The 72,089-nt window shown below is 42.8% G+C and overlaps 5 protein-coding genes across 12 annotated transcripts in view; all 5 read left to right on the top strand.

Moving 5' to 3' along the window:
• LOC137792600 (mucin-22-like) overlaps positions 1-9,671 on the top strand; it is a gene marked incomplete at both ends in the record, with an annotated part of 13,113 nt that extends 3,442 nt beyond the window's left edge. Inside the window, 2 exons of the mRNA XM_068588339.1 lie at positions 2,601-2,660; positions 9,612-9,671. Coding sequence (XP_068444440.1) covers positions 2,601-2,660; positions 9,612-9,671 — 120 coding nt within the window. The remainder of the gene's footprint in view (positions 1-2,600; positions 2,661-9,611) is intronic.
• Positions 9,672-15,784: 6,113 nt separating this feature from the next.
• Positions 15,785-21,931, top strand: si:ch211-196f2.3 (mucin-12). Its single transcript, XM_068588119.1, has 11 exons — positions 15,785-15,902; positions 16,854-16,918; positions 17,059-17,104; positions 17,200-17,255; positions 17,513-17,634; positions 17,995-18,057; positions 18,428-18,599; positions 19,975-20,136; positions 20,235-20,323; positions 21,040-21,276; positions 21,425-21,931. Exons 2-10 carry the CDS (start codon positions 16,854-16,856, stop codon positions 21,231-21,233), a joined length of 969 nt encoding a protein of 322 aa, XP_068444220.1. The 5' UTR covers positions 15,785-15,902; the 3' UTR covers positions 21,234-21,276; positions 21,425-21,931.
• Positions 21,932-25,559: 3,628 nt separating this feature from the next.
• Positions 25,560-28,185, top strand: LOC137792163 (tRNA-splicing endonuclease subunit Sen54-like). Of its 7 annotated transcripts, none has more exons than XM_068587680.1 (5): positions 25,564-26,104; positions 26,909-27,094; positions 27,207-27,270; positions 27,772-27,883; positions 28,038-28,185. In XM_068587680.1, the coding sequence occupies exons 1-5, from the start codon at positions 26,049-26,051 to the stop codon at positions 28,061-28,063; spliced, it is 444 nt and encodes a 147-aa protein (XP_068443781.1). In that variant the 5' UTR covers positions 25,564-26,048; the 3' UTR covers positions 28,064-28,185. The 7 variants fall into 7 exon arrangements, 6 of the variants coding, with proteins under 6 accessions (XP_068443780.1, XP_068443781.1, XP_068443783.1 ...); XR_011078085.1 differs by having other exon boundaries at positions 25,586-26,104; positions 27,578-27,883; XM_068587679.1 differs by having other exon boundaries at positions 25,560-26,104; positions 26,969-27,094; positions 27,772-28,185.
• A 3,567-nt stretch (positions 28,186-31,752) lies between these two features.
• Positions 31,753-65,703, top strand: ache (acetylcholinesterase (Yt blood group)). Of its 2 annotated transcripts, XM_068587674.1 has the most exons (10): positions 31,759-31,851; positions 40,559-40,687; positions 56,324-56,851; positions 58,398-58,621; positions 58,733-58,993; positions 59,604-59,826; positions 60,052-60,285; positions 62,508-62,700; positions 63,965-64,143; positions 65,108-65,703. In XM_068587674.1, exons 3-10 carry the CDS (start codon positions 56,419-56,421, stop codon positions 65,227-65,229), a joined length of 1,869 nt encoding a protein of 622 aa, XP_068443775.1. In that variant the 5' UTR covers positions 31,759-31,851; positions 40,559-40,687; positions 56,324-56,418; the 3' UTR covers positions 65,230-65,703. The 2 variants fall into 2 exon arrangements, with proteins under 2 accessions (XP_068443776.1, XP_068443775.1); XM_068587675.1 differs by lacking the exon at positions 40,559-40,687 and having other exon boundaries at positions 31,753-31,851.
• A 4,762-nt stretch (positions 65,704-70,465) lies between these two features.
• Positions 70,466-72,089, top strand: part of si:dkey-6n21.12 (schwannomin-interacting protein 1) — a 4,969-nt gene continuing 3,345 nt past the window's right edge. Inside the window, exons 1-2 of the mRNA XM_068587233.1 lie at positions 70,466-70,808; positions 71,839-72,089. The exon at positions 71,839-72,089 is cut by the window's right edge and continues 74 nt beyond it. Coding sequence (XP_068443334.1) covers positions 71,876-72,089 — 214 coding nt within the window. The 5' untranslated portion in view covers positions 70,466-70,808; positions 71,839-71,875. The remainder of the gene's footprint in view (positions 70,809-71,838) is intronic.

The raw sequence follows: 72,089 nt of genomic DNA, 5'->3' as shown, positions 1-72,089 counted from the left end.
GTACCGAGGTAACAACTGAACAAACTGAACTCACGTCCACAACTGATGGATCTGGAAGTACCGAGATAACAACTGAGCAAACTGATGTCACCTCCACAACTGATGGATCTGGAAGTACCTTGGTAACAACTGAGCAAACTGATGTCACCTCCACAACTGATGTATTTGATACTACTGAGGCAACAACTGTGCAAACTGAAGTCACCTCCACAACTGATGGATCTGGAAGTACCGAGGTAACAACTGAGCAAACTGATGTCACCTCCACAACTGATGGATCTGGTACTACTGAGGCAACAACTGTGCAAACTGAAGTCACCTCCACAACTGATGGATCTGGAAGTACCGAGGTAAAAACTGAACAAACTGAACTCACGTCCACAACTGATGGATCTAGAAGTACCGAGGTAACAACTGAACAAACTGAACTCACCTCCACAACTGATGGATCTGGAAGTACCGAGGTAACAACTGAGCAAACTGATGTCACCTCCACAACTGATGGATCTGGAAGTACCTTGGTAACAACTGAGCAAACTGATGTCACCTCCACAACTGATGTATTTGGTACGACTGAGGCAACAACTGTGCAAACTGAAGTCACCTCCACAACTGATGGAGCTGGAAGTACCGAGGTAACAACTGAGCAAACTGATGGCACCTCCACAACTGATGGATCTGGAAGTACAGAGGTAACAACTGAGCAAACTGATGTCACCTCTACAACTGATGGATCTGGAAGTACCTTGGTAACAACTGAGCAAACTGATGTCACCTCCACAACTGATGTATTTGGTACTACTGAGGCAACAACTGTGCAAACTGAAGTCACCTCCACAACTGATGGATCTGGAAGTACCGAGGTAACAACTGAGCAAACTGATGTCACCTCCACAACTGATGGATCTGGAAGTACAGAGGTAACAACTGAGCAAACTGATGTCACCTCCACAACTGATGGATCTGGTACTACTGAGGCAACAACTGTGCAAACTGAAGTCACCTCCACAACTGATGGATCTGGAAGTACCGAGGTAACAACTGAACAAACTGAACTCACGTCCACAACTGATGGATCTGGAAGTACCGAGGTAACAACTGAACAAACTGAACTCACCTCCACAACTGATGGATCTGGAAGTACCGAGGTAACAACTGAGCAAACTGAAGTCACCTCCACAACTGATGTATTTGGTACTACTGAGGCAACAACTGTGCAAACTGAAGTCACCTCCACAACTGATGGATCTGGAAGTACCGAGGTAACAACTGAGCAAACTGATGTCACCTCCACAACTGATGGATCTGGAAGTACAGAGGTAACAACTGAGCAAACTGATGTCACCTCCACAACTGATGGATCTGGAAGTACCGAGGTAACAACTGAGCAAACTGATGTCACCTCCACAACTGATGTATTTGGTACTACTGAGGCAACAACTGTGCAAACTGAAGTCACCTCCACAACTGATGGATCTGAAAGTACCGAGGTAACAACTGAGCAAACTGAACTCACGTCCACAACTGATGGATCTGGAAGTACCGAGGTAACAACTGAACAAACTGAACTCACCTCCACAACTGATGTATTTGGTACGACTAAGGCAACAACTGTGCAAACTGAAGTCACCTCCACAACTGATGGAGCTGGAAGTACCGAGGTAACAACTGAGCAAACTGATGGCACCTCCACAACTGATGTATTTGGTACTACTGAGGCAACAACTGTGCAAACTGAAGTCACCTCCACAACTGATGGATCTGGAAGTACCGAGGTAACAACTGAACAAACTGAACTCACGTCCACAACTGATGGATCTGGAAGTACCGAGGTAACAACTGAACAAACTGAACTCACCTCCACAACTGATGGATCTGGAAGTACCGAGGTAACAACTGAGCAAACTGAAGTCACCTCCACAACTGATGTATTTGGAAGTACAGAGGTAACAACTGAGCAAACTGATGTCACCTCCACAACTGATGGATCTGGAAGTACCTTGGTAACAACTGAGCAAACTGATGTCACCTCCACAACTGATGTATTTGGTACTACTGAGGCAACAACTGTGCAAACTGAAGTCACCTCCACAACTGATGGATCTGGAAGTACCGAGGTAACAACTGACCTAACTGATGTCACCTCCACAACTGATGGATCTGGAAGTACAGAGGTAACAACTGAGCAAACTGATGTCACTTCCACAACTGATGGATCTGGTACTACTGAGGCAACAACTGTGCAAACTGATGTCACCTCCACAACTGATGGATCTGGAAGTACCGAGGTAACAACTGAACAAACTGAACTCACGTCCACAACTGATGGATCTGGAAGTACCGAGGTAACAACTGAACAAACTGAACTCACCTCCACAACTGATGGATCTGGAAGTACCGAGGTAACAACTGAGCAAACTGGAGTCACCTCCACAACTGATGTATTTGGTACTACTGAGGCAACAACTGTGCAAACTGAAGTCACCTCCACAACTGATGGATCTGGAAGTACCGAGGTAACAACTGAGCAAACTGATGTCACCTCCACAACTGATGGATCTGGAAGTACCGAGGTAACAACTGAGCAAACTGATGTCACCTCCACAACTGATGGATCTGGAAGTACAGAGGTAACAACTGAGCAAACTGATGTCACCTCCACAACTGATGGATCTGGTACTACTGAGGCAACAACTGTGCAAACTGAAGTCACCTCCACAACTGATGGATCTGGAAGTACCGAGGTAACAACTGAACAAACTGAACTCACGTCCACAACTGATGGATCTGGAAGTACCGAGGTAACAACTGAACAAACTGAACTCACCTCCACAACTGATGGATCTGGAAGTACCGAGGTAACAACTGAGCAAACTGAAGTCACCTCCACAACTGATGTATTTGGTACTACTGAGGCAACAACTGTGCAAACTGAAGTCACCTCCACAACTGATGGATATGGAAGTACCGAGGTAACAACTGAGCAAACTGATGTCACCTCCACAACTGATGGATCTGGAAGTACAGAGGTAACAACTGAGCAAACTGATGTCACCTCCACAACTGATGGATCTGGAAGTACCGAGGTAACAACTGAACAAACTGAAGTCACCTCCACAACTGATGGATCTGGAAGTACCGAGGTAACAACTGAGCAAACTGATGTCACCTCCACAACTGATGGATCTGGAAGTACCGAAGTAACAACTGAGCAAACTGATGGCACCTCCACAACTGATGGATCTGGAAGTACCGAGGTAACAACTGAGCAAACTGATGTCACCTCCACAACTGATGTATTTGGTACTACTGAGGCAACAACTGTGCAAACTGAAGTCACCTCCACAACTGATGGATCTGGAAGTACCGAGGTAACAACTGAGCAAACTGATGTCACCTCCACAACTGATGGATCTGGAAGTACAGAGGTAACAACTGAGCAAACTGATGTCACCTCCACAACTGATGGATCTGGTACTACTGAGGCAACAACTGTGCAAACTGAAGTCACCTCCACAACTGATGGATCTGGAAGTACCGAGGTAACAACTGAACAAACTGAACTCACGTCCACAACTGATGGATCTGGAAGTACCGAGGTAACAACTGAACAAACTGAACTCACCTCCACAACTGATGGATCTGGAAGTACCGAGGTAACAACTGAACAAACTGAAGTCACCTCCACAACTGATGTATTTGGTACTACTGAGGCAACAACTGTGCAAACTGAAGTCACCTCCACAACTGATGGATCTGGAAGTACCGAGGTAACAACTGAGCAAACTGATGTCACCTCCACAACTGATGGATCTGGAAGTACAGAGGTAACAACTGAGCAAACTGATGTCACCTCCACAACTGATGGATCTGGAAGTACCGAGGTAACAACTGAGCAAACTGATGTCACCTCCACAACTGATGTATTTGGTACTACTGAGGCAACAACTGTGCAAACTGAAGTCACCTCCACAACTGATGGATCTGGAAGTACCGAGGTAACAACTGAACAAACTGAACTCACGTCCACAACTGATGGATCTGGAAGTACCGAGGTAACAACTGAACAAACTGAACTCACCTCCACAACTGATGGATCTGGAAGTACCGAGGTAACAACTGAGCAAACTGAAGTCACCTCCACAACTGATGTATTTGGAAGTACAGAGGTAACAACTGAGCAAACTGATGTCACCTCCACAACTGATGGATCTGGAAGTACCTTGGTAACAACTGAGCAAACTGATGTCACCTCCACAACTGATGTATTTGGTACTACTGAGGCAACAACTGTGCAAACTGAAGTCACCTCCACAACTGATGGATCTGGAAGTACCGAGGTAACAACTGACCTAACTGATGTCACCTCCACAACTGATGGATCTGGAAGTACAGAGGTAACAACTGAGCAAACTGATGTCACTTCCACAACTGATGGATCTGGTACTACTGAGGCAACAACTGTGCAAACTGATGTCACCTCCACAACTGATGGATCTGGAAGTACCGAGGTAACAACTGAACAAACTGAACTCACGTCCACAACTGATGGATCTGGAAGTACCGAGGTAACAACTGAACAAACTGAACTCACCTCCACAACTGATGGATCTGGAAGTACCGAGGTAACAACTGAGCAAACTGGAGTCACCTCCACAACTGATGTATTTGGTACTACTGAGGCAACAACTGTGCAAACTGAAGTCACCTCCACAACTGATGGATCTGGAAGTACCGAGGTAACAACTGAGCAAACTGATGTCACCTCCACAACTGATGGATCTGGAAGTACCGAGGTAACAACTGAGCAAACTGATGTCACCTCCACAACTGATGGATCTGGAAGTACAGAGGTAACAACTGAGCAAACTGATGTCACCTCCACAACTGATGGATCTGGTACTACTGAGGCAACAACTGTGCAAACTGAAGTCACCTCCACAACTGATGGATCTGGAAGTACCGAGGTAACAACTGAACAAACTGAACTCACGTCCACAACTGATGGATCTGGAAATACCGAGGTAACAACTGAACAAACTGAACTCACCTCCACAACTGATGGATCTGGAAGTACCGAGGTAACAACTGAGCAAACTGAAGTCACCTCCACAACTGATGTATTTGGTACTACTGAGGCAACAACTGTGCAAACTGAAGTCACCTCCACAACTGATGGATATGGAAGTACCGAGGTAACAACTGAGCAAACTGATGTCACCTCCACAACTGATGGATCTGGAAGTACAGAGGTAACAACTGAGCAAACTGATGTCACCTCCACAACTGATGGATCTGGAAGTACCGAGGTAACAACTGAACAAACTGAAGTCACCTCCACAACTGATGGATCTGGAAGTACCGAGGTAACAACTGAGCAAACTGATGTCACCTCCACAACTGATGGATCTGGAAGTACCGAAGTAACAACTGAGCAAACTGATGGCACCTCCACAACTGATGGATCTGGAAGTACCGAGGTAACAACTGAGCAAACTGATGTCACCTCCACAACTGATGTATTTATTACTACTGAGGCAACAACTGTGCAAACTGAAGTCACCTCCACAACTGATGGATCTGGAAGTACCGAGGTAACAACTGAGCAAACTGATGTCACCTCCACAACTGATGGATCTGGAAGTACCGAGGCAACAACTGTGCAAACTGAAGTCACCTCCACAACTGATGGATCTGGAAGTACCGAGGTAACAACTGAGCAAACTGATGTCACCTCCACAACTGATGTATTTGGTACTACTGAGGCAACAACTGTGCAAACTGAAGTCACCTCCACAACTGATGGATCTGGAAGTACCGCGGTAACAACTGAGCAAACTGATGTCACCTCCACAACTGATGGATCTGGAAGTACAGAGGTAACAACTGAGCAAACTGATGTCACCTCCACAACTGATGGATCTGGAAGTACCTTGGTAACAACTGTGCAAACTGAAGTCACCTCCACAACTGATGGATCTGGAAGTACCGAGGTAACAACTGAGCAAACTGATGTCACCTTGACAACCGATGGATCTGGAAGTACCGAGGTAACATCTGATCAAACTGATGTCACCTCCACAACTGATGTATTTGGTACTACTGAGGCAACAACTGTGCAAACTGAAGTCACCTCCACAACTGATGGATCTGGAAGTACCGAGGTAACAACTGAACAAACTGAACTCACGTCCACAACTGATGGATCTGGAAGTACCGAGGTAACAACTGAACAAACTGAACTCACGTCCACAACTGATGGATCTGGAAGTACCGAGATAACAACTGAGCAAACTGATGTCACCTCCACAACTGATGGATCTGGAAGTACCTTGGTAACAACTGAGCAAACTGATGTCACCTCCACAACTGATGTATTTGATACTACTGAGGCAACAACTGTGCAAACTGAAGTCACCTCCACAACTGATGGATCTGGAAGTACCGAGGTAACAACTGAGCAAACTGATGTCACCTCCACAACTGATGGATCTGGTACTACTGAGGCAACAACTGTGCAAACTGAAGTCACCTCCACAACTGATGGATCTGGAAGTACCGAGGTAACAACTGAACAAACTGAACTCACGTCCACAACTGATGGATCTGGAAGTACCGAGGTAACAACTGAACAAACTGAACTCACGTCCACAACTGATGGATCTGGAAGTACCGAGATAACAACTGAGCAAACTGATGTCACCTCCACAACTGATGGATCTGGAAGTACCTTGGTAACAACTGAGCAAACTGATGTCACCTCCACAACTGATGTATTTGATACTACTGAGGCAACAACTGTGCAAACTGAAGTCACCTCCACAACTGATGGATCTGGAAGTACCGAGGTAACCACTGAGCAAACTGATGTCACCTCCACAACTGATGGATCTGGTACTACTGAGGCAACAACTGTGCAAACTGAAGTCACCTCCACAACTGATGGATCTGGAAGTACCGAGGTAAAAACTGAACAAACTGAACTCACGTCCACAACTGATGGATCTAGAAGTACCGAGGTAACAACTGAACAAACTGAACTCACCTCCACAACTGATGGATCTGGAAGTACCGAGGTAACAACTGAGCAAACTGATGTCACCTCCACAACTGATGGATCTGGAAGTACCTTGGTAACAACTGAGCAAACTGATGTCACCTCCACAACTGATGTATTTGGTACGACTGAGGCAACAACTGTGCAAACTGAAGTCACCTCCACAACTGATGGAGCTGGAAGTACCGAGGTAACAACTGAGCAAACTGATGGCACCTCCACAACTGATGGATCTGGAAGTACAGAGGTAACAACTGAGCAAACTGATGTCACCTCTACAACTGATGGATCTGGAAGTACCTTGGTAACAACTGAGCAAACTGATGTCACCTCCACAACTGATGTATTTGGTACTACTGAGGCAACAACTGTGCAAACTGAAGTCACCTCCACAACTGATGGATCTGGAAGTACCGAGGTAACAACTGAGCAAACTGATGTCACCTCCACAACTGATGGATCTGGAAGTACAGAGGTAACAACTGAGCAAACTGATGTCACCTCCACAACTGATGGATCTGGTACTACTGAGGCAACAACTGTGCAAACTGAAGTCACCTCCACAACTGATGGATCTGGAAGTACCGAGGTAACAACTGAACAAACTGAACTCACGTCCACAACTGATGGATCTGGAAGTACCGAGGTAACAACTGAACAAACTGAACTCACCTCCACAACTGATGGATCTGGAAGTACCGAGGTAACAACTGAGCAAACTGAAGTCACCTCCACAACTGATGTATTTGGTACTACTGAGGCAACAACTGTGCAAACTGAAGTCACCTCCACAACTGATGGATATGGAAGTACCGAGGTAACAACTGAACAAACTGAACTCACCTCCACAACTGATGGATCTGGAAGTACCGAGGTAACAACTGAGCAAACTGAAGTCACCTCCACAACTGATGTATTTGGTACTACTGAGGCAACAACTGTGCAAACTGAAGTCACCTCCACAACTGATGGATCTGGAAGTACCGAGGTAACAACTGAGCAAACTGATGTCACCTCCACAACTGATGGATCTGGAAGTACAGAGGTAACAACTGAGCAAACTGATGTCACCTCCACAACTGATGGATCTGGAAGTACCGAGGTAACAACTGAGCAAACTGATGTCACCTCCACAACTGATGTATTTGGTACTACTGAGGCAACAACTGTGCAAACTGAAGTCACCTCCACAACTGATGGATCTGAAAGTACCGAGGTAACAACTGAGCAAACTGAACTCACGTCCACAACTGATGGATCTGGAAGTACCGAGGTAACAACTGAACAAACTGAACTCACGTCCACAACTGATGGATCTGGAAGTACCGAGGTAACAACTGAACAAACTGAACTCACCTCCACAACTGATGGATCTGGAAGTACCGAGGTAACAACTGAGCAAACTGAAGTCACCTCCACAACTGATGTATTTGGAAGTACAGAGGTAACAACTGAGCAAACTGATGTCACCTCCACAACTGATGGATCTGGAAGTACCTTGGTAACAACTGAGCAAACTGATGTCACCTCCACAACTGATGTATTTGGTACTACTGAGGCAACAACTGTGCAAACTGAAGTCACCTCCACAACTGATGGATCTGGAAGTACCGAGGTAACAACTGACCTAACTGATGTCACCTCCACAACTGATGGATCTGGAAGTACAGAGGTAACAACTGAGCAAACTGATGTCACTTCCACAACTGATGGATCTGGTACTACTGAGGCAACAACTGTGCAAACTGATGTCACCTCCACAACTGATGGATCTGGAAGTACCGAGGTAACAACTGAACAAACTGAACTCACGTCCACAACTGATGGATCTGGAAGTACCGAGGTAACAACTGAACAAACTGAACTCACCTCCACAACTGATGGATCTGGAAGTACCGAGGTAACAACTGAGCAAACTGAAGTCACCTCCACAACTGATGTATTTGGTACTACTGAGGCAACAACTGTGCAAACTGAAGTCACCTCCACAACTGATGGATCTGGAAGTACCGAGGTAACAACTGAGCAAACTGATGTCACCTCCACAACTGATGGATCTGGAAGTACCGAGGTAACAACTGAGCAAACTGATGTCACCTCCACAACTGATGGATCTGGAAGTACAGAGGTAACAACTGAGCAAACTGATGTCACCTCCACAACTGATGGATCTGGTACTACTGAGGCAACAACTGTGCAAACTGAAGTCACCTCCACAACTGATGGATCTGGAAGTACCGAGGTAACAACTGAACAAACTGAACTCACGTCCACAACTGATGGATCTGGAAGTACCGAGGTAACAACTGAACAAACTGAACTCACCTCCACAACTGATGGATCTGGAAGTACCGAGGTAACAACTGAGCAAACTGAAGTCACCTCCACAACTGATGTATTTGGTACTACTGAGGCAACAACTGTGCAAACTGAAGTCACCTCCACAACTGATGGATATGGAAGTACCGAGGTAACAACTGAGCAAACTGATGTCACCTCCACAACTGATGGATCTGGAAGTACAGAGGTAACAACTGAGCAAACTGATGTCACCTCCACAACTGATGGATCTGGAAGTACCGAGGTAACAACTGAACAAACTGAAGTCACCTCCACAACTGATGGATCTGGAAGTACCGAGGTAACAACTGAGCAAACTGATGTCACCTCCACAACTGATGGATCTGGAAGTACCGAGGTAACAACTGAGCAAACTGATGGCACCTCCACAACTGATGGATCTGGAAGTACCGAGGTAACAACTGAGCAAACTGATGTCACCTCCACAACTGATGTATTTGGTACTACTGAGGCAACAACTGTGCAAACTGATGTCACCTCCACAACTGATGGATCTGGAAGTACCGAGGTAACAACTGAGCAAACTGATGTCACCTCCACAACTGATGGATCTGGAAGTACCGAGGTAACAACTGAGCAAACTGATGTCACCTCCACAACTGATGGATCTGGAAGTACAGAGGTAACAACTGAGCAAACTGATGTCACCTCCACAACTGATGGATCTGGTACTACTGAGGCAACAACTGTGCAAACTGAAGTCACCTCCACAACTGATGGATCTGGAAGTACCGAGGTAACAACTGAACAAACTGAACTCACGTCCACAACTGATGGATCTGGAAGTACCGAGGTAACAACTGAACAAACTGAACTCACCTCCACAACTGATGGATCTGGAAGTACCGAGGTAACAACTGAGCAAACTGAAGTCACCTCCACAACTGATGTATTTGGAAGTACAGAGGTAACAACTGAGCAAACTGATGTCACCTCCACAACTGATGGATCTGGAAGTACCTTGGTAACAACTGAGCAAACTGATGTCACCTCCACAACTGATGTATTTGGTACTACTGAGGCAACAACTGTGCAAACTGAAGTCACCTCCACAACTGATGGATCTGGAAGTACCGAGGTAACAACTGACCTAACTGATGTCACCTCCACAACTGATGGATCTGGAAGTACAGAGGTAACAACTGAGCAAACTGATGTCACTTCCACAACTGATGGATCTGGTACTACTGAGGCAACAACTGTGCAAACTGATGTCACCTCCACAACTGATGGATCTGGAAGTACCGAGGTAACAACTGAACAAACTGAACTCACGTCCACAACTGATGGATCTGGAAGTACCGAGGTAACAACTGAACAAACTGAACTCACCTCCACAACTGATGGATCTGGAAGTACCGAGGTAACAACTGAGCAAACTGGAGTCACCTCCACAACTGATGTATTTGGTACTACTGAGGCAACAACTGTGCAAACTGAAGTCACCTCCACAACTGATGGATCTGGAAGTACCGAGGTAACAACTGAGCAAACTGATGTCACCTCCACAACTGATGGATCTGGAAGTACCGAGGTAACAACTGAGCAAACTGATGTCACCTCCACAACTGATGGATCTGGAAGTACAGAGGTAACAACTGAGCAAACTGATGTCACCTCCACAACTGATGGATCTGGTACTACTGAGGCAACAACTGTGCAAACTGAAGTCACCTCCACAACTGATGGATCTGGAAGTACCGAGGTAACAACTGAACAAACTGAACTCACGTCCACAACTGATGGATCTGGAAGTACCGAGGTAACAACTGAACAAACTGAACTCACCTCCACAACTGATGGATCTGGAAGTACCGAGGTAACAACTGAGCAAACTGAAGTCACCTCCACAACTGATGTATTTGGTACTACTGAGGCAACAACTGTGCAAACTGAAGTCACCTCCACAACTGATGGATATGGAAGTACCGAGGTAACAACTGAGCAAACTGATGTCACCTCCACAACTGATGGATCTGGAAGTACAGAGGTAACAACTGAGCAAACTGATGTCACCTCCACAACTGATGGATCTGGAAGTACCAAGGTAACAACTGAACAAACTGAAGTCACCTCCACAACTGATGGATCTGGAAGTACCGAGGTAACAACTGAGCAAACTGATGTCACCTCCACAACTGATGGATCTGGAAGTACCGAGGTAACAACTGAGCAAACTGATGGCACCTCCACAACTGATGGATCTGGAAGTACCGAGGTAACAACTGAGCAAACTGATGTCACCTCCACAACTGATGTATTTGGTACTACTGAGGCAACAACTCTGCAAACTGAAGTCACCTCCACAACTGATGGATCTGGAAGTACCGAGGTAACAACTGAAGAAACTGAACTCACCTCCACAACTGATGGATCTGGAAGTACCGAGGTAACAACTGAGCAAACTGATGTCACCTCCACAACTGATGGATCTGGAAGTACCTTGGTAACAACTGAGCAAACTGATGTCACCTCCACAACTGATGTATTTGGTACGACTGAGGCAACAACTGTGCAAACTGAAGTCACCTCCACAACTGATGGAGCTGGAAGTACCGAGGTAACAACTGAGCAAACTGATGGCACCTCCACAACTGATGGATCTGGAAGTACAGAGGTAACAACTGAGCAAACTGATGTCACCTCCACAACTGATGGATCTGGAAGTACCGAGGTAACAACTGAGCAAACTGATGTCACCTCCACAACTGATGTATTTGGTACGACTGAGGCAACAACTGTGCAAACTGAAGTCACCTCCACAACTGATGGAGCTGGAAGTACCGAGGTAACAACTGAGCAAACTGATGTCACCTCCACAACTGATGGATCTGGAAGTACAGAGGTAACAACTGAGCAAACTGATGTCACCTCCACAACTGATGTATTTGGTACTACTGAGGCAACAACTGTGCAAACTGAAGTCACCTCCACAACTGATGGATCTGGAAGTACCGAGGTAACAACTGAGCAAACTGATGTCACCTCCACAACTGATGGATCTGGAAGTACAGAGGTAACAACTGAGCAAACTGATGTCACCTCCACAACTGATGGATCTGGTACTACTGAGGCAACAACTGTGCAAACTGAAGTCACCTCCACAACTGATGGATCTGGAAGTACCGAGGTAACAACTGAGCAAACTGATGTCACCTCCACAACTGATGTATTTGGTACTACTGAGGCAACAACTGTGCAAACTGAAGTCACCTCCACAAATGATGGATCTGGAAGTACCGAGGTAACAACTGAGCAAACTGATGTCACCATGACAACCGATGGATCTGGAAGTACCTTGGTAACAACCGAGCAAACTGATGTCCCCTCCACAACTGATGGATCTGGAAGTACCGAGGTAACAACTGAACAAACTGAACTCACCTCTACCACTGATGGATCTGGAAGTACCGAGGTGACAACTGAGCAAACTGATGTCACCTCCACAACTGATGGATCTGGAAGTACCGAGGTAACAACTGAGCAAACTGATGTCACCTCCACAACTGATGGATCTGGAAGTACCGAGGTAACAACTGAGCAAACTGATGTCACCTCCACAACTGATGGATCAGGAAGTACCGAGTTAACAACTGAGCAAACTGATGTCACCTCCACAACTGATGTATTTGTTACTACTGAGGCAACAACTGTGCAAACTGAAGTCACCTCCACAACTGATGGATCTGGAAGTACCGAGGTAACAACTGATCAAACTCATGTCACCTCCACAACTGATGGATCTGGAAGTACCGAGGTAACAACTGAGCAAACTGAAGTCACCTCCACAACTGATGTTTTTGGTACTACTGAGGCAACAACTGTGCAAACTGAAGTCACCTCCACAACTGATGGATCTGGAAGTACCGAGGCAACAACTGAGCAAACTGAACTCACCTCCACAACTGATGGATCTGGAAGTACCGAGGTAACAACTGAGCAAACTGATGTCACCTCCACAACTGATGGATCTGGAAGTACCGACGTAACAACTGAGCAAACTGATGTCACCTCCACAACTGATGGATCTGGAAGTACCGAGGTAACAACTGAGCAAACTGAACTCACCTCCACAACTGATGGATCTGGAAGTACCGAGGTAACAACTGAGCAAACTGATGTCACCTCCACAACTGATGGATCTGGAAATACCGAGGTAACAACTGAGCAAACTGATGTCACCTCCTCAACTGATGGATCAGGAAGTACCGAGGTAACAACTGATCAAACTGATGTCACCTCAACTACTGATGGATCTGGAAGTACCGATGTAACAACTGAGCAAACTGATGTCACCTCCACAACTGATGTATTTGGTACTACTGAGGCAACAACTGTGCAAACAGATATTACAACTACAACTGATGGATCTGGAAGTACCGAGGTAACAACTGAACAAACTGAACTCACATCCACAACTGATGGATCTGGAAGTACCGAGGTAACAACTGAGCAAACTGATGTCACCTTCACAACTGATGGATCTGGAACTACCGAGGTAACAACTGAGCAAACTGATGTCACCTCCATAACTGATGTATTTGGTACTACTGAGGCAACAACTGTGCAAACAGATATCACAACTACAACTGATGGATCTGGAAGTACCGAGGTAACAACTGAACAAACTGAACTCACATCCACAACTGATGGATCTGGAAGTACCGAGGTAACAACTGAGCAAACTGATGTCACCTCCACAACTGATGTATTTGGTACTACTGAGGCAACAACTGTGCAAACTGAAGTCACCTCCACAACTGATGGATCTGGAAGTACCGAGGTAACAACTGAGCAAACTGATGTCACCTTGACAACCGATGGATCTGGAAGTACCTTGGTAACAACCGAGCAAACTGATGTCCCCTCCACAACTGATGGATCTGGAAGTACCGAGGTAACAACTGAACAAACTGAACTCACCTCTACAAATGATGGATCTGGAAGTACCGAGGTAACAACTGAACAAACTGAACTCACCTCCACAACTGATGGATCTGGAAGTACCGAGGTAACAACTAAACAAACTGATGTCACCTCCTCAACTGATGAATCTGGAAGTACCGAGGTAACAACTGAGCAAACTGATGTCACCTCCACAACTGATGGATCAGGAAGTACCAAGGTAACAACTGATCAAACTGATGTCACCTCAACTACTGATGGATCTGGAAGTACCGTGGTAACAACTGAGCAAACTGATGTCACCTCCACAACTGATGTATTTGGTACTACTGAGGCAACAACTGTGCAAACTGAAGTCACCTCCACAACTGATGGATCTGGAAGTACCGAGGTAACAACTGAGCAAACTGATGTCACCTCCACAACTGATGGATCTGGAAGTACCTTTGTCACAACTGAGCAAACTGATGTCACCTCCACAACTGATGTATTTGGTACCACTGAGGCAACAACTGAGCAAACCGATGTCACCTTGACAACTGATGGATCTGAAAGTACCTTTGTAACAACTGAGCAAACTGAAGTCACCTCTGCAACTGATGGATCTGGAAGTACAGAGGCAACAACTGTGCAAACTGATGTCACCTCCACAACTGATGTATTTGGTACTACTGAGGCAACCACTGTGCAAACAGATATCACATCCACAACTGATGGATCTAAAAGTACCGAGGTAACAACCGTGCAAACTGATGTTACCTCCACAACTGATGGATCTGGAAGTACTGAGGTAACAACTGAGCAAACTGAAGTCACCTCCACAACTGATGGAGCTGGAAGTACCAAGGTAACAACTGAGCAAACTGATGTCACCTCCACAACTGATGGATCTGGAAGTACCGAGGTAACAACTGAGCAAACTGATGTCACCTCCTCAACTGATGGATCTGGAAGTACCGAGGTAACAACTGAGCAAACTGATGTCACTTCCACAACTAATGGATCTGGAAGTACCGCGCTAACAACTGAGCTAACTGATGTCACCTCTACAACTGATAGTTCTGATACTACTGAGGCAACAACTAGGCAAACGGATGGCACATCAACAATTGATCAATCCATTAAAACTGACGTAACAACTCTGCAATCAACCACACTTTCAACTCACCCACACACTCATCCACCATCTTCAGCTCCAACAAAACCACCTACAAATCCAGAAACTCTGCCAACCACTGAACCTACAATAAACACAGCTGAGCCATTAATATGTATGAATGGAGGAATTTCCAATGGATACAATTGCACATGCCTTCTTGGATTTAATGGAACTATTTGCCAGTTTGTTGTTGATCTTGCGCCAGGTAATATAGTTTGTTTTGGGTAATTATTGTATGTTTTAAAAGTCTTTCCAATTTTTTGTTGTTTTTCAAAGTCAATTCAACGTTAGTTTCTCTTTACAGCTACAATCCCTCGAAAAGTAGTTGTTAATCTGGTGATCAACGAGGAATATAATGTCAAATATGAGGACCAAACATCAAGTGAATACGAAGAATTTGTTGGAAACTTCACCGACCAGGTGAGATACATGGATACAGCTTGCTATTTAAAAGCAATATCAACAGTGGAAACTTTGTCTTTTTTGTACGCTTTCCTTAAAAGAATATATTATAAGCCATTTTTAAAGTCCAATCTGTACTTCCAAGAAACAATTACATCGGTCACATGTTAGATAAATAGATATATAGATAGATGGATGGATGGATGGATAGATAGATAGATACTTTATCAATCCCTCAAGGGGAAATTATTTACAGGTTATGTAGTAATATTGAAAAAAAGGCACGATATATATATTAAAAAAAAATAGGGTATGTTGTCCACTGCTGCCTCTGCATTAGCTGATTGAGGAACGTACAACAACAACAATTCTCTTGCCAAATAATGTGGATGCACGCATCCCCACGGCTCGAACTTCAATGTTCAATGTCTGGGCTACAAAAACATTCCTTCACACACACATGGGATTGCACCCCCTCTTGTTCACATACATTGCAACGCCAACACCCTTCTACGTAGATTTATCTCATTCATTGTATTTATGCAATGCCAAGTTTAAATTAACACAATTTGTTGGACTATAATTAATAGACTAGAGGAATTTTAGGATGGCATTGTAAAATTGTGTTTCAGAAATGTATCTCACTGTACAACAAACATAACAGTTCAGGACTAGAGATATCACGTATGTTAGACTGGAAAAACTATTATCTAACAGGCAGTGTTACCTGTAAGTTGCTTAAAAAATAACAATACCATTTCCAACAACACAAACGGCCCAGGACAGAGGGTTATCGCATGGGGAGAGAGCATCACATTCAAAAGTCACCTCCGATTTTGTGCCTGTATATCACCCCTTGTGGCATATTATATTTTATCTCTCCAAGTTAGTTGATTATCATTAAAACATAATTTTATATGACCCATGGTACTTTGAAGACATTGTGTATTTCATTTTGTCATTTCTCAGATGGAGAAATATTACCTGGCAAAGAAGATAGAAAACTTCAAAGAAATTGTGGTAATTAGTGTGAGGTAACTTCAAATTGTCAAAGTCAACTCCAATACACAGATATTATTTGAACGTGTTTGTACACACTTTTAACATAATGCTGGTTTACCAATTATCAACTTTATTTTCTAAAGAACATTTTTCTCTTGTTGTTTTCTCCTAGCCGCGGAGAACCTATAGCCAGATTCTTAAAAAACACTGTGGATGAAGTAAGGCAATTCCAACTATTCAAACTTTTCCAGCAGTGCATTGAGTCAGAGATGAGGTCTAAAAACTGGTCATTATTTCTTTATTTTTATTTCAGATACAATTGTGGGATGAAGCCATCGCTATCTACAGTATCACAACAAGAGCAGACAGGTAAAGAAGAATGGACATAAAAAAAATGTTTTGCTATATAAAATATTTACAAATGTATATAATGAATAGCAGTTGGGTAGACTGAGGGTAAAGTGAAGCAGCACTGGATTCACATTCAGATGTAATGATTCACATTACATAGCTGAACGAATGAGGTTGTGAAATGAAGCATTTTATTAATTCTCACATTTCATATTTTGAATGATGTTACTTTAGTCTTACTGAAATTGACATGTACAAAATGATTTCTGCCTCAGCGTTAGTGTCACACATGATGTGGTTCTGGCGATTCTAAATAACGCTAGTGCTGAGCAACAATATGAGGAGAACGTTGAAGCAATTCAGGAGGCTGTTGGCAGCCTGGTTAGCTGCACAGAAGGTAAGACAGAACATTCAAATATATCTATACACAGTTGTATGTATGGATGTATGCTCATGGTGAACTATTGTTGTCTATCGTCCATATATTTCATTAAAAGACCAGAAATGTCAAGCCTCTGTTAACGTATCAATGTCATTAAGATTCATCCTGTGGGGACCATGAACATCTGTTCTAATTTTCTGTTCATGTAATAGTTGAGACATTTTAATCTGGACCAGAATTGATTGGCTAAAAAGACAGTGATTATCATCAAATGTGATCAAATAAATTCTCTGTTTATGTTTTTCTTGCCAGAATACAGCCACCTGTATGTACTGTACACATGGCAAAGTAATTTTTTATCTTCTGAATTTCCAGATTGTCCTAATTTCAACATCACCGCTCCGCCCAGATTGAATACAACGGAGGCTGATTTGGAATGTCAGTATATTTTGTTAATATTTAGCTTTATTGCATGTCATAAAATTCATATTGCGATACTTGTGATATTTCTTTTTTTACATCAAACACGAGTGAGCTGTATTGATATTGGAAGTATTCAGATTTACACAGAGTGTACCTTTTAAATGACATTATTCAAATTCGTAAAAGTATTTTAGAACAGATAGACTCTTTTTTTGTGTTTACAATTCCCTCTGGCAACAGATCTGAAGTTTTTGTGGAACAACTTTTTTAGCAGTACTAATCTATGTATTTTTATTCATTACAAAACTGGAAGTAACAGCTAATGTCACATGCAGTCTTTAACTCTGTTTCTTTGATTATCTTCCCTCCCCCTGTCATGCACCAGTGGTCTGTGAACAGTTTGTTAACAATACAGATATTGCTAAATACTACCAACCCGTGCCCATTGATGGGATGATCACATGCTTGACCGTGTGCCATAGTCGACATTCACATCATAAAAGATGCTACAACAAGGGAATCTGCACAGTGTACAAAGCCACTGGGCCGCTTTGCCAGTAAGTGTGTGTGTGTGTGTGTGTGTGTGTGTGTGTGTGTGTGTGTGTGTGTGTATGACTTCTTACCAACATCTCTGAACATACAGCTTAATTCTTGTCATCAGTTCAAACTAAATTATCCACAGACAGAGTTATTGTATCATTGAAGGTTCAATTCACCTCATAAGTGGAATCTTAAATATGAGAAGAGGTTGGTCTTTAAAGAGAATGTGTGTAACAAACATTCAGGGGGATTATTGGAAGATATTGCATATAATATTCATTAAAATGTTTATATCAGATATATAATTACCCAAAACTAAGAATCGTTCTGTCAGCTTAGAAAAAAAAACATTCATACCTACGGAGGAAGTGGGTCCACCATTTTATATGAAGGTAGCAGTGCTTTCGAAAACCCTGGTATTAAATGACTTTGACTTTGAAAATAGGCCCCAGCGAGGAATAATTAAAGATCGTACTGATTCTCGTACTAATGCATTTCATTAGTACAGTGATAGTACTTTATTGTTATGATGTTATTTATTGCTCTCTGGGGGGCTGAGGTTCTCCAACTACACACACGCACCCATAGACACACACACACACACACACACACACACACACACACACACACACACACACACTAGGTGACGTGAAGGGGACGTTTGATACTCTGTGTGCAATAAAATATTTGCGAGTGAAAAGACATCTGCGAACATGTAAACAAAGGGGAAACCTAATTCACTTGGCCACGGCTGCCATGTTTACACTAATGTTACTTCTCTGCTGGCTGAGACAAAGCAGACACAGGACAGGTGGACAGATGACAGAAGAAACGACAGTCCGTGTAAACTTCACTCAGAAATCTTAATATTTTATTTACATTATTTTTTTCAGAGAGCTAATGTCTTTATATAGTGACTTTGCTGTGGTAAACATAACTATTGTCGCTTTGGGGAAAAACACATATCTAAATTTTTTTTTAAAAGAATAATTGTATCTTATATATCTTGTATCTTATATTTTATAACAACGATTTAGTGATGTAGAAGAACTGAGTATTGAAAATAGTTGCCCCTAGTTGTACTAAAATTCTAAAGATCCCTACCTGAAGGCCACCGTAGTTCTCTGACACATTTGGAAAGGAAGTTGCTGATCTGAGGGGTATTTAGTTGGTTGCAACCTGCCACAAACCATGCCACTAAAACGTACACACTGTCCCTTTAAATGATCAAATCTAGCTAAAAGCCTATTCTACATTACTTAATTCCTTATTTATATCAGGATATGGATCCCTGAATCTGACAGATTGAATGAGGTTTGGTGTATTGATGATTTAAAGCTGCTTTTTGTCTCCTCCTGGTCGCCGTAGGATAACTGTGTTCTTCATTTCCAGGTGTCACAACATAGATGCAACGTGGTACTTGTACGATGACTGCAGCCTCCCTATACACAGGACTGCTTTCTATGCCGGGCTAAGTGTGACCCTTGCTTGTCTTCTACTGACAATGGGAGTCTTGACTGCTTTCTTACTGAGGAACAAGCAAAGGCAAAAGAGGTATGTCGGGTATTACTGGATGTCAATCAGCACACACGTGTCTGTGTTTTGTTCCGTAATGAGCGGCTCTGACAGAACCTAATCTGCTGTGTCTGCAGGAAAAGGGACATTAAAGAACAGCTGGTGAACCAGTGGCTGGATGAGGACTTTGAGTGGCAAAGATCCAGCACTGACAGTCACAATCCTGGTAATTAATTGACTGCACACATACATCCACACACCAGATAATTTGTGTTATACAGATCAATATACTTGTTATTACATCCATGGCGGTCAAGTTTAAAATGTAATATGTTTGCATTGTGTCTGTTTGTCTGTTTGTCTGGTTGCTGGCGCAATATTTGAATATGCTTCATGTGCTTGTTCTCTGGGAGGAGTGAAGTTCATTGGCAAAGTTGTTATGCTATGAAGGAATGCTGACAAGCTGATTCAAGGGTACTGCTTCTCATACCTTATTGCTTAAATAAGGTACCGAGAAGTGGGAGAACCACTGAGCGATACCAATCATTTCAGCGGTGGCATCAAATGACATAAAAAATTTGCATACAAAAAATGTTTTATTTCATCCAACATCCACATGTTATTGGCCTTGTTTTTATTCTGTCAGCATACAGTAGCATACAGTTTTCAACAGTAAGTGAGCCAGAGTTAGCCATAAAATGCAGATTTGCTAAAAAGAGCTTGACCTGTGTGTGTGGTTGCAGCTATTGTGTATTTGTGCTTGTTGGATTACTGATGGCCATTTGATCCGATGTTCATATAAAGACACTAATGTTCGGGCAGCTTGAGAAAAAACATGCATCTGCTTTATAGCCTGTGTGATGGCCGTTCTTGGCATAAAATGGCATTTAGTGGTTTTAATGATGCTCCAATGACCCCCCCATACTGGTGTGCTACCTTTAGGAGATTCCAACAACCTCGCTTACACACACGAAGAGTCAGCCAGCGACAGTGGGGACCGAACTGTTTACAGACAACCTGCCACCGGACCATCTATGGATACTGACGACAGAGAGTTGGGCTCGGCGGCGAGTATCTACTCGCTGGAGTCAGATACACCATACAGACCCGATAGTCTAACTTATAATACTATGTAATTTTCTAATGAAACCTGACGGAGACATCTCACCCAAGCAGCTGGTCAGTGCACGTCTAGAAAATCAGAAGATATTCTATTAATAATAACCATACACTTTGATGTTTACTTTACTTTCATTTAATTTCATTGATTCTAATATGTCATGTCATTACATTAATTTGATTATTTAATTTCTTCCTTTCTCCACAGATAAGCATGGGCATGCCTCAGCGTAGAACGTCCTGGGACGCCTGAGCAGTCCAATAAAAGCTGAGACATGTAGTTGAAGCTCTCGCACAAGTTCAGTCAGGAAGACAACCCCCTCACTCATACTGCTCCCCCACCTGCAGCACACATCCAAACCGGAGATCACCTTTAGAAGAGTCATTGATCTATCAGCTGTTTAACAGCTGTGCCCCAGTCATCTGCGCAGGGTCACGCCCTTCTTGTTCGCCTATCAGCCTGCTGCCGTCTCCTTTTAAATATGCCGTCTCCCCGCCTCTCGTGTCCTGATGCATCCACCTCCTCAGACGCAGCACCCTATCTACATCTTCAGCAACTCCAGCAGAACCTCCTGCCACCACCACCAGTTTCTGGATTCCTCGGCGGGTGGAGGGGATCTACAGATTGCTGCCGCACAGGGCGACACAGCACAATCTCAATCTCTTTGTGGAGTTCAAGTGCCAAATACATTCTGTGTAACCCATGACGCATCATCTGGCCCAATAAACATTAACTACTAATCACAAAGAAAGTCTCTCGTGATTGAAATTACAGAACCACAGCAGATGTAAGAAGAAAACATAGCTATTTCAAGTATATAATCAGTTGCTCTTATGTCTCCATGTATATACACAAACACTTTCATGATATGAGTCTTTAATGAGATTGTGGTGCATGCATATACTACTCATTATATGAATAATTTATGTCGTATTCATTGAATGTGCTGTAACTCTGTTACGTTGTTCATTCTGTACACATGACATTGATGACACATGATATTGCTTCTGTCCATCCGGTAAGAGGGATCCTCCTCTGTTGTTCTTTTGAAGGTCCCTTTTTTCCCTGTGAAAGGGTTTTTACTATCTTTATTTGAGTTTTATGTGTACAGATTGTAAAGTCCTCTTGGGCAAATTTGTATTTGTGATTTTGAGCCACACAAAATAAACTGAATTGAATTTAAAGCAACATTGACAAAAGTGACAGATGAAACGTGCATCATAGGTTTTGTACTGTCAGTGTGAAGCCACAGAGCGTCACTGTAGTCCTGTTTCATTTGAGCTTCCCGTCACTGCTGTGAAGTGAGGATACGTTACATGCAGGACTTTAATGTACTACATCGCAGAGGTCCATACAGTACTACATCTCAGAGGTACATGCAGGACTTTAATGTACTACATCGCAGAGGTCCATACAGTACTACATCTCAGAGGTACATGCAGTAATTTTCCTGTACTACATCTCAGAGGTACATGCAGTACTTTAATGTACTACATCTCAGAGGTACATGCAGTACTTTTACTGTAGTACATCTAAGAAGAACATGCAGTACTTATAGTGTACTACATCTCAGAGGTACAAGCAGTACTTATACTGTAGTACATCTCAGAGGTACATGCAGTACTTTTACTGTAGTACATCTAAGAAGTACATGCAGTACTTATAGTGTACTACATCTCAGAGGTACATGCAGTACTTATACTGTAGTACATCTCAGAGGTACATGCAGTACTTTTACTCTACTACATCTCAGAGGTACATGCAGTACTTTAATGTACTACATCTCAGAGGTACATGCAGTACTTTTACTGTAGTACATCTAAGAAGTACATGCAGTACTTATACTGTAGTACATCTCAGAGGTACATGCAGTACTTTTACTCTACTACATCTCATCTCTCTCTACTTTAATGTACTACATCTCAGAGGTACATGCAGTACTTTTACTGTAGTACATCTAAGAAGTACATGCAGTACTTATAGTGTACTACATCTCAGAGGTACATGCAGGACTTTAATGTACTACATCTCAGAGGAACATACAGTACTACATCTCAGAGGTACATGCAGTAATTTTAATGTAGTACATCTAAGAAGTACATGTACTTATACTGTACTACATTTCAGAGGTACATATAGTACTTTACTGTACTTTACTGTGTATTTACATACAAATGCAGAACATTTTTTACATTCATATAAATCATCGGAATGTGTTTGTGAATCCTTCTGTGTGCATTTGTAAAAAATAATAATCATAAAATGATGAGAGTTTCTTCTTTGCTCGTTTCGTCACACAGCGGTTGAAAACATGAAAGGATGGAATGTTCTTCTGTTCCACAGAGGTGTCTGAAAATATAGAAAGAAAACCGGATCACCCGGGAAAAAAAACTAAAACGATGAGTTTCTTTTTTGTTCGTTTCGTCACGCAGCGATGTAAAAAAGGGAGTTGAAGGAATTGTCAAGCGCCTTTCTTTCTTCTTCTGGATCGCCCAGGAAAAGATCAAAAACGACGCCTTATATGAAACTATATTGGTGTCCTCGCCTGGAAATGAATGAGAACAAGTTGCAGGTGCGCTGTCTCTGTCTTTTTTGGCGTCACGGAGCAGTTGAAAGCGTAGACGATGGACGTCACGATGGCCTCGTCCTCCATTCTCAGAGATATCAGACTCTGATCTGCTAGCGCACAAGGACGTCCCTGGGTTTTACGATGGTACGGTCAAGCTTTTTGTTAACAATGCTTGAAAACAGCTTTTCAACGATGACCCGCACAAACGTTTTCTTGTTTACATCGATCGTGGGTTCTGATTCCAAACTGGCGGTGTCCGGTGTTAAACCGTCAAACTCAAAGTCCGGAACTTCAATCGCAAGCGGTTCAATTATCTCACCTGACGGGACCTTCTCCACCTCGGCTGGATCCTCCATGACACCGACCCGATGTCTTCTGTGGCACACGGATGTGAAGAGGTTGCGGATGCACTGCAGCTTTGTCGTTTTTGGTGCCACGGAGTGGTTGAAGACTGTGACGATGGAAATAATGATCGCGTCGTCCTCCCTTTTCAAAGACAGCAGCACCTGATCCGCGCAGCACAGCCGTTTGCACGTGTCCTTGAAAATTAGCTTGTCGAAGTTCTTCAAGTTTTTCAGCGAAAGCTCAAAGTCGACAAGCTTGACTTCGGCCCACGACCTTTCTATGAGACGCAGGATGATGCCCTTGTGTTCTTTGATGATATGGCCCTGTGCTTTCTTAAAAATCCTCAAAAACAGCTTCTCAAGGTAGACGTGCACGAACGTTTTCTTGTTAACGTCGATCGTGGGTTCTGATTCCAAACTGCTACGATATTCGCCACCTTCCGTTCTATCGGCGGTGTCCGGTTTTAAACCGTCAAACTCAAAGTCCGGAACTCCAATCGCAAACGGTTCAATTGTCTCACCTGACGGGACCTTCTCCACCTCAGCTGGATCCTCCATGACACCGACCCGATGTCTTCTCTGGCACACGGATATGAGAAGGTTGCAGATGCACTGCAGCTGTGTTGATTTTGGCGCCACGGAGTGGTTGAAGACTGTGACAATGGAATTAATGATCGCGTCGTCCTCCCTTTTCAAAGACAGCAGCACCTGATCCGCGCAGCCCAGCTGTTTGCACATGTCCTTGAAAACTAGCTTGTCGAAGTTCTTCAAGTTTTTCAGCGAGAGCTCAAAGTCGACATCCTTGACTTCGGCCCACGACATTTCTATGAGACGCAGGAGGATGTCCTTGTGTTCTTTGATGTTACAGCCCTGTGCTTTCATAAAAATCCTCGAAAACAGCTTCTCAACGACGACCTGCACAAACGCTTTCTTGTCTACATCCATCGTGGGTTCTGATTCCAAACTGCTACGATATTCGCCTCCTTCCGTTCTATCGGCGGTGTGCTCGGATTTAACGTTGAGATTAATTATGTCTTCCTCTGTAAGCACGTTGGTTGAAAACTTCTGGGCCTAAAGTACGTTGGTATAAGACTTCTGGGCTTAAAGTACGTTGATTTGAGACTTCTGGGCCTCAAGTATGTTGGTTTAAAACTTCTGGGCTTAAGGTATCTTGGTTTAAAACTTGTTTGTTTAAAACTTTTGAGTTTAAAACTCCTGTCTTTAAACGACTGTGCGGTTTACAGATCTGAAAGTTTTCTGTCAATATACTAATTGGGTTGTTGAAGCGACTGACGTCACAACAAAATGCCTTTAAAGTATAAGCCTTGGTGCTAGGCCCCGCCCATTCTCCCCACCTCGCCAGGTTACTGTTGCTATACCTGTATAGACACAGTGCTCTCAAGTGTCACGCATTGAGCGTGACGGTCACGCATTTCGGTCTTAAATCACGCCCTCCCGCCACACATCGTATTTCTCACGCTGAAAAAAAAACTCCAGGCTCTTTAATGTGCCGCAGCGCGCAGACATGACCTGGTCGCGCGCTGCCCTCCCCACGGAGGAATCAAGACCCTCATCAGCCAATCAAAAAAAGAATTGGGCTACAGCCAATCAGAAAAACATATTTTTTGTTTCCGGGTAAAATGTAATGACAGGCGGGACTAGAGCTGTCCGGCGGTGCGTATTTGTCGTCGTCACCGTCTTTGTGTGAGATCGTTTGTCATGTTTTTTTTTATTTTAGAAAAAATAATTGTATTTTTATACTGCGAGGAATAGACATCCTAACCCACACTACTCTATACCACTCGTTGGTGCCTGTAACGCACCAATCGGTTGTTTTGCCAACCGCCAATAAAACCTCAGAGAAGAAGAAATCTGTGTCAAGCGCAGTAGCAGCCGTCTCGAGCTCGCTGGTTTAAACATGGCGGACCAAAACAAGAAGGACGCCGAGCCGAAGTTCTACAACGAGATATTAACGTGAGTGAGTTTCACTTACCGGGTAACGGTCGTACAGTTATCGACGAGCAGATATGTACTCGCCAAACATCGCCGTATATTTATATTATTTATATTGTGCTACGTGAGATTGACACTTTACATGACAAGCGTTTACAAGTTACGAGTCTGTCTGCCTGTCTGTCTGTCTGATCACATACGTTCATTTAAGTAACATTTTCAATGCAGTACTTTTAGATATTTGTACAGCTTGCTGTTGATAGTATTGCTGAGGTAAAAGCTCTGACTACGTGACATTTCGATTACTGTGTATATTTATACGTAATAAGCAGCAGATATATCCATTATAAAATAATTATAATTATTCGCGGTTTTACATAATATTGACTCCTTTTTAAACGTGAATAGGTAACAAAATATGTATAATGGCATGTATCTTTAAATATACATATAAATGTATATTTAAAGATGCATACATGTATATTAGAGGACATCATCCTGATCACATACATTCATTTAAGTAACATTTTCAATGCAGCACTTCTATATATTTGTGCAGCTTGGTGTTGATAGTATTACTGAGGTAAAGGCTCTGAATACACAACATTTCGAATAATGTGTATATTTTTAGGTCTTAAGATGAGATAGTCCTTTATTAGTCCCTCTGTGGGGTAATTACGGGATTACAGCAGCCCTTATATACAGAAATTTAAAGTAGAGATAAGTAAGTAACATACAGATGGAATTATAAAAATGTGTATAAAGTGTAAAAGTATAGAAGTATGAAAAGTATTACACCAGGTGAGGCTTGCCTTCATCTCCCAGTAAAATGACCAAAAGGCCCTGTCACAGTCCGTCTGAGCTGTTCGCCGTCCGGTCATGTAGCCGCAAGATCCTGGTCCGAGGGCAGAAGGACTTCTTCCTCGACGACTCGGACAAGCAAAGATGGCAACTGGAGAAGAGTCTGAACGAGCACTGGAGCCTCATATCGGAGGAGAGAGTGAAGAAGCTGTGAGTGACGGCCGAGAGCCGCCGCCGCCCCCGCCCACATGTGTACGAGCTGGTTCCTTTTTTTTTTTCTTCTGATAATGTAAAGTATTTGTCTGCTTTTGTTTCGCTGCAGAGGAAACCTGGTGAAGGCCACGTGGATTCCAAGTGAGCGGACGGTCGAGCTTCAATCTCCAGCTGTGAGTTCTGCAAACACACACACACACACACACATATACACACACACACACAAACACACACACACACACACACGAGAAAGAGAGCTGCACGACTATGGACAAGACCATCAGTAATACTAAATGTTATACTTCTATTTGTTATTGTTTTACAAGTGCTTTTTCTTATTCATAAAAACAGATAATTATTAAATAAAAGATTTATTTTTTAATAGTAGTCGCCCCCTGTTGGTCAGAAGAGAGAATGCAGCTTCATCACATGAAGCATAAACTTGCGATTAAGTCGTTGTTGTTATTTTCTCAATAAAAGGGCAAGTTTTGGCAGACGATGGGCTTTTTTGCCTCCGGCAAGCAGTGCCTCCTCCCCGAAGAGGCTCTCTACCTGATGGAGTGTGTCAGTGGCAGATCCAACCTGTGGTTTTCCCATCATCCTTAGTGTTATTCCCGCGTGTTTACACGGCACTTATGCCGTGTCGGGTGGTGATGGATGTCCTCTGTGAGCAGGGCAGCCTGCAGGTGTTCCACCACCAGCTGCCGCTGAGCATCCAGGATGGCTACGAGCCCCGCCCCGTTACCTGGGGTGGAAACGGAGCACCACGTAACCGAGCCTCTTCAGGTGAGAGAACACCTGGTACTGCAGGAGGCTCAGCGGGCCGAGGACAGGAAGCGTTCGTAGCCATCCTGGATACTCAGCATCCAGGATGAAGTCTTGTTTGGTCGTTCTGAAAACTTTCTGGAGATAAAATTGTACTTTTGCATGATTTCAACAGCTCCCACTGTTCTGCTGTCAAGATGAAAGGCGCTATGTTTTCTTCAACGATGTAAAAAAAAAAAAAGAACAACCAGTGTGACCTTGTGAACTTTTAAGTTGAGTCTGAGTGTTTTTTCTATTAAATATACAATTTTGTACAATTAAAATCGACCGCATGGTCTTTTGTGTTCAGACAAACTTATTGACAAGAAGAGTCAAGTTTTATTTCATTTATAAACCAGAAGCAGGAAGTAGTCTGTCTCCCTCCAGTGGTCATGTGTGTAACTACATATCAGAGGTACACGTGGTATTTTACTGTCCTGTATCTCAGAGGTACATGCAGTACTTTACTGTACTACATCTCAGAGATACATGCAGTACTTTACTGCCATACATCTCAGAGGTACGTGTGGTACTTTAACTGTGCTACATCTCAAAGGTACATGCAGTACATTACAGTACTACATCTCAGAGGTACATGCAGTACTTTTACTGTAGTACATCTAAGAAGTACATGCAATACTTATATTGTACTACATCTCAGAGGTACATGCAGTACTTTTACTGTAGTACATCTAAGAAGTACATGCAGTACTTATATTGTACTAAATCTCAGAAGTACATACAGTACTTTACTGTACTACATCTCAGAGATATATACAGTACTACATCTCAGAGGTACATGCAGTACTTTACTGTAATACATCTAAGAAGTACATGCAGTACTTATATTGTACTACATCTCAGAGGTACATGCAGTACTTTTACTGTAGTACATCTAAGAAGTACATGCAGTACTTATATTGTACTACATCTCAGAGGTACATGCAGTACTTTTACTGTAGTACATCTAAGAAGTACATGCAGTACTTATATTGTACTACATCTCAGAAGTACATGCAGTACTTTTACTGTAGTACATCTAAGAAGTACATGCAGTACGTATATGGTACTACATCTCAGAGGTACATGCAGTACTTTTACTGTACTACATCTCAGAGATATATACAGTACTATATCTCAGAGGTACATACAGTACTTTTACTGGAATACATCTCAGAAATACATGCAGTACTATCTGAGTTTGTTAATGTGCTAATTCAAAGAACACAAGCCTGAATATTAGTCACAGGTTTTTACAGAGGTATTTTACTAGATTTATCTGAAAGCTTTTTTTAATTTAGCATTTAAGAGTTTACACTTTACAAACATCAGGAAACGTTCTAAAATATGAAGTTGAAATTCAGGTTTATTTAGTTTTTGTATTGCATTGTATGTATGGGAACCGGATCACCCGGAGAAATATGGAGCCAGTACAGTCTCAATAATGGTAAATGCGCAGAGAAAGTTTCACAAATGCACATAAAGATTTACAAATGCACACAGAAGGATTCACAAATACATTCCGATGATTCATATGAATGTTAAAAAAAACAAATAATTTCTGCATTTGTATGGATTTATTTGTGAATCGCACTGCATTTGTGGCTGTAAATCATTGGAATGTGTTTGTGAATCCTTCTGTGTGCATTTGTAAAAAAAACAACCCGGATCACCCGGGAAAAAAACCAATAAGATGAGTTTCTTTTTTGTTCGTTGCGTCACGCAGCGGTTGAAAACATGAGACAATGGAATGTTCTTCCATTTCGCACAGGTCTCTGAAAATATAGAAAGAAAACCGGATCACCCGGGAAGAAAAAAATAAAAAGATGAGTTTCTTCTTTGTTTGTTGCGTCACACAGCGGGAAAAAAAAGAAGGGAGTTGATGGAATTGTCAAGCGCCTTTCTTTCTTCTTCCTTTTTTTTTGGTTTTTGAAAATGTGGGTAAAAAAAACGGATCGCCCAGAAAAAAAACCCAAAACGACGCCTCGCTTACATGATACTATCTTGGTGTCCTCGCCTGGAGTTGGACTAGAACAAGTTGCAGGTGCGCTGTCTCTTTGTCTTTTTTGGCGTCACGGAGCAGTTGATAGCGTCGACGATGGACGTCACGATGGCCTCGTCCTCCATTCTCAGAGACATCAGCACCTGATCTGCACAGCCCAGCTTTTTGCACAGGTCTTTGAAAATGATCTTGTCGAGGTTGTGCAAATTTTTCTGCGAGACCTCAAAGTCCACGCCTTCAACTTCGACCAATGTCCTTTCGAACAGGCGCAAAAGGATGTCTCTGGGTTTCATGATGGTACAGTCGAGCTTTTTGTTAACAATCCTGCAAAACAGCTTCTCAATGACGACCTCCACGAACATTTTCTTCTTCATTTCCAGCGTAGGTTCTGATTCTGGTTCTAAACCGTCAAACTCAAAGTCCGGAACTTCAATCGCAAGCGGTTCAATTATCTCACCTGACGGGACCTTCTCCACCTCGGCTGGATCCTCCATGACACCGACCCGCTGTCTTCTGTGGCACATGGATGTGAAGAGGTTGCAGATGCACAGCAGCTTTGTCGGTTTTGGTGCCACGGAGTGGTTGAAGACTGTGACGATGGAATTAATGATCACGTCGTCCTCCCTTTTCAAAGACAGCAGCACTTGATCCGCGCAGCCCAGACGTTTGCACATGTCCTTGAAAATTAGCTTGTCGAAGTTCTTCAAGTTTTTCAGCGAGAGCTCAAAGTCGACCTCCTTGACTGCGGCCCACGACCTTTCTATGAGACGCAGGAGGATGTCCTTGTGTTCTTTGATGTTACAGCCCTGTGCTTTCATAAAAATCCTCGAAAACAGCTTCTCAACGACGACCTGCACGAACGCTTTCTTGTTTACATCCAGTGTGGGTTGTGATTCCAAACTGCTACGATATTTGCCTCCTTCCGTTCTATCGGCGGTGTGCTCGGATTTAACGTTGAGATTAATTATGTCTTCTTCCGTGAGCGGTTCAATTATCTCATCCGACTTCATCCAAAAATTTTCAATGGAAGACTGCTCTTCTTTGATCATCATTTTCATCTCTTGGTTTGGTGTCAAACCTCTTTTCGCTGATTGGCACGTGACAACCTTTTTCACCCGGCCTAAGAAGTTCTTCATCATTATGATGGCATGCGTGACCATCATGTGGAGCCTTCTGGGGTGCGCAGGCTCTCGATTATTGACTCTGTCTGCCACCTCTTCGTTTATCAGCTTCAGTAAGTTGTCAGCGCTTTCACACTGGACGTTGTCATTGATGTCCAGGGCAGTTTTAAAAGTGTCTGTGACGAGGTTTCCCAGATTTGCCTGAATGTCTTCCTCTGAAAACATGTTTCTCCAGGCCGGGTTCAGGAAGACATTCGACAAAGTGTTCACAATCTGTAGCAGCAACTCTGACATCTGCTTTCTGGTGGATTCATCTGGAGTGCATGATCTCAACAGCTCCCACTGTTCTGCTGTCAAGCATTGAAAAAAGGAATGGACCTTTGTGCCAAGAATGTTTTTGAGCTCAATGATGGCATCTGTCTTGTGTGGTGGAGGTGAATTCATGGTGCTTGACATTTTTCTTTTTTTATGGTCGATGATCCACAAAGCACGTTGGTTTGAGACTTCTGGGCTTAAAGTACGTTGGTTTAAAACTTGTGTGTTCAAAACTTCAGAGTTTAAAACTCCTGTCTTAAAACGACTGGGCGGTTTACAGATCTGAATGAATGTTTTCTGTCAATATACTAACTGGGTTGCTTTAGCGAGTGACGTCACAACAAAATGGCTTTAATTTCTGAGCGTTGGTGCTGCCCCCCCCCCCCCCTCTCCACCCCCTCTCGCCAGGTTACTGTTGCTATGCGCAGTAGCAGCCGGCTCGAGCTCGCTGGTTTAAACATGGCGGACCAAAACAAGGACACCGAGCCGAAGTTCTACAGCGAGATATTAACGTGAGTGAGTTTCACTTACCGGTTAACGGTCGTACAGTTATCGACAAACAGAGATGTACTCGCTAAACATCGTCCGTATATTTATATTATATATATTGTGCTACGTGAGATTGACACTTTACATGACAAGCTTGTACAAGTTAGTCTCTCTCTCTCTCTCTCTCTCTCTCTCTCTCTCTCTCTCTCTCTCTCTCTCTCTCTCTCTCTCTCTCTCTGATCACATACTTTCATTTAAGTAACATTTTCAATGCAGTACTTTTAGATATTTATACAGCTTGCCGTTGATAGTATTGCGGAGGTAAAGACTCTAAATACGTGATACTTCGAATACTATGTATATTTATACGTAATAACCAGCAGATATATCCATAATAATTATAATTATTCGCAGCTTTACATAATATTGACTCCTTTTTAAACGTGAATTGGTAACTAAATATGTATGATGTCATGCACATCACATAGTTTCATTTAAGTAACATTTTCAATGCAGTACTTTTAGATACAGCTTGGTGTTGATAGTATTACTGAGGTAAAGGCTCTGAATATGCAACATACTGTGTATATACGTCTTGCCTTTAACTCCCGGTGAAATGACCAAAAGGCCCTAAAGATTTTTGCATACATACCATTATACATATTTCGTTGCGGTAGATCAATGCTATTAAGAAATGAATTGATGTCTTCTTGATTTGGGTTCTTTTCAGTTGAATATAGGTTGGCATAGAAACCTCGGAAGATTGAATTGATGTCATCGGGTGAATTTGTGGGTTTCCTTGCTGAGTCCTTAATGATTAAGATTGTTGTTTTTACATTTGTTGCTTTTTCTATAACTGTCAAGTTTGTGCAACTGTCTTACTCTAGAGTTGTGGTTTTGTTTCACACAGACACCAGACTCGCAAATGAAGAACTACGAAGCAAACATCCAACCCCCAGACACACAGACACACACTGGCACTTTGTATCCGACCGTACTCTTCCTTACCAACCAAGTCAAAGGGGTCTGCCTCCTTCCCTCTCTCAGACACACACATCCACACAGGCTCTTGCAATCCTGCTGACAGGGCTTGTCCCAAATGATAGTTTTTAAAACTTATTCAAAGGCTCAAAACTCCTCAGAAAACACCCACACTGCTTGAAATGTAAACATAGCCCTCCTTGTTAGCCTATCAGCCTGAAGCCGTCTCCTCGCCTAATCTGGCCTAATAAACATTAACTACTAATCACAAAGAAAGTCTCTCCTGATTGAAATTATAGAACCACAGCGGATGTAAAAAGAAAACATAGCTATTTCAAGTATATAATTAGTTGCTCTTACGTCTCCATGTATGTACTAAAGCACTTACATATGAGCCTTTAATGAGATTGTGGTGCATGCATATACTACTCATTATATGAATAATTTATGTCATATTCATTGAATGTGCTGTAACTCTGTTACGTTGTTCATTCTGTACACATGACATCTGTTGCTTCTGTCCATCCGGGAAGAGGGATCCTCCTCTGTTGCTCTTTTGAAGGTCCCTTTTTTCCCTGTGAAAGGGTTTTTACTATCTTTATTTGAGTTTTATGTGTACAGATTGTAAAGTCCTCTTGGGCAAATTTGTATTTGTGATTTTGGGCCACACAAAATAAACTGAATTGAATTTAAAGCAACATTGACAAAAGATCTAAATTAGTCGAGAATCTGAACAGTGGCAGATGAAACGTGCAGTATAGGTTTTGTACTGTCAGTGTGAAGCCACAGAGCGTCACTGTAGTCCTGTTTCATTTGAGCTTCCCGTCACTGCTGTGAAGTGAGGATAGGGTTTGCAAAGAGGGCAACAGATAAAAGAAAGAATACTTGACGACAATTTGGCGATTGCATAATTCAATCTGTGTAAGTGGTCATGTGAAATTGATTGAATTCTATTAAACTATAGAATTCAATATATAATGGAATACATAATTGAAACTCACTCTGAGTGATCCATTACAGGGAATATGTTGTCTTTTTGTGAAAGTAATGTTATCATAACATGGTGCAAGCCTCATGTAAAAAGTTATTTATTATATAAGAGGCCAACAATGTTCATGCAATGTTTTTTTTTAAATATAAAAATAGGCCACGCAGTTATTAAAAGTACAATCTGAAATCTAGCAAACACAATGTGGGAAATTGACAGTAACAGTAAATACTATTTGTTACTTCCAGCCGTGCACAGTGCTGTAAACACACTGAGAATGTTTCCATTGTTGCAAAGATGCACTCAGTGAGCCTCGCAGCCGGGCCACCGATGCTGTCCGTCCACATGACTGAAGAACGAGAATGAAGAGATTCTAAAACACTTTGAATGGGGGGAGATAAGAAGAAAAAAAACAGCACATTTATCTCTGGTGGTTTGAATAGATGCTGAAAATGTCTGTGTGACTGAAAGGCAGACATGTGAAGCGGATATATTTAGAACGTTCATTTCTTTTTAATATCACTTCATTTATTTTATTTTTTCTGCTTTATGTTGTGGTTTGTGAAAAGATATCAACAGACCATACAGATATTTTCAACTTATAACATGCTTGCATTAGCTACTTCATTACATATTAGTTTCTTACTTCTTATCTCAAACACATTAGCAAAATTTTAATTTAACAGATTTTTCTGCAGTACACCTTTGAGCCACATGAGGGAGACTAAATGTTTGTATTGTTCTAATAATTATAATGATGCTATCTTTTCACGTAGAATCTAATATGGAAGACCTTTATACAGTAAAAATAAATAAATAAAATAGTGATAGGAGGAAACGTTACACTGATCTAAACCCTGGTAATGTTCGCAAAGCCAAGATTGTATGTACAGTAAGTCTTACTAAGCAGTGAGTGATGGACAGAGAAAAAAAAAATAATTACACAGCAGATATGGGAGGGAGGGGGAGAGAGAGAGAGAGAGGGGAGGAGATTGATGTAGTATGCCCAGTCGGTGTTGCTGCAGTAGCAATTAGATAATAGGTTTGATTCAGCAGCACACAGCCTGCTTAACGCCATTAGAGATTAGCCTGAGAAAGCTCTTCCACTGCCCTCTGATCTGTTCCGTCTTTATGGATCTCATCTCCTGTCTAACCCTGGAGATTTCTCTGGCATACTGGATAAAAACCTCTCTGTAGAACAGTTTATTTCTATATATTCCTATGTTCTCTGATCGGTTTATGCTAACAACTTGTTTAATCCAATTAAACATAGGTGGCTCTGAAAGGCAACCTTACGTACTCTGGGACACATTATCAGTATGTAACCCAAGGTCATCACAGGTTTCGGGTCTTTCAACACCCTCACCCAGGCACCCGAGGCAAAGTCATCGCTTTCTGTGGCCTCCTATGTGAACCCAACCAGTTCTCATCCCCTACTTGTCACATTTACTGTACGGTCAAACTATGGAGCTCCATAACGGTCACAGTTTTAAACACGTGGTCAACGATGTGAATTAAAACAAAACTACTTGGTAAAGTTTAAGCAACACAACTACTTGCTTATGTTTAGCCAACAAATCTACTAAGTTATGTTTAGGCAATACAACTACTTGGTTAAGTTTAGATTGCCAAGCCAGTTACATCACCTTCTCCAGTCATTGTCACTCACATAATGAAGATATAGAAGAAGAAATAATAATAATTATTATTATTATTATTATTATTATTCAAAATGATGTCATGTTGCAAACTGCAGTTCTCAAAATGCAAACTCATTACAACAGGTCCTTAGTTTCATAAAATCCTGCCTGGTTTGATATTTGGAGCTTCTGTCAGCCCCTCGATGTGCAGCCTCCTGGATGCTCTGCAGAGGAGTGGCCAGCAAGGCCTCTCCTCACCGCCTCGGTAGGTACTGTATGTAGCAAGCTCTTCATCCCTGCCTCCAACAGGGCTCTACAACAATTCTTTTTTCAAAATAAATTTCTTTGTTCATAGGAAATGGGAATATCTGCTGGTCATCCAGGCTTTTCAGTGTTAGTAAGATTCCAGTACATTCCTTCTTTTTTTTTAGGATGTACCAAACTGTTGATTTGGTCAATCCTTATGTTCATCATGTCCCAAAAGGGACATAAAGTTATGGAACACTAAGTAGCACACTGTCCTTGGTATATTTGTTGCCAAAGATACATCACACAGCTGGTAATAGGGTGGTATTAGAGGGGAATACATTAACGATGCAGCACTGTGGGCTGACATCAATCATGGCCACTAAAATGAAATGTTCTCATAGCCTTTAAAAGCAGTGCCCCCTCGACCGTGGTGCTCTATCAAGACATAACTACAATTTTTATGTGAGAGGGTACATACATAGCATGTTTATAAAGAGCCCAGTCCCTTATGGTGGCTATGATTTTAAAGCATAATCGAGAAAATGATGCAGAGTATAATTCAGTGTGTTACAGTTACAAGCTGGATTGCCTCAGACTCTCTGAGTTCCAGCTCTATCAGCAGATTGAGATCTTTCTTTTGACGAACTAAATGGAGGTTTGGGAATGAGGTCGGCACAGAGTCTGACTGAGGAGTAGGAGTACTGGACCAAACCTCTCTACACTGAATTGATTCAATATGAATTATCAGTACTGAACAGAGCATTTTGCCTTATATAAAGCTCACTGTTCTGTTTTGGCAGTCCTAATCAGCTTTAAATCAACTGTGTGTGCAGCATTCCCACTGGCACTCCATCGACATGAACCTTGTTCAAAACTGAAGTAGTAACAAAGGCTGTCAACCTCAGCACATATGTACCAACATGGTAAAGAGCTTGCCCTACAAACTAGCTAATGGGCCGCGCTCATGCAGCTGATAACAGCCGAGAACAGCTGCTAATGCTGTCCTGGCGAAAGGCGCGGTCATGGAAGCGTAGCACCCACTCTCCGGTTCCCCCTCAAGTAAACACAGTCAGCTCTGTCTTCACTGTTGCGCTATTTGTGCTGTTAGCATCGTTAACTGCTAGTCGCTGGCTTAGCCAGCTCTATGTTGAAGGCCGTGGAGGCAACAAATATGCTCTGATTTCTATATTGAGCAGCTCTATGATGCGACGTCTCATTTTGGCTAGCCTCGTGATTAGGAATGGGGACATCGCCTTCCTACTTCAGCTAGTTTGATGATACAAATATGTGTAATTCATGTTTCATGTATTTAACATGTGTGAATACTGCCAGGTTAGGGGTTTACAGTGTCTCTTCAGAGTAACAAAAATCAAAGACGTAAAACAGATGGATCCAGTTCCTACTCCACCGTCAACAGCTAGATAAATGTGTGGTTTGGCCGTTTAGCAGATGGATGGATCGTTGTGTGCCGCAGCGTGGATGACAATGAACAGTGTCTGCACTTTTAGGACAGACCATATTGATTATGTAATATACAACCAGTGGCGCTGCAATGACTCCTTCATTCTCTGAGAGCTGTTTGCCATTATGCTGAGACACTGTAATGGAGAGAACGAGAGGAGAGGAGAGAGGGATGGGGATAAAGAAGAAGAAGAAGAGAGGGACAGAATGAGATTACTTCTACAGGGTAGGAGGAACCGGCTGCAAATTCCTATGTGTGTGTGTTCACAATGTCAAATCGTCCTGCTGCTGGCTCCAGTTGTAACACAGCTTTAATCAGAGAGGAGCAGATACTCAGTGAAACCATAATTCACATCCATTGGGAAACAGCCAAATTGTGCACTTTTTGATGGGTCTTCATTGCCAACTGTTGAGAGAAACTACAATTTCCAGAATGCACCAGAAGCAGGCCAGTACATTTAGGCTCATTTAGGTTGATTCTGAACACCTGTGGGGGAAGAGCGCGAAGAGGAGTAACTCATGGTACGACCAGAGAAGCCACTGGAAGGATTCATTTGTTATATTTAAGTTTTTTTATTGTTACTGGATACAATTAATAGTACAGACATTTGTCGATTAACTTCTTTCTTTTTGATTTTGAAGGTTTTCAACCTGATCTTCCAGCCAGCTCAAACAAATAATAGATAAATAAGCTGTGTTTGGAAAAGAGTTGTCCTGTGCGTCCTTTGGAAGTACCAGGTCATTTTCAAGCTGGGCCAGAGTTATTCAGAAAACACGGAAGAACTTGACACCAACTGATGCACACTTGTCATCAGCCACTTCCCAGGGTTGACTGTATGTGGCAGCAATGTATTTAAGGAAGAATGACAACTCAGTCATTGGCAGATGTCGGGTCTTAAACGTTCGACTGCAGGTAGTCGGACTGCAATTGAGCTTTTTCTGCTAAATAAAGCTAAAGTGTTGTATACTAGTTGAAGGTGTTTCTAATGTGTTATGACAACTGTAAACTATAGCAAGGCTACCATAAAACTATGGAAGGATTCATTTAACTAATTAATTTGATCTTCATTTTGCTAGCTAGTCCTGTTTAGATCAAGAGACATGTCTATCGATCTCTAAATTGACATGAGAAGTAGCAATTAAGAACAAATCTAGTGGCAAAGGTGAATTGAGAGAGAAAAACCAAGAGAGAGTGAGACGGAATAAAGCAGGTGTGGAAGACAAGACAAAATGATAGTTGTATTTCGCCTTTGTAACAGATCTCCTACAACTGCATGACAGCATAAGGTGTGTATGTGTACGTGTGTGTGTGTGTGTGTGTGTGTGTGTGTGTGTGTGTGTGTGTGTGTGTGTGTGAGTGTGTGTGTGTGTGTGTGTGTGTGTGTTTTAATGTACCCTCAGCCGAGAAGAGAGGTGGGACAGGTCAGATTTGAGGCACTTAAATTGATTAAAATCACTCTCTTTCTCTCTCTCACTTTATGCTGCAGTACCTCCTCTCCTCCATCTCTTATCTCCCCTTTTCTCCTCATCCACCCTTTCCTTCCCTCCTCTCCTTCTCTCTCTACTTTCCTCTTCATCCCTCCTTTCCAGAGAATGCTGCAATACACCAATCTTGTTAAAGGCAAAAGGGGAGAACAGCCAGATTCCTTCAAGCTCACATACGAAAGCGTTATTCGTATCGTGAGCCTCCGCCTCTCAGTTTACGAGGCTACCCAAAGAATGGATTTGTGTTTGCAAGCTTTTCTGTCAACGTGTAAATAATGGATGTATGAATTCATTCCTATGAAAGTTGCTCAGGGGCTCAAGGTTATGTTTCAAGTTATAACACTTATTTACTTTCCTTCAGCCTCCCCTCCCAGCAGTCGGCCCATGTCTCGTCCCCACGATCATCCACATGAACTGTGATTCAGCAATTAGTGCCTTTTCACACTTTTAGGAGCTAATGATTTGATGAAGTTCATGTATCTAAAAAAAATGGGGAAAAGACAATTGGGCACTAAAGCACAACATGATGAACCCGGAAATTGAAATTCCACGATTGGCCACTATGATTGACAGTATGCTGCATTTGTACAATGTAAATACTCGTGTGATAAGCTACTTTTTCTGACAACCTTTTGTGTCGCTCCCCATAGTTTAGTATCGGTATAGTGTTGTTTTACCATGAGATCCTAGATGATCACTTTGGGGCTTTTCAACACTGTACAGTGTGTGTACAGTCCTCGTGTGACATATGTCATAAAAAGCCTGTGGGGTTTACAGAACAGGTGTGGTCTCCATTGCCAACAAAAGCCGACAGTTGTCCTAAAAGACGCCTGTGTGTGTGTGTGTGTGTGTGTGTGTGTGTGTGTGTGTGTGTGTGTGTGCGTGTGTGCGTGTGTGTGTGTGTGTGTGTGTGTGTGTGTGTGTGAGTGTGAGAGTGTGTGTGTGTGTGAGAGAGAAGCTCTAAAAAAGACTCCATTGAGTTGCATGGCGGGACATGTAACAAGTGGTTTTGAAATCTGCGATGGGACTAAAAGTATATTTCTGTCTTTGTCTCTTAACTCTATCACGACCGTTGATTCGTACAAGAGGCCACAGATCAGTAGCCACACTTTGTTTGATCTATTTACATTTTTTCATTCCCATATTATAGATATTTGGAGCTCCAAAGTTTGAGCGGAGGCTGTTTTTAAGCAGGGGCAGAACTAATTGACATTTACATTATAAACATGACTGACTTGGTTGTGTTGGTTTTGGTTTTGTGTTGAATCTGCTTTCATTTAATAATTTGAACAATTAAGCAAATTAATTCATTAAAAAAGAAGCTGTTTTAAGGGGGAAGTCATGGTGGCAGAGGTTATACATTTGTTTTTTTAAATTGCAATTGAAACACGATACAGCAAATATGTATTTTTAACTTTATTGATTTACCTTTTAAGCTGTTTAGTGCAGTAGATTCAAGATTCAATATGTTTTTGATGTCATGTGCACATATAACAAAGTTACTACAATGAGAAGCTTATTTTGATGTGTCCTCCTACAAACCAAATTACAATCAAGGTAAAATATAAATGAGGCACAACATATAGTAAAGGTATTGCACAAGAATAAGGCACAAACATGTGTGACAGTTTTGCACAGTGTGTACATTGTCAGTGTAGTCATTTGTACTTAATGTCTTACAACACCTTTATTTACTCATCACAAACAGAGGCTGTCAGGGATATTGGTCACCACGGCCACATCCGTATTGTTATTACAGAACCTTCACACGATCTCGCGAGAGGAGCCGTCCCTACTATGTTTACTAGCAGTATTTATTAGCAGCAGTCTCCCCCTACCGACACTGCTTTACGGTCCGACCGAGCGAATGTTCAGTCAACGCTCTGCTGCTGGGAGGAGGTATTACCGACATTTCGTCTTTGACAGCCGGCCGGAGACACCTCTCCTGAGGAAACATTTCCACACGGCTGCAGACCACGGTCCAGTGTCGCTGTTTGCTGTCCAAGCGAAGCAATACAATTAAGAAAAGAAGCCAAGCAAGCCGTCGGTAGCCAGGTAAGACAGAGACACTCCTGCCTGCCCGTCATTAAATGTCTGTATTTGCTTCTATCCATGTCGTCTACCGCGAGAGCCGCAAGCCAATGTAGCGCGTGCAGTTTTTAAAACAAGGTTTCTCTCGTGCATGACTGACGCTTTTCATCTTTGCTACATCACCGGCTCCACGGAACCAGAGCCAGGTCAGACGGTGTACGTGCGGTTCTTTCGACACGGGCAGAGCGCCGCGCCAGATCCCGTCTAATATACTCCCAATTTAAAGCTTCCCCGGCTTTTTTAGCAAATCTCCGTAGCTCGTGAAATCGAGCTGGACGTCGCCTCCGAATCAACAGGAGTGGTGAGTCTTATCGGCACACAGGCGGGGTGTCCGAAAAATCATGCTTTCGAGATACGTTTGATTATAACTTGATTGACGCTGCGCCCTTTGCGCGCGAGCCCGGAGGATACCAGGTGTGCGTCTTGCAAAATTGCATTTAGTTACACTGCACATGCGCATATATGTTTCCTGACAAAAGGGACATTCGCTTGTTAAGACAATGATTTGTATTGTGCGACATTGCTCACAGTTTTTTAAAGTGGACGAGGTAGGGGCTCCTGTGTGTGTGTGTGTGTGTGTGTGTGTGTGTGTGTGTGTGTGTGTGTGTGTGTGTGTGTGTGTGTGTGTGTGCGTGCGTGCGTGCGTGTGTGCGTGTGTGTGTGTGACGCGCCTCAATGGCGAGACGCGTGTGGCTGACTGTTCTGTGTTGGTGTCTTCTTTCGTTCCTCCTGTCTGTCTCTATGTCTCTCACACACGCGGACACACACAAAGTATCGGATATGTTCTTGTTTTGGGTTTGCACAGGGCTCAGATTGACCCCTGCTGTAACCACAGCTGTTTGTAAAGCCTTTCTTACACATTTATTGCAATATTTGTGTCTCTCTAATTGGTTCACGTTGTCTAAACTCAACAACCGCACCCGACATTCGGCATTATGAAATGCACATTTCCTTAATCGGATCAATATTTGAGGCGATGGTAACATTATTTACTGACAGCATCTGTAAGCTATGTCTGGACAGCCTGCTGTATCCCATATACTACAACAGTTATCCCATTACAGAAGCTTTTCCTAAATTACAGATTCTGTTGGATCACACAAGCGGCTTCGTCGGTTGTGGCAGGTGAGATCTCCACCTGTGCTGCATATTGCTTAACAGCCGGGGCCGTCAGAGATGCTGCATCCTCGGATAGGTGATCCGAAGAGAAGCTTTAAGTCGATGATGTGTTTGTGTGGTTGAAACTAAGTGGTCCTCCTCTCCGCCCTCCCCGCCGCTGCGGTTCCCTGTAGCCAGAATTTATCGCCTCTGTAAGTCATAATAGTTAATGCAGCCTTGGCAGCTGGCAGTGCACATTTCCTCATTTGCATTCTTCAGCAGAGCGACTGCCAAAGTGTAATCAATGCTGCAGGTTTTTACTCATTTATTAAAAGTTGCCATCTGCAATTTCTGTACAGGAGTTAAGTGAATTCTGACTCTGCATTTTTCTTCTTTTTTTTTTGCTCTCTGGGGAGGCGGTCCACTGTGTTGCGCTGCTTTGCTAGTTTGGCAAGCTGAAATGATTAAGGGATGAGACTGGTGGGATTCCAAATATTTCGACTTCTCAACAAATTAAATGTAAAGACCAAAAACCAACAGTTCATCTCTCAATTTGGACTTCCCTAGTGGCACTCAGACCCAAGCCCATTGGTTCTATACTGAAAATGTTAATCTAAAAGAAGTGTCGGTCATCATTTCTAAAACAGATGGGCACTCAAACAGGGAAAAGGTGAATTTTCTGAGGACTATTTTAAGCAGCAGATCAATCCACAAATTGTATTTCTGGCAGCAGGACATGTTGTCCATGTGTCAATCCTTTTATTTTCGCCAGATGGAGAGTGTGAACTGCGACGTGAAGTGAAAGTGGAATGTGTTGCTGCCATTATCGACAGGTCATTTTTGCCTCTCTCTCCATTTTCTTTTGTTGGTCTGTTCACATCTTGTGTTTAGAAAATGTCCTCATGTACTTCAGTGTGTTTTAGAATGAGTCTAACATTTTAACTCCCTTTTTGAATGGACAGTGTTACGGTATCAGCGGTATCTAGTGGTGAGGCTGCAGATCGCAACTAACAGAATACCCCTCTGTTCACTCCTCTCTTTCCAGGACGAATGTTAAAGAAAAAAAACACATTTACGCCGTTCAGCTCACTCGGTGCCATGTTTACTCATAGACTAGTGTTTCCACCAGGTTTACAGCTTTAGGTGGGGCGACGACGACACAAACACACAGTGGTTCTCAAACTTTCGTGGACACCAAGTGAAGCGTTGCCATCTTGAAGCCATCTTGGCTTTTTGCAACCAGTGAGCGGAAGAAACCAATTTTGAACGGCAGATGAGTGACGTAGAAATGCAAAATACAACCTGTCAATCACAGTTAGCCCCGCCCTAAATAATACCCTGCTTTATGGTCTGTTTGACACGAAATGGATCATAATTTACTAAATGAACATCATGCTGTATTAAAGACTTGAAACTAGAGATTGAGACATTAACTCATGTTTACAATGTTTACTGAGGGACTTTATAAAGAGAGAAGTAGATTTGTCATTTTCTATAGACTCCTATACAATCAGACTTCTTTTAGCTACAATAAGAGTCATTATTTCTGCTGATAGGTCCCACGAAATGCTACACCAACTAGAACAAGATGTCAAAGTTAAGTCTCGTCAATATTTAGCACACGGTCGGTTTGTGGGTGATTTTTATGTGGTAGCTGATACCATGTAGAAACTTGGAGAGCTTCCATACTGCACTGTGCTGCTGCAGGGACTCTGGTTGATGTGCAGCTTGACTTGTGACCCGCGCAGCCTGTGGGTGGTTTAAGTGTCAGGACAGAAAGCAGTGAACAGTTTCATGTTGGAGTGGGCAGAAAAAGAGACTCTGTTTCTACTCTCGCTGCACGGGCTGATTCTCCATTTTAACGTTCTGCCGTCATCTGGAGCCAGACGGCCTTTAAATTATGAAAGGCACGCTGGGTTTCTGCCACCGTGTGATGGCGTAAAAGCAAAGTCTGAAGTCTCTTCTTTCTCTGTGTCGTCGACCTCCATCGATGTCCTGAAACGTATCAATGAGCCTCACTGTTGCTCCGGGTTACATGTTCCTTCATTGCAATCAACACCCATATCTTAGTTTAGTTTGACTCCATCCCATAAACACCATCCTGCTTCAACAAATACACCAAATATGGATTATTAGTCCCCGACAAATGCACTACTTTCTCCTGTTTGAGTAACATTTTTTAAAAGCTACAGTGACCAGCTGTTGAAGGACTTTTAAAAAAAATAGTGAAACTATATATTTATTATCTGGTACAAAAATTATATCTATAAACCACAGACAGGAAGTTGTTGAGTAGTTTGTTTTCATTAAATTCACATTATGAAAAGCCTGTTTCAGACATATGCTTAAGACTAGATTTACTTATGATAAATAAAAGAAACAGTTAAACGTAATCTTGCAGGAAAATACAACACGTCTGCCGCCTTGTAAAATACAAATAAATATTTCGATTTTCATTTGCACACACCTGAGAGGGCAAAATCTGACAGGGGTGTGTGTGTGTGCACTTTGGTAAGTGGGAGGGCTTAGACATGGCCTGATCAATGACAGAAGTAGTTATGTTGGCTATCATGGGTTTTGCTCCTGGGCTAATGAAAGAAGATGAAGATGGAAAGTGTTAAAGTGTTCCATACGCACCTTCATTCTATTAAAAGTTATTGAGAAGGGAAAACAAAGCGTGGGCTAACATTCAGTTTGCTAACAGATTTTTAACTTAGCTTGTTTGCTTACAGGAAATTAATATCACACAGTTCAATCAGCCGTTACCTCAGCCATGACTGCTGAGTCATAACTTTGTGGACCAGCTTTGACTCTGAAAGACTAATGAAATAAATGTTCTCCATTTTGGACTCCGGCCCACAGTCCCTGTCAAAGTCCAGCACTGTCAAGACGGCTCGCTATTGATCATTGGCTCAGACACGGAGGTCAAAGTTCGCAAAAGTTAAACTTCACGCAAGCTGATCCACTTATTGGCTGGATTCCATTGGAATTAATCGTAATCGCAGCAAAACGTTTCCACTGTAAAAGCCGGTGTGACCGCTGAGGCCTTCAGTGTGAAAAGCCCAACTTCAGTTCACAGAAATGAGTTTTATTAATTTGTCCACTAGTGGCAGATACACCGTAAAACAGGCTCACAAACACACAGCCGAGACATATTATCGGGTTGTGAAATTGTTGTAGCAAATATATTTGAAAACAACAACAATGCATAACATAAATTGACATAAAGACGATGAGCGTTGGATGAAACTGTGTTTCAGTCTGATGACAGTTAACGCATGGAACTGCCATGAAGTGCCACTGACTTTCAGGGCCTCGGCTACGATAGCAATAGACAGACTTATTGGAAATATATCATTTTTTGTGTGAGAAAATGCCAGATATCCCTTCTTTCTAAGTGAAGAGGTTGAATGACGAGTGAGTTGGAATACCCCCATGTTTCTGAGGAGTAAGTCTAACCCTCTGGAACAAAGTCCAGAGACATTTTTGGACACAAAGTCCGGTTCAGTGTTCTCCATACAGCTCACAGTGTGACATGTATGCGGTACGGTGCTCTCGAAAAGCCTGAATATAAGTCCTAATTATAGTAAAGGAGGTTTCAGACACAGCCATGATGATTGTCGACACTGAGACGTTTTTTTTGTTTGCTCTCTGGTCTATTCCAGACATCCCATTGTAAGCCCCACTTGGTACCTTCCTATCGCTGCACGTGTTTGTGCACAAATGTGTGCACGAGTGTTTATGTCCGGTAATGGCCGGTGTTGTGTGAAACATTAGATGGTCATACTGCAAAATGGAAAATTCCAGTGATTCCCCTGCTGCCAGTCTGTCTGCCTGTCACAGAGCGGGTTCAGGGTGCTGTTATGTAGAGACCCTGTGTATCTTCCCTTTATTTTTACCACACATCAGTTAGCATGAGCTTATGTGTCTTTTAATACCAACAGATAAGGCCTGACTTTGGGAATATGGCGGGAATGCAGAGAGTTGCAATGCAGATGATCAAAGCACTTACTGATGAATAATAACTTAAATTTCTATCAAGGCATATGACAATTAATATTGATACGGCTGTGTATTGCCGTCTGGCAATACGATGCATATCATTATCATTTCAATGTGAGCAACGCGCAAATTGCAATTTCCTTACATTTTTGGAAAACTCCCCATCAAATCAGATTAGTTTTTTGTGAATATTAGAACAGTGGGATCCATGTTTGTATCATAGTCATTGTAACATCCAACGTCACAGCACTACTTTTTGGGCCGTCTGAGCCACCAATCTTTGCAATTGTATCATTAATTTTATAGATTAAAAAGGACAGTTTTTCTTTTTTTGCCTAATTGGTGAACAAAATACCTGACAAATCAAATCAATCCTAAAAATGCTGAAATGCTGCCATAAAACAGTCGTTATTTTTGAAACACAGCAAAATAAGGAGGTTATAACTATATTCATGGTTCATACGGTCATGAAAAACTTGGAAAGTTCATGGAATTTTAAAATGGTTATTTCCAGGCCTGGAAAAGTCATTAAAAAAAATCCCCAACGTTTTGGAAAAGTCATGTAAATGTGTTGTATTCATATGTTCATGACGTTCATTCAGGCTGACTTTGAAATAATTAATATGCTTTTTAAAAGAAAGACGCTCAAAATATAAGCTTGTCATACGCTGAGTATATCTAAAACTGTTTATTCTTTTAATCAAACTATTGTCTCTCATACAAATGTATGAGATTGGTGAACAATCTCATACATATGCTTTGGAATTATCCTTGTTAGTTGAGAGTACGACATTTTCTCACTTTTTCATGTTTACACCTAGATTTCATGAAATGTTTGGTCGTGGAAATTTGGTTTAAAGTCATGAAAATCCATTGGTCAAAATGTGTATGAGCCCTGTATATAAATAAACCCAAATGGTATCCATGATCTATATCAGTGGTTCTCAACTGGTCTGGCTCCGGGACCCACAATCACTCTTAATGACAAGCTGCGACCCAAATCGAGGAACATTCTCAACGTCTCCAATGTATTTAATAAAAAAAAAAAAAACTCCTATTTTATTTTGAAAAATGAGCGTATACATCTGTCTGTGCGTCTGAGCCTCTAACTATTGACACATGTCAGAGGCTACGTGATAACTTTGCCCCAAAAATTAAACTTAAATGTACGTTTCAAGTCTGCCACAGTGGCAGTGTTCTGGATTAAAATCAAGGCAGAATGTCCTAAAATTGTCAAAAAGCTCTAAAAACCTGCAAGAAACCTCCAAACCAAGAGTGTGAATACAGATCGCGATCAGTAGTGTTGCATGCTGGGTATGGAATCAATGAGTGTGAACACAGGAATAGTATAAAATTCAGTCAGTGATTTCTGAAATTTAAGTTTTAGAGTCAATTTAACATATTCTGCAGAGCGCAGAATGAAGTCAAGACCGGCAATGTTCGAAGGACAGCCGGCTGAAAACATGGAAGGACGACCCGGCGAAAAAAACGACACTGCGTTGCATAAAAGTCCCTTCAAAATAAAACCACGGGATCATTTTCCAAGCAAAGACGACCCATTAAAAGCGAGAACCACTGATTTATATTATTTATGTTTATGAGTGTCCTTCGCTGGTTGTGAAACCTTTCCTGATTTTGATGACACAATGCATACGACACCACCAGTGGCTAGAGCCTCTCCGAGCACCACAACACTGAATGTTATGGCCATCTGGATTGCATCGGATCACGTGTGTGTGTGTGTGTGTGTGTGTGTGTGTGTGTGTGTGTGTGTGTGTGTGTGTGTGTGTGTGTGTGTGTGTGTGTGTGTGTGTGTGTGTGTGTGTGTGTGTGTGTGTCTGTGTCCCGAATAAAAAGTGGTCACTGAGTGTATATTATTTGATTAGCTATTTTTATACAGTGAGATGCATTTCCAGACGTGAGTTCAATAATAACACCAGACATTATTTGTTTGACTTTGGTTTATTTCATCCAGTTCTATTAATTTCCTTTGCATCCGTTTTGGCCCATTGATGCTTTATAAAGTATTTTTTATGGTTTAACTTTGACACAGAGATTCTTAACTGGTGAAACATGGTGTTAAACTATTTAGGGCTACAATTCTTAACATTATTTCCGTCATTCAATTCTTGCTGCTCCCAATAGTTTCCATGAATATCTGTTTAAATGCCAGACAACACATTTCGAGTGTTGCATCATCCCGTCTTCCCTGTGTCTCTGTGTGGAGCGCTGCCACCGTCACTGATCACCTGAGCCTTTCATCTGTCCCGTTTTGTTCCTGGAGTTTTGCCTTTGGTCTTTTCCATGTGATTCGAACGCTGTTTCTATATATAGACGTATATTTAGTCTTCGGCTGATCCACGATCCGTGCTGCGTTTACTCGACTTTCCGTGCAACATGACGTTACACCGACAGTGTATTACTTCCAGAAAAAGGGCTGATTTTCAAATTCATTGATGAATATTTAATGTCTTCCACACACTGACATTGACTTATCTGTCTAGTCTCTTACCCTGAGACACACACACACTTACAGTCTTGCACCGGCCCCCGGTGAAACCAATCCTCCTGTGAACTTCATACACAAATTCCTAATTCTAATTTGAGGAGTGACACACTTTCTCCCACCCTGATCCCCTCCACTCAGTGTCTCCCTCTGCCCCGCTCTCTTATTTCCTCACCCGCTGAGACGCCTCTCCTTCACAGTGCAACGAAGTCCCTGTCCATGGCGCGTTCACTACTAAGAAAACTATTGAGTTTCTATTCTAGGCTAAGTACAGTACAAACCTGGAGTCAGTGTGGGGTTAGCCTAGCTTAGCATAAAAACTGGAACCCTGCCTGGCTTTCACCAAAATTCAACAGTCCACCTACCATCGCCTCCACGGTCCTGTCTACACATACAGATGTTTTTGATATTGCCCTCTCATCGACATGTAAACGGGAGCTTTAGGTCACTAAGATGGAGATTGTTTTGCAGAAAGGTACACATTTTTTAACAATGGCAGACTAGCGCTTTGATAACGTTCACAACAACGTTATAATCATATAATTGGTCATTTCTGGGGCGAGGTTATGTGCCTCATGTTGAAACTTGTCAGGTGCAGCGACTGTATGCAGCCTCCTGAAGTCTCCTCATCAGAGTGAGGTTGTCTGTAAAGAGACAAAACAACAACAACCTGAGCCCACCGGCTGGAGCCGGGTGGCTGAACACACTTTTGTTCGACATGAAATAGTCCCGCTATGCATTTTCCCCCTAAAACCAGACACCAGCGCCTGGTCACACATCCAGCAGACGGTGCACCATTAGCAGTGTCTGTCTGTCTTTTTCCACTTAAAACCGCTGCTGCTGGAAATAAAGTTGATGAGAATTGAGTTTTAAAGCACAATAAGTCAGCTAAAAGACGACGTGGAGCAGAGCTGGGAGGACTTGCAAGAGCGGGTGATAAAACATGATTCTCGTGACACATAGTCGTTCATGCTGTTAATTAAAATATTGATCGATGGTGTTAGAACATTAGACAATACTGTGGAACTTTTATAGTTTTTTTACAGGAGACATTCACTTAGACGGAGTCATTGGCGACCAATAAATCGTGATGCAGTGCCAGTTGATGATTAGCAAAGTGGGCTCTGAAGAAGTCCGATTTTTGTTAATTAAACCTAAAGTGAATATCTCGTGTTCATACCAGTTAGAACACATGAAGGAAAAAGCAGGATGTGGACATCCTGATAACCCTCCAGACATCCCGAGCTTGAGGAAGTGCTCACTGTTAGACGTCGACATCTGTATCCTCGCACCTGAAGACTCCTCACTAGTTGGCATTAATGACCTTCTTACTCCAAACAAACAGCATCTGTCAAACGGAGGTGTGGCATGGTGTATACAATTTTTTACTTCACCGGCTCATCACCAGTTTCATCCCTCCCTCTCCAGCATCCTTTTCCTCTACTTCCCAGCAGCCTCACACTCCCTCCTCTCTTTTGCCTCCTCCCTGTTGTTCCCGCCACGCAGCTGTCACTGCTATAAATAATTGCGATGTGTATATCCCCCTCCAGCCCCATAAAAACATCTTTCCTTCTTCCATTCCTGCATTCCCTCTACCTCCCCCCTCTCCTACATGTGGCCTCCGTTGCTCTGCAACATCGACCAAGTGTCTGGGAAGTCACCCATTGGCTTTTAAAGATGAATTCAAAATAATTTAACCATGAATTTACATTTTTTACCTGAATTAGCTTTTTATTTTATCTTTATTATTTTCAATTCCTTTTATTATTGTTTTTATTAGTTTTTATCAATTTATATATGTTTATTAATATAATATTGCTGGCTTTATTAATCATTAAATCAAAGAAATTAAGAAATAATTTTAAGCTTAGCTTCACTGTCGGAGCAGTTATGGAATACAACGATACAATATTTTATATTGGAGCCACCGGCAAAGACTGTATGTGCCATGTCAGCCAACAAAAGTGATCGCTTGGCTTCCGGTATCGCTGCTCTCTGCTTTCTTGAGGACCCGCTCGTCAAAACAACTCCACACTGCGCTTCTTTGGGTCCAGAGCAAGTCGATCGGATGAACAGTTGTCGAGAAAATCTATGGGAGAGACAGAGAGACTGCTTCTATTTTAGTTGGACGCTATTCCAAATATACACATTTTCCCCAGATACAATGGTAGAATGTAAAGTGAAACTGACTAATAACACTAATGCTACTTAAGTTTTTGGAAAAGTAAATCCAATGCAGAAGTGTCTTGAGTATTTGCTTTTTTCTGTATTCCATGAGGAAATGACTCTACTTCTCTCTTGATTTATTCCCTCAGTAAACATTTAAAGCATGAGTTTATGTCTCAATCTAGTTTCAAGTCTTCTTCAGACTTCTTCATACAGCATGATGTTCACTTAGTAAATGATGGTCCATTTAAAGTCAAAAAGACCATAAAGCAGGCTATTCTTTACGGCGGGCTTCCTGTTGTACAAGTTGCCGCCGCTACCAGAGCCGTATACGTTGTCTCCACGTCACTCGCCCTCAGTCCTAATATGGTCGCTTCCTTTCACTGGTTTCAAAAAGCCAAGATGCAGACGTCCAAAAAACTAAGCTAGAGACGGCAAAACCCTGAACTTCACAAGCAGCCCACGAATACGTCCACGTCTATATGTTCAGTCTACGGGTCGGAGCAGCGTGTATATGATCTCCGCCACATTGAAAAGAAAGTGTGCACAATGATTCCAACTTAAGTCCTTTTCTAACACAGCAGGGCGTCTTTGCGTTCATATAAGCGCTTTGCTACGTTTATGGGCGCTAAACTCGCCCCAGTTTTCACTTCTATTTTAAAGCAGAGCAGTGGTGGAGCTGATTCAAAGGGTTGGTTTATAATGGAAATACACAGCAGCATGAATATGAATACAGCCTCCGAGGGTCAACGATGCCCACTGCTGGAAGTCAAATCGTTGGCATAAAAAGGCCTGCTGATGTTCCAGTGAAAAGCTTTGCGGTTACAGTTGAAGAAAGGAGAAACTAAAAGTGAGACACATCTAACACCGTCGTACTTTTACTTTGTGTATGCATGTGGATGTTTTGTTTTTTTTATTCCATTTTAGCACATTTTAGTATATTTTTTTTTCTTTTTTAAAAAAGCCTCCTGTGAACAGGTGTTGAAAATTAGCATTCGCTATATATCACAACACAGTGCATGTAGTTTTCTCTTGTGCAGAGATATGCGCTGGGGATTCTAACGCCATTGTGATGTCCACATCAAATAAATAAAGTCAAGACTGCTGTCTATTAGATGAACAAGAAAATGGGATTGGAACAAAACTTCAAAGTACTAATGTTGTGCTCCCATGCAGTCTCTCCACACTGCCCCCCCCCCCACCCAACACCTCCCCACCAATGTAGTGAAATGCATCCGATGACAGTTCTCCATGTTGCAAGTTTCAAGTGTGTTGTACTGAACCAGCGGAGTGGGGCATCTGAGTCCACATGCCCAGACCTTTACGGTCACGTCCAGAGCTCCAGCAGACGCGTCTCCACTGCCAGTGTTTGTGTCAGTGTGGCTTTACAGCTGCACGGGTAAATTATAGTAGAGTAGTTGTTTACTGTGCCATGCACTTACACCACGAGTGCCCCGCCCTCAGGGGCTTAGAAGAAACCACATGAAGTGTAATCTGGATAAGGACGCACACAAGACTTTTACGGTTGTGTATGAATCCACGGCCGGTCACAAAGAGATCTTGAAAGGAGTCAAATCTCAAACAATGGAAGACTATTTGTAGAGTTGGCAGTATTATTCCAAAGGTGTTCAATGTCACGGCTGAATATACTGCAGATTTACACAAAGTGGTGAATTGGCACAGTAACAAACGGATGGGTTTAAGGGAACGGTAAAGAAGGTTTTATGTCTTAAGGGTTCTTTTCCATAATGTCGTCAGTAATATATTATTGTAATAACAATCTCAGCCTGCCGATTGCCAAAAAACGAGCACTTTTAGTGGACGTACATATAGATGAGTTGTCCCGAGTGAAGCTCCGGCAATCAACTCCCACAAACCCAGTGTCGTTCCTCGTTTTGTGTCCGCTTGTAGATGCTCAACAATACCCAGAGACAGTTATCGCCCACCTGTCAGGTTGAAGGCTCCTGTTTATGTTTGGCAATGTATGGTTGTCACAGTGACAGGATTAGCTTGGAGGTGCTGTAAGGGATACGGGGCAGCTGTGCGTGTGTGTGTGTGTGTTGTGTGTGTGTGTGTGTGTGCGTGTGTGTGTGTGCATCGATACTATTTCTGAACACACTCCCTCTCGGTTGTATAGAGAGTCTATTTTGGTGATGTCACCTTTCTCTGTCCGTCACACGCATTTCAAACAGACAGACAGGGTGACAGTGTTGTGAATGGACTTCCAACAAGGAGTGAGTAAAGCCAAAGAAGAGATTGTCTTTGCTGAGTTACACAGGGAAGCCCTCAAGGCTCACGAATAAATCAAATCATGCCGGGCCACTCCAACATCTTGTCTTACCAAAACAAATGCCTCACAATACTAACGTCACTGTGCATCCACAGCAAACGTTATGCAGAAATATTCACTCCATCATCGAAATGCGTCTGTGTCGTCTAAGTGTAGTTTGCACAGAGTCAAAGGATTTTTTTGCTGATATCCAATTTGTCTATTTGGGACGATACCCTAAACAAACTACAGATGGTTGATTTCATAGCTCAAAGATAATTGACACGGACAGATTATTGACCCCAATACATTGCCACCATTCCAGACGACCAACCACTGCAGTACCCTCGAGTGTTTTCATAAAGAGGGAATATGTATTAGTCACAAATCCTCCGAGTCCAACTCATGTCTTTGATGTTGAATCTGATTCAAGTGTGAGGTCTTCACAATGGTTCAGACTTAGCAACAATGTGGCTATTTGTAGAAATGTCAGTGCAGATGAATGGTATCCTCTTGAGTAATTAATGAGGCCATATAGAAACCGCAGTTAGGATTAGCAGAAAGCATCATACTCAACAGCATAGATGTCAGTCCATAGTTGAGCCCAGAAGGAAACTGGAGCCCACGGCTGTTTCTTTAATTAATTTTTATTAGGTGCAAGGACAGCAGAGCGCTGGCACAACAACCCGAGGACTGACATCGACTCAGTTTTGTCCTTCTATCTGTGATTGTTTGAATCAGCTATGATTGTAAACTAAATGTCCTCCATCCCTGTTTTGCTATGCAAATGGAGAAATAAACACTGTCTTCTTTTAAGTTTAAGTTCTGTAAAACTTTGTCTGTTTTTTACGGTCCAATTGAGAAACCCACACAATTTAAGTCACTGTTGTTTTATGTTCTTTTTGACTAAATATGTATCTGATAATGCCCAACGAGGCGTCCATTATCAGGAATTAAGTGTCCAACGACCATTATTCGCGATTCTTGACATCTCGAGGGGCTTCATCCCTCTTATAGCAAAGTCACTTGCAAAGGAAAATATGAATTTACAACATTAATTCATATTTAAGTTTTTCCACAGGCCTTACTCTCAAGCCATAGTTTTTAACATCCATACACAAACCTGAAATACGCCAACAGATCATTTCTATTTTGTTGAGCCCATAGAAGTCTTTGGCTCGGCCCACAGCTAACATTATGCTAGCAAAATAAGTAAATATAATTTTTTACAGTATGTAAACCAACAAGACTAATTAGTTGTCATTCTTCCAAAAGTCATGTCAGGATTTTAATCAGAATTGAGTATTTAAATAAGAATTTCAAAAAGTCAGAGACAAAGAAGTCAAATAAATCTGTCAGCACTCTCAAACCCAAATGTTCATACAGTCTCTTTGAGTTATTAAGTTTCATACTTGGAGGAGATGCATATCTGGTGCCCCATTAATCCATCAAACGGTATGGCACTTACTAGGGTTTTACTCTGATGCCTTTTTATAGTCCCCTCATGACCACACACCTGTCTCAGCCTTTGTTGTTGAGCATCGGGGGGCTTTTAACACGTCTGCCTGCTGGAAGGAAATATCTTTCCCTCCTTCACAGTGGAAACTTGGTAATTGAGCTTTCATCAGTTGCAGAAGAGTTTCATCACTGCAAATAGATGTTCCTCCAAAAGTGGACACAACGTAGTAAATCCTAATCACATACTTTTAATGTGCCAACGTTTCTATAGACGACATGGGCTCTCCTCGCAAATACAGTTACCAATTCCTAAAGTCATTCAATCCAATATGTGAAGAAAGCGTTTTGGGAATCTGTGGATCGATTCAGAACGTTATAGACGATACGAATCCCAAGTCTGCAGCTATTCTATATTCTTAAATGATATGAGACACTAGTGTATCAATATAACCCAGCGACTGTTTTGAAATACACACAGCGCAATAGAGATGAAAATTACATCACGATAGCAAGTAATGTGATCAGTCGGGGCTATGCGAGCAGTGTGAGTAGAGCAACATAGAGCAGTATTTCTTTATGCTCAACATTGGTGCGCTGGAAACTGCGTTCAGACACAACGTTGCAGGGTTTCCTTTCAATTTGACGGTCATCTTTGCGGGTCTTGTTCTGGGATGATAAGAAACCCTGATAGAAAGTTAGGGACTTGTTCTTAGTAGTTTGGCCTAATGTCTACATGATGCCTCAGTTAGGACCTTTCATTGGCTTAAACACGGCTTTTGATCATCCATGATCAAAAGGCCGTAAAACAAAGTTGGAGTTGTGATGCGACATCTAAAATTGTATTTTCTCGCATTTGAATTAAAGCATGATGTTAATTTAGTAAATGATGGTCCCATTTAGAGTCAAACCGACAATAAACAGGGGTATGCTTTAGGACGGGCATACTGGGATTGACAGGTTGACGCCGCAACCAGAGCTTTCTACGGCGTCTCTACGTCACTCCTCCTCCGCAGTCCAAATATGATCACTAGTGTTCGCCGGTTGCAAAAGTCAAAATGGTGACTGCCAACAGCTTTCCACAAACAAACAGGTGACTTCTTACGTGCAGTACAGTCCGTAGTTTAAGCTAATACAACGCTGAGTCATCGTCAGACGATGGCTAGTGGGTTTCCGGATTATATTTCAAATTTTAATCAAAGCGTTCCACCTCTTTTATGCTCCACGCCGACTCTTTGTCTTTATGCAACCGTAGCCTGTCTATACAACTTCATTCTACAACTTCAACTGTCTTCGTGTGCAGCGTCTGTTCAAGGAGAGCCCATGAACACTAACACAGCCGGTGGGATTCCACTGTAGCGCCGGCGTGGTCCTCGTGCTGCTGCTGCTGTTGTCGGGTGTTGTGTTGAATATTTAATGAGTGTTTTCTAGGAAGCCACAGCCCCCCTACACAGCTACACCTGGAGAAGCCCTCACATGTCTTTAACTTGCTGCCTAAATCCCAGACATGAAGGATGGAGTTGTTCAGATATTCATTTTAGAAGTGATTTGGTGATATGATCTTACGGAATTATATTATCGTTTTACAGATTTGCTCTTTTCAAATGTCAAAGTGACATTTCACGTTGTCATTTTTAGTGTTGTATTGGTTTAAATATGTGTGGTCTTAGATATTTTGTAACATTTAGATCTGACTTTTGACAGTGAGAGTCTGAGCTGTTATATTACGATAACAAAAACTGTTTTAAATGTGAACATTTCCTTTTGAACTTAGAAATAGCTATGTACTATGTCCACCACACACATGCTGGTGGGAGTTGGCTCATTCTTTATCACTTGACCTGTAACACTTTGTTTCTGGAGTTTTACACAAGTGAAAAATATCATTTGGATTTGAGTTGTGTGTCCGTCTTAAAGCCTCCTGAATCTACCTTGATGACACTTCCTCCCTCCTCTGTCCTATCATCTCTTTCCTCATCGGATTTCTACCTCCCTCTGTTCTTCATCACTCTCCTTTACTGTAATCACATTACACTCTCTCTCTCTCTCTCTCTCTCTCTCTCTCTCTCTCTCTCTCTCTCTCTCTCTCTCTCTATGTCTGTAGAGCTGAGGGGAAGCAGAGCAGATCCAGCTCTCCCTGATTGGAGAGGGAATCACGACCGCAGCTTCAGCCGCACAGACTCCCTTTTCGGTTCCGTCATGCAGACCTCCGTCCTTCTCCTCCTCTCCCAAATCCTCCTCCTGTCTCTCCTCATCCCCACCTGCTCCTCCCAAAGCGAGGCGGACTACGTCGTCGAGACGCGTACCGGTCGAGTCCGGGGCATCCGCACGCCGGTGCCGGACCGAAGCTACGTCACCTCCTTCCTGGGCATCCCCTTCGGCGAGCCGCCGGTAGGGAAGCGACGTTTTCGCCGCGCCGAGCCCAAGCGTCCATGGCAAGGGGTGTACGAGGCCAACGCCTACCCCAACGCCTGCTACCAGTTCGTGGACACGACGTACCCCGGCTTCCAGGGCAGCGAGATGTGGAACCCCAACAGAGAGATGAGCGAGGACTGCCTGTACCTCAATGTCTGGGTGCCCTCCTCGCCCAGGCCGCACAATCTCACCGTCATGGTGTGGATCTACGGCGGAGGTACGTGGTCATGACTTATTCAGAATGGGACACAATATCAATTTGGCCATTTTCACTCTGCTTTTCGGTAGCTCGTGTGCATCGCTGTGTCTGTCCGCTTCTAATCTTGCATTGAATAACTGCTGCCTGCTGACTCCTCACCCACTACTCCGACCCGACCCGCTGCCAGCAGGGGCCGCTAGCGAAACAAAGATTTTAACTTTAATTGTACGGGCAGCTTTTCCTTTTAAAATAAACTGGAAGCGTAACTAAACGCTTAAAGTCCCGGTGATGCCAGAGATGTACGCCTGCGGGTACAGATATTTGCATAGATTGAAATGTATCTTCTATGTGAGAAGTTTGAGCGAAAAACACTTGATTGAAAGCGGAAGCTGGTTCCACAGAAGAGGAGCTTGGCTCTGGCTTCCGTCCTACTTTTTAAGACTCTGGGAACCACAACTAGCCAAGCATTTAGTAAGCTCAGTGAGCTACTATGAGCTCTCTAGTGGGGTAATATGGTAATATAAGCTCTCTAGCGGGGTAATAAGGTACTATGAGCTCTCTAGTGGGGTAATATGGTAATATAAGCTCTCTAGTGGGGTAATAAGGTACTATGAGCTCTCTAGCGGGGTAATAAGGTACTATGAGCTCTCTAGTGGGGTAATATGGTAATATAAGCTCTCTAGTGGGGTAATCAGGTACTATGAGCTCTCTAGTGGGGTAATATGGTAATATAAGCTCTCTAGTGGGGTAATAAGGTACTATGAGCTCTCTAGTGGGGTAATATGGTACTATGAGCTCTCTAGTGGGGTAATATGGTACTATGAGCTCTCTAGTGGGGTAATATGGTACTATGAGCTCTCTAGTGGGGTAATATGGTACTATGAGCTCTCTAGTGGGGTAATATGGTACTATGAGCTCTCTAGCGGGGTAATATGGTACTATGAGCTCCTATATGATGATCACCAATGAAGACTTTATCGGCAAGGAGAAGAATTTTTAATTTGAGTCATAGTTTCACAAGGAGCCAGTGCAGAGCAGCTAATACAGGAGTAATGTGATCTCTCTTCTTAGTTTTCATTAGTACACAAACTGCAGCATTCTGGATCAACTGGCGAGCTTTCAGGCACTTACAGTGTAAGAGCAGCCTGATAATAAGAGATTGCAGTAGTCCAGTCTTGATGTAACAAAAGCCTGAACACATTTTTCTGCATCGCTTATTTTTCTGCATCGGTTTATATTTATTCAATCAAACGTCACAGATGTGCTCGCTGCAGGCTCACCTGGTTATTAATATAGCGTCAAATCATAAAAGAAGATGATATTGAGAAACCTTTCAGAGCGAGCAGATCTAGACTGCACAAGGTTTTGTTTTAAGCAGACAAAATGCAAAACATTCTGCTTTTACAGCAAATAAGTCTGCCTTAATCCAATACTCTTTTTAGCTGTTTCTTTATCAATTTAACAATAGTGGGCCCTCAAACTATGCCAATGAACTGTTAAGACGGTAAAGTTTCTGTCTGTTTGTGGGAGATCATTAACATGCTGCGATACTTAACATCTCCAGGGTTCTACAGTGGTTCCTCTTCTCTGGACGTGTATGACGGCCGCTACCTAGCTCACAGCGAGACGGTTATCGTGGTCTCCATGAACTACCGGATCGGTGCCTTCGGCTTCCTGGCGCTGCATGGCTCCTCTGAGGCTCCGGGCAACGTGGGTCTACTGGACCAGAGGATGGCGCTGCAGTGGGTCCAAGACAACATCCGTTCCTTTGGCGGAAACCCCAAACAGGTTAGTTCCTCCCAGTTGTATTTGTCTCTCCTGTTCCGTTGACACAAATAATTAAGCGCGAGCTTATTTCGACCCCCGACCTCCCTGTTTTGCTGCCGTTGAACCAATCAGGTGACTATCTTTGGTGAGAGTGCGGGTGGTGCTTCGGTAGGGTTCCACCTCTTGTCTCCAGACAGCCGGCAAACCTTCACCAGGGCCATCCTCCAGAGCGGCGTCCCCAACTGTCCCTGGGCCTCAGTCACCCCCGCCGAGGCGCGCAGACGGGCCACGCTGCTGGGCAAACTGGTCGGCTGCAACGGAGGCAACGACACCGAGATGGTGGACTGTCTGCGCGGTAAAACCCCGCAGGAGCTCATCGACCAGGAGTGGCAGGTAATGCAGTCAGTGAAGTTCTCTTCATCCTCCTTTAGGCCTTGACACACTCACTGAGTCTGTGGGCTGTCTTTAAAGACGTACAAATTCAGTAGGCAGCCACAGACAGACTAGCACATTACTGGTTTGGGTCACTTCATGGAAATTGTTGGCTATTAGAAAAATCTAGAACAACACCGGACGATTCCTTTTAAATTCTGCATCACCGTTATGCGTGGACATGAACCCGCCCCCAACCGTCACCGACCCGACGTCACCGTGAAGGCGGGAAACCCCGTTTCGTGCTTGTCCCTGCAATTTTACTGCTTTCATTCACACGCCGCAGCACAGACATTCTCCTTGACATGTTACGAGGTCTCTTGGTGGCAAAATGGGCGGTACAAATTCCCCGAATATCCATCCCTGCTCCCGTTCACACACGACACCATGCAGATTGATTTAAGACCTATGGCACATACCAGGTCTCCCAGACTGCTCGGCATAGCGGGGGAGATGAGCGAATCGACGTGCTGACTAGGATTCCAGAGTATTTTAGGTCATGTGACGTTTGGTCTTTCCTGGGTCGCTCAGATCCACGGTACATTTGAGCTTGTCTTCCTGTCCGGAGCAGGTCATGCCGTGGTCCGCCCTCTTCCGGTTTTCCTTCGTCCCCGTCGTGGACGGAGAGGTTCTGCCCGACACCCCCGAGGCCATGCTCAGCTCGGGCAACTTCAAAGACACTCAGGTCCTGCTCGGGGTCAACCAGGACGAGGGCTCCTACTTCCTGCTGTACGGCGCCCCGGGCTTCAGCAAGGACAACGAGAGCCTGATCTCCAGAGAGGACTTCCTGGAAGGTGAAGCTCACTGTGGAAAGGGAGGATAGAGACACAAAGAATACTGCAAAATTATTCTCCACACTGGTAATATGATTGCAGAATTTGACAGTTCTCCATAATCATTCTGTTGATGCGACTACTCAGAGATAATTGTAGAAATCACAACAAAAAAAAATCCAGCCACTTCACCACGTCACAGCCTCTAAAATTATATATATTATAATCCTAACCTCACTGTGCCAGGTGTCAAGCTGAGCGTGCCGCACGCTAACGACATCGGCCTGGAGGCGGTGGTGCTGCAGTACACCGACTGGATGGACGAGAATAACGGGTTGAAAAACCGCGACGCCATGGACGATGTTGTGGGCGACCATAACGTCATCTGCCCGCTGGCCCACTTCGCTCGCTCCTACGCCCAGCACAGCGCCCTCAAGGCCAACGCGGGAGCTGTGCCGAACAGCGGAGGCAACTCACAAGGTGAGAGGATGCTCGCGTGGTCCTCTTCCACACGGCTCCGATGCGTCAGCTGGGCTCGTGTGGCACAAACTGCAGTCCGCTACTCTTTTCCTCACAAAGCCAGACTATAGCACAATGTAGTTTATTACAACATGTTTTACTACAATTAGCGGACACTTTGTGAACACTTGAGTTCATCTCCTGGTGCAGTACCTAATGCGTGCAATATCCATTAAGTTTAAGTACTTCCATATCTATATATTTAATATTCATCTTATTGTTAATTTTTAATTTAGTTTATTACCGTTCTACCGTTTATTTATATTACTTGATTTTTTATCTCTATTTACTTGTGAGCAATGCTGCTGTAATTCTGTAATTTCCCCACTGAGGGACTAATAAAGCATTATGTTATCTTATCCTATTCATCTTCAAGTGAGTGCCTGCATGTTACACTGCAGTGTTACATTAATTAACTGAGTTTGTGCCGGTATTATTACTTTGATTTGTTGTCTGCTATGCTTCCCAGGAGGTATTACTCCAGTCTGACGCATTGGTGCCGCTGTTATTAACGCACAAATCCAAAATTTGAAGGATTACGCCGCAAGTCCGACGCACACGAGTAGCTTCCTTTTTTTGTCTTCTCATAATTTGTTTTTGTCTAATGGGCTTCATGTCTGGAGGCTCGGCTTGTGCTTGAGTCCTGAAACCAGAGGGCATCTCTCCAGAGTCTCTCTGTGGTGGAGCGGGTCACACTCACTTTCTTTTCAGGTGTTTTTGAATGTTGATAATTAGAAAGATATCGTCCTAATTCTGCACTGCGTTCATCATTTGGTGTTTTTTCCAAGAATGGATTGGCAAAATTCTGCATAAACAGACTCAACTTGGTGTTTATCCCGTTTTGTAAAAACGTCTTTGGGGAGTGCAATATTTAAAGATTGTAAATTTAAAAACAATTGTGCTTCTTGTAAATTTGGCATTATATTTGTGTTGCGGTACTACTGCAGGTGAAGTCGGGAGCACCGATCACACAGTTACTTTCTTACTCAGTGTTTCACCTCCTGTTATATTAGAGAGGCGGGGCCCTCCTGAAGAAACCCCCCCGCCCCTTTGTCATTTTCTCTACAGCGCCAGATCACAAACAGTAGTTTGAGGTTCTCTTTCCTGTAGGACAGGTCTACACCTTGTTCTATTATTAAACAAACTAAGTGCCGTATGATCGTATCTACACGACAGCATGTCATTTCTGTCTCCACGTGGTCGCTCGCGGCAGAGTTACGCCCCGATGCGCACAGACACTCGCGTGCACACAGGTGAGCACTGAGCACAGTCACAGCAGCGGACAGAGAGCGTTGAAAAATATATCGTGTGAAAAGCAGACAACTATATCTGAACCCGGAGCAAAAAACAAGCCAAAGTGCTCGAGTCTTGTACCCAATAACGAGCTGCTGGCTTCACAAGTTACAAAAGTACAAAGTACACGGACATAGTTATTAATAAATACATGGAGAGCATGAACTGAGAGCGGCTGTATCTAGTCGACAACCCCGTTTTATAAATATGTGTAGAGGAAAGCAGCTCACTGCAGTCACCAATACTGATACAACGTGATGCTCACGCATATCTGCACTAATTCTGTTTTTGTTTTTTATTATTAGCTTATTGTTTTCCACAATAAGCTATTAAATTGTAACTAAATATTTGTTATTTTTTGCACATATAGAACTTTATTCTCATTGTTCTAAGTGATTGCACTTTGTAATTGTTTTTGGTCTGATGGAGCAGTCTGATTTAATGGAAAGTGATGGCAATGTTCTTCATCCTGTTATTTATAAAAGCACAGATGGAGTCACAAAATTATGTTATTTACAAAAAAAGTCTAAGAACGACCGCTTTAAGTGTTGTGTCGGCTGTATAGCTTTCATTTCCCACCTGTCATGCTTTTCTTTTGTTCACAGCTCTGTTGAGTAACGCATCTCTTGGCTCAGAGTAGGCGGTATAAACCATAACCAGAGGCTCTCGGTCTTCTCACTTGCTCGCTCTCTAACAGCTGATTCCAGGCGCGCTCGGTCAATGAAAATGTCCACAATAGCATCCTGATGGCAGGAAACAGTTTTAGCTGCTGTTGGATATAGTTGATAGATAAAGTGTTGCAGCTGGTTCCCCCTCTCACTCCCCGCCCTCCACGGTGCTTCAAAAGAGTCCATCCTGTTGACACAAAATAACGTATTCTTCTCCTCCAGGAGGGGTCTACCTTTACCTGTTCGACCACCGAGCGTCCAACCTGGCCTGGCCGGAGTGGATGGGCGTGATCCACGGCTACGAGATCGAGTTTGTCTTCGGCCTGCCACTGGAGAAGAGACTCAACTACACGTTTGAGGAGGAGATACTGAGCCAACGCATGATGAGATACTGGGCCAACTTTGCACGAACCGGGTGAGGCGTCACACACCGACTTGTTCTCAAACGAGCGTCAGAGAGAGACGACCGGCCTCGATTCGGCTGCTCGGCTGCAGAGTAGATGAGGCGATCAGCAGAACCACACTGTCTGCTTTCTGCAGAGGAAACCTCCGCCCATGCAAACGTTTCCCGCACATTGTGGAAGCAGCAACCCAATTGAAGGAGCCCAGATGATTTAATCAAATAATAACCAAATCATCCAGATGGATCAGGGGAATCCCTTGGTATTTCTTGGTAAAGTGATGGGAACGCCATTGGAATGGGTTGGTCAACACTTTGGTCCAGCTTGAAATATAAAAATAAAATGTTTGGATGGACATTTTATCATCATCAGGTCATCATCAGGTGTAAATTTGAATTTGCCTCATAGTGTTTTTATATTTTATTACCCAAAAACCTGCAGAACTCTCAGCTCAACTTTGGGTTTTGTGCTAACTAATGAACTAAGATGCTAAACGTGCATGTTGACATGTTAGCATTCGATTAGCATTCAGCACAGAGCACCGCCGTGCGTCACAAAGTTACTAGCATGACTGCAGACTCTAAAAGGCAATAACTTTTACCATCTTCATTTTGAAAAACAGGTTGAACTATAAAAACACTGACAGACATTCAGAATCCACCCAGATTTACAGGGTTCAACATGTTTTGTTCCGAAGGGCTGACTGTTTCACCTCTCCATGATCAATTACTATATTAATAGATCAGAAACAGCATATATATCGTATGAAGAATAAGAAAGTCGTTGCACAGCGGCTGAAGGACGGAGGCCGGGAGAGAGAGATGCTGTTGATTTGTAGCGTAGTGGAAACAAACTAATTGGGGTTGTGCCGACATCCTCACAGCCTACACGTACATCTAGCATACCCTCGGATGCAGAAGGTATCGTTTTGGCTTTACACCTGACTGTGCTGTGACGAGGTGTGAATATTTACTAAGAACTAATCTCTAAGGAAGATATACTTACTAAACAGTAAGCTAAGTTTAAACTTGATATCACAGCTTGTGCTGTAATATCAAGGTGATGTGCACCCATACAGTCACCTCAATTTCACTAATCTTTATTAAAGTATTTGCCAGTTCTGACATTGCTTGGCTGTTTAATTAAACTGCCTTTAATTTGGCTGAGTGGACCGAAGAAACTGGCAACAGAGTGTTGTTGTTTTTTCATCCATTTTTGAGCCCTCCTGGTTTTGACTGCCTCTTGTACCTTCTTCCCCTCGTCCTCCTCCCCCGTCAGGAATCCCAATGTGAACCACGACGGGCTGGTGGACAGCAAGAAGCGCTGGCCTCTGTTCACCGTCAGCGAGCAGAAACACGTCGGCCTCAACACCGAACCAATGAAGGTCCACAAAGGTCTGAGGAACCAGATGTGCGCTTTCTGGAACCGCTTCCTGCCACGCCTCCTCAACATCACTGGTAAATAGTGCTTCTAAGCACTGCTTCTACTCGGCACACAGCATCTGTTCTGAATACAGGTCCTCACTGTTATACCAGACGGTAACACAACATTATACGCCTGAATGTGTCAAGAAAAGACCTTTTGGGTCAACTTTCAAATAAAGTCTAACGGGGCACAAACAATGCCAAAAAATAACAATAATTACTCAAAGTAGTTGTTGGTTGGCAATCAAATTAAACACAAGAGACAACCTGTGACTGTGACATAAGCAACAAAGTGGTAAAAAGACAGTAAAAGCCTTTATAAATCTTTTACTAAAATGCAAAAAAACTCATCTCTGAATATCATATTTCTTTGGCTTTTATTTTTCGGTCTGAAAGGCATGCATCTGGTCCGCGCTGCCTTTGTCAAGGAGTGATGTTTGCCTTCTTGGTTTAGACCAGACAGCAACTTCAACTTATTTTCTTGCGATTCCTCTCGTTGTGTAGAAGTCTATGCCTCGTATTCTCTCTAATGACCACCAGAGAGGGACTCCTCTGGTTGTATAGAAGTCTATGCCTCATATTAAAGCTGCATTCTTTCTAATGGCCACCAGGGAGCTACTCATCTGGTTGTATAGACGTCTATGTCTTGTGTTAAAGCTGCATTCTCTCTACTGACCACCACAGGGTGACTCTTCTGGTTGTATAGAAGTCTATGAGAAAATGACTCTACTTCTCTCTCGATTCATTCCCTCAGTAAACATTGTAAACATTAGTTTATGTCTCAATCTCTAGTTTCAAGTGTAGATTCTGGTTCATATAGAGTCAAATAGACCATAAAGGAGGGTATGCTTTAGGGCGGGGCTACCGTGTGATTGACAGGATGCGCTACCAGTATCGTGCATGGCATCTACCCTGCAAAAGACATGTAAAAAGGCCTTTAGTATGAAGGCGTCAAAGCTCCGCTGCTAACCACTGATTCCTGTGTCCCTCCTCACAGACAACATAGACGAAGCGGAGCGTCAGTGGAAGGTGGAGTTCCACCGCTGGTCCTCCTACATGATGCACTGGAAGAGTCAGTTTGACCACTACAGCAAGCAGGAGCGCTGCACTGACCTCTAGGAGCCTCAGCCCAGAGAAGAGAGAATGACGGGGAGGGGGAGGCAGAGAGAACACGCGGTGGCCATCTTCCTCCATAGCCCCTCCCATGAAGTCTAACTTCATTCAAACTTTATTTGTTGTTTTCTTTCTTCTTTTTTTTTCTCTGTTTCAGTCCACACACAAACGCAGGCACTGTTCATCTTTAGTTGTGTTATTTATACTATTTATTTATATGTTGTTTTTTTTCTGGGTTTGTGTGTGTCTCTGTGGAAATGAAGGGCTATGGAGGGAAGTTGTCATCGATATGGAGGAATATTAGAAATGTCAAAGATGTGTCATTACCTCGGGTGTGTGTGTGCGTGCATATGTGTGTGTGTGTTTGAGTGTGTGTGTGTTTAACTCAAATCTCAACAGGCCCATGACTCTGCACCGCTGCTGGTTTACTGTTGACGCACTTGTCTTTGTGTTGATCTCATAAACACATCTTTTTTTTTTCTGGACGATTCCTTCTTTCCAACATATCAGGTTGTTTTTTTTAGGGGGATACTTTTTCTGTCGAGGCCTTTTTTTTGTCTTGTTTTTGTTCATTACTTCTATTATGACCACTATTCCCATTACCTGCTTCACTTTGTCCTGTGTATTCCTCATGTGGTAATGCCATAAGCTGGGTGACGTGTGGAAGGGCTCCATGGAGCATGACCCGCGCTACATTTCTCTCTGTATTGGGAAAACCACTGAATGCTAGTTTGTCGTGAGCAGACGGTTTGTAACACTCAGTGCAACTGATCGTTGCTTCCTTCATGTTTCAAAGGTTCACTTTAGATCAGCGTGTCGGTTAAACAAGTCATGTTTATGTTCACAGCCCTCCTCATCTTTTGCTTTGTCAGCATTTTAGTGCCATACCTGTCTTATTTGCATATCAGGGGAGTGGCGCGGGGAACAGAGGAACTGAAAATGTCTAATAATGTTTTGTTTTTTAAACTGTCAAGATGTGATAAAGTTTTGCTGCAGTTTAAAGGAAGGCAGTGGAACTTGCTGAAGAGCGGCCACTGTGCTCTCACTGTAAAGCCACTATAACTATATATATCTATATATAGATATATATATATATATATATATATATATATATATATCTATATATATATATATATATATATATATCTCTATATATATACATATCTATATATATATATATATATATATATATATATATATATATATATATATATATCTCTATATATATACATATCTATATATATATATATATATATATATATATATATATATATATATATATATATCTCTATAGATATAGATCTATAGATCTATATATATATATATATATATATATATATATATATATATATATATATATATATATATATATATATATATATATATATATATACATATACATATATATATATAGCCCCTCTAGAGTCTAGCCCTGTCAAGGAACCATTTCTCCACTGAATATCCGCACTGAATCGTGTGTGTGTGTGTGTGTGTGTGTGTGTGTGTGTGTGTGTGTGTGTGTGTGTGTGTGTGTGTGAGTGTGCGTGTGCGTGTGCGTGCGTGCGTGTGCCAGCCATCCACTCAGTGTCGTGTGCAGCTGTGATGATGTCATCAGCATCCCTCCCTCCCCGTCACCGTCCCCGCCGCTTCGTTCTCTCTGCCGGTTACCTTTCCACTTCTTTTTCTACTTTTGCCCTTCCGTCTCCCTCCCTTTGTATTCCACCTCTCATCCTCCCTCTTCCTCTTCTTCCTTTGATTATTTTTTTCCCACCAACTGCCCACCACTCTCCACTCCTTCCTTATCCTCCATCTCCTCCCTCCCTCCATCACTGCTCCTGCTGCCCTGCTTTCCGCCCTCTCGGTCTTCCTCCAGTTTCATCTTCATCTCCCATCAACCTCCACCCACCCTCCGGTCTTTCTTCTCTCCCATCCTTGCTTCATACCCCCTCTCGTATCTTTCTCCTTCCACCTCATCAAACTTTTTTCCCCTCTCCATCATCTCTCCTCCCTTCCTCGTCCATCTCTGTCGCATCACCCCCCTCCTTCCCCCACCGCCCACCCCACCCATCTCTCTCCGTCCGTCCTCCCGCTTTCTCGTTAGTCTAATGGAGGCAGAGTAATTCACTCAGCGGCAGGATAATGTGACAGGGCGCTTGCTCAGCCTCTGACCTGCCAGCCGCCAGGACACGATGGATGGATGAATGGATGGATGGAGGTGGAAAGGTACAGCAATGAGGCAAGAAGAAAGGGACAGAGGAGGGGAGGAGAGAAGATGTGATGGAAAGATGAAAAGACAGTCGCAGAAACGCATCATTGCATAACTCTCTCTCTCTCTCTCCTAAGAAAGCGCTGCGAGAGTTTCAGCTTCCACATGTGGCACCGATGTTGAATTATTGATGTGGAATTAAGTTTCAAACTTCACACTCAAAATGACACAAGCTCCCGTTATTACCAAGTGAATTATTAATGAGCTACAACGTAATATTCCTCACCAAGAATTTGATCGCCCACCTCCTCCACACTCCAAAAACCTGCCACCCTTTCATTAGCGCTGATGCCGGAAGAGGACGACAGACGACACATCTACGTGCAATTGTGTTTCTGATTTAAAACATTTTTTATGGGCTTATTTATTTGAAACAGTGGGTTTATTTTTCATACCTTGATTACAGTAAAAGCTTTTTATTTAACAGCATTCAAATCTGCAAAAAGTAAACTGGGAAAAATGGTTCATATTTGTTTCTGCAGGAAAGTCTTGCAGCGTGGTATTTCATGTGATTACGACCAAGTTCCATAAATGTATAACAAGTTATCCTTTTTGCACAAGATCCATATGTTGCACACGTGCATTAATATCTTGTGAGAAGAACAAGATGTTGCACAGCTAATTAGCTGGTTGGCAACACATCTGGATCTGGTGTGCAGAAAATAATAACGTGTAGTAAACATCTGGACCCCGCAAGATACGGACAAAGGTTCCATGTGTTGTGTGCAGGGTTTTGTTTCGTGGGATGAAAACTAGAATCCTCATGCTGTCGTTTATCGTTCAGAACATTTGGGACTCTCCAAGAAAACTCACTCATCTGCTTAATGAGACTTTTGACTTTGGCCTTGTCATCTTCTGTCCATCCACCACCCTTTTATCACTTTGTGTGTGTGTGTGTGTGTGTGTGTGTGTGTGTGTGTGTGTGTGTGTGTGTGTAATGTACTCGCTGTACCAGTCTGCCGACCTCTTTGCCATTTTTATTTACTAACACTGGGAGGGAACTGAATCTGCGCTGTGATTGGCTGATGGCCGTCCCGCCGAAGTGTCTCTGTTGGCATGTCAAGCTCCTATTTATGGGTCGGAGTAGAAGTAGTCTAGCTTTAAAAAGAACTAACTATGAATAAAGGGTTGTACCTGATGTCTAAAATACCAGTGGAGAATGCATGTGTGACTGGCTGTGTGAGTGACAGCTCCTCTCATCCAATGGGAGGCCCCGCTTAAGCCCTCCTTCCCTTGCCCTCCTATCAGATCCTTGTGCATGTCCTGACGTCCACCCAGTATCCCGTTCCAAACTTGGACTGTTATTTTCTGTAAAAATTTGTACTTTTGAACAAAACTATTATCAAAGTCACTTAATATATATCTAATGTTAGGTACGTTTTAATGTTAGCAATAACGTAAATACATCAGTAAAGGAATATATTTGATATTTAAATGCAGTGAAAACATAACGTGATGAAACAACAATGATGATGGATAGAGGTTGTGTTTTTAAAAAGCAATATTATTCTAAGTGTAAACATAAAATGAGTGCCATAAATCTTCTTTTTGTTCAGTTTTGTTTGACTTAGTTTTTCAGGTCCTCTTCCTCATTGTTGTTTGTTCCGGTCACTAGTACTGTAAGTGTTGAAGGCTTCTGTAGCTTCCCAGTATGTCTCTGTGTATCATGAATGCTGACTTGGTTAAGCTATAGCAACAGAAATAAAGACGCCCTGCTGCTTCTGTCCACTTTGAGCTGTTATTGAGTCTCCGCATGCACCGTCCATCCTCAACGGCTCCAGAGTCTGAGTTCACATAGTAGTAGTTCCTGTTCCAGCACTTCTGTACAAAGTGATGATTGATCACTGCATCAGATTATTTTCTGTGGAAATTCATTATCACAATGCAAAGGGGGAGAAGATGAAAAGTTGATGAAGGACAAGAACAAAAAATACTTGTGGTACGTCAGAAATGAATAGTCATGAATAATTAACCTGTTTTGTAGACCCCGAGGGACTCCAGTAAAAGAGGGAAAAAGAGAAACGTGTTTCCAGAGGTAATATAAGATAATATGGTATCCTTCAATCATTGATGGTGGTTTCACGTCGCCCCCTAGTGTCCTTTCTGTGTAGCTACAGAGCAACTGAATTTAACACTGCATGAGCAATTTTTTAGTCATGTCATGTAATGCAGCGGTACCCAACCGGTCCGCGGGCCCTTTTGGTACCGCGCTGCAAAGAAAGTCTGCATGAAATATGTTAACTCATTATCAATGTCGGAATGATGTTTTATTTTTGGAAAATCAAGAGGTCACGTGATCCGTTACCCCACAATTTAAATCCACAAGTGAGCAAAATATGTGCGATATGACGGTCGCCTTAAAAGTCTGTTTCAGACGAAAACTCTGCCGGTGTTCTGGATTCAAATAAAGGCAGAATATCCTGAGACACTGAAAACCTGCTTACATTTCCAACAGTCTTTGTGAAGCGGGTTTTAAGTTAAGTTACGGAGTAGAAACAAGCTCAGGGCTCCCACTAATTCGGCGTATTAGTGAATTATATTTTAATGCACTTCATATTTGTTTTTATGCCGGTCGTCTCATTTTATTACGTCATATGATCTGTGAAAATGTTTTGGTTTTTTTTTCTTTTTTTTTAAGCCAGTGTGTGGGATTTGGTGTCATCTGGTGGCTAAACAGTGGTACTGCCGCTAGGGGCTCAGGGCCTCCTCAACGTAATATTACTGTAGGAGTTACGTAGTTCAGATGACAACTGGTACACACACTACCGCAGTTTCACAACCAGTGTAGGGACGAAACAACATATCTCTCGAGCGAGTCTTTGGTTTGCTCAGTCTATTTACAAACAAGGGTCCATATGGGTCAGCTATCTGCGTTAAACTAACGATACAAATGACTTTTATTTTGAAGGCAGTGACAGGAAGTCACGGCATTGAATTTCCAATTGCGAAGTTCTTCTTTTTTTTCTGTACGTGAAATTCCTCAAGTTAGTGTCTTTTGTTTGCACGTCTGGGAGCAAGAGCAGGGGGCTATCTGGCGTTTTCTAGTTTAACGCCTTATAGCAGCTCGGACGTCTGGTGTGAGTTAGTGCGCAGACTCCGGCGAAAAGGGACCCGAGCGGCTCTCGTGCACTTCTTCTCCTGTCGGCTTGGCTGAGAGCGAGGGCAGAGGAGTTCAACTCCTGATGGGAAGGAGAGGAAGGGAAGGAGGGAAGACACCGAGGAGGAGTTGAGGAGGGAGCGGCGGTTATGTGGCAAAACTTTCAACTCCGCTGACAACGAGAGCCACAAAGAGTTGCGTTCTTAGTTTTCGGAGAAAGTGGTAAGTTACTCAGTTTTTCGGACAACTACTGAAGCGTGGCGTGAAACTAAAGTTCCACACTGAGATTTGAAATCCACGCTGCGGGTCTAACTTTGCTTTTAGGCCGTTCTTTGAGTCTAAACTACCGAGGGCTCGAGTCCAGGTCCCCGCTCCTCCACCGGGACGAGGACGTCCTCTTCTTCTCCAACTATCTGAATTCACTCACCAACAGTTGCGTTCAGGGCCGTTTGTGTCTTTATTGATCCGGTAGCTTCTGATATCAAAACTATACTCCTAAAGATTTGACACAAAAAAAAAAATGCGTTTTTGATTTGACAAAAGAAGTGCAATAATAAGCACAAGTAGTCCGACAAGAACTGTATTTACAGTACATAATGTCTCCTTGTTTTAAAGAACTTTATGATCAAAGAGTGTGAATTCAGCTTTCTTTATGAAATGTGTATAAATATGAGGAATATAGGCGATGAATATATTGATAAAGTCTTTCTGCTGCTTCCAGTGTACTGCTGAAACAAAGAACGTTTTTTAAGTCTCATTCATTCTTTTATTCAACAAATTCAACATTGAAGTCACAAAAGGCATTAAAAAAATACTTTTTCTGCCATGCTCTCTAATAACTAAAAGTGCAATATCGCTTTCTTTCACAAGTTGACATTGCAATGGTGGTTAAATTCAAAATATATATTTGTGCAACCCTTCTATGACATGTTTTGGTCAGTGCCTGAAAAGCATTGATATGTGATGCCCAGTAGCTTTCTGTTATTTCATGTTTTCCTCAAGTCAAACCTTAGAAAATGGCCCAAAACGTGTTTTAAATCAACGTATTGGCAAGTATTGTATATAAGAAATACTGAATCATGTTTATTTATTTCGTGTTGTCCCCAAGGTAAGCACCACCCAGATTGCTAATAAAAAAAAGCAAGCGGTGATCCCCTCAGCCTCCGTGGGTACAGTCCTGGTCTTATGCAGCGGCTGCGTGACATCATTACAATCATACTCATTTATTAATACAGAGTCATCTGTCCCGTAGGGGATTTGAACCCTTTCAAACTTCCGGCCGTGCAGAGATGGAAGGAGAGAAGGAGAGACTGAGGCAGCAGCGAGAGGAGAAGGAGAGCAACGAGGCGGAGGAGGACGACGACGAGGACGACGGGAGGAGCGACGAGGACAATGACGCCGACGAGGAGGAGGAGGAGGATGAGGAGGAAGAAGATTCAGAGGGCGCGGCCCTGGTCTGGCAGGAGGGCTACGGCGAGGACAACCTGGGCCTTCCCATCATGC

Source organism: Clinocottus analis, unplaced genomic scaffold, assembly GCF_023055335.1.
Source record: "Clinocottus analis isolate CAN_PGR_092001 unplaced genomic scaffold, fCliAna1.0.p SCAF_21, whole genome shotgun sequence".
Taxonomy (NCBI): domain Eukaryota; kingdom Metazoa; phylum Chordata; class Actinopteri; order Perciformes; family Cottidae; genus Clinocottus; species Clinocottus analis.
This window is presented reverse-complemented; position numbering and strand designations above follow the sequence as displayed.

Excerpts from the sequence above, each read along its gene's own strand:
- si:ch211-196f2.3 (XM_068588119.1), top strand. The coding sequence starts at position 16,854 with ATGGAGAAATATTACCTGGCAAAGAAGATAGAAAACTTCAAAGAAATT. Across the intron at positions 17,256-17,512 it reads ATCACAACAAGAGCAGACAG|CGTTAGTGTCACACATGATG; the intron begins GTAAAGAAGAAT and ends TTTCTGCCTCAG. Across the intron at positions 20,137-20,234 it reads AACAAGCAAAGGCAAAAGAG|GAAAAGGGACATTAAAGAAC; the intron begins GTATGTCGGGTA and ends CTGTGTCTGCAG.
- LOC137792163 (XM_068587676.1), top strand. The coding sequence starts at position 26,049 with ATGGCGGACCAAAACAAGAAGGACGCCGAGCCGAAGTTCTACAACGAG. Across the intron at positions 26,105-26,908 it reads TTCTACAACGAGATATTAAC|TAAAATGACCAAAAGGCCCT; the intron begins GTGAGTGAGTTT and ends TTCATCTCCCAG. Across the intron at positions 27,271-27,771 it reads TCGAGCTTCAATCTCCAGCT|GGCAGCCTGCAGGTGTTCCA; the intron begins GTGAGTTCTGCA and ends CTCTGTGAGCAG.
- ache (XM_068587675.1), top strand. The coding sequence starts at position 56,419 with ATGCAGACCTCCGTCCTTCTCCTCCTCTCCCAAATCCTCCTCCTGTCT. Across the intron at positions 60,286-62,507 it reads CAGCGGAGGCAACTCACAAG|GAGGGGTCTACCTTTACCTG; the intron begins GTGAGAGGATGC and ends CTTCTCCTCCAG. Across the intron at positions 62,701-63,964 it reads GCCAACTTTGCACGAACCGG|GAATCCCAATGTGAACCACG; the intron begins GTGAGGCGTCAC and ends CTCCCCCGTCAG.